This window comes from Bufo bufo, chromosome 6 (assembly GCF_905171765.1).
Source record: "Bufo bufo chromosome 6, aBufBuf1.1, whole genome shotgun sequence".
Taxonomy (NCBI): Eukaryota; Metazoa; Chordata; class Amphibia; order Anura; family Bufonidae; genus Bufo; species Bufo bufo.
In genome coordinates, this window is record NC_053394.1 from 352233405 (window position 1) to 352305493 (window position 72089).

The window sequence follows — 72089 nt, forward strand, 5'->3', positions numbered from 1 at the left end:
CTCCAAATAAATGCCACCCCACACCATTACTGACCCAATGCCAAACCGGTCATGCTGGAGGATGTTGCAGGCAGCAGAACGTTCTCCACGGCGTCTCCAGACTATGTCACGTCTGTCACATGTGCTCAGTGTGAACCTGCTTTCATCTGTGAAGAGCACAGGGCGCCAGTGGCGAATTTGCCAATCTTGGTGTTCTCTGGCAAATGCCAAACGTCCTGCACGGTGTTGGGCTGTAAGCACAACCCCCACCTGTGGATGTCGGGCCCTCATATCACCCTCATGGAGTCTGTTTCTGACCGTTTGAGCAGACACATGCACATTTGTGGCCTGCTGGAGGTCATTTTGCAGGGCTCTGGCAGGGCTCCTCCTGTTCCTCCTTGCACAAAGGCGGAGGTAGCGGTCCTGCTGCTTGGTTGTTGCCCTCCTACGGCCTCCTCCATGTCTCCTGATGTATTGGCCTGTCTCCTGGTAGCTCCTCCATGCTCTGGACACTACACTGACAGACACAGCAAACCTTCTTGCCACAGCTCGCATTGATGTGCCATCCTGGATAAGCTGCACTACCTGAGCCACTTGTGTGGGTTGTAGACTCCGTCTCATGCTACCACTAGAGTGAAAGCACCACCAGCATTCAAAAGTGACCAAAACATCAGCCAGGAAGCATAGGAACTGAGAAGTGGTCTGTGGTAACCACCTGCAGAACCACTCCTTTATTGGGGGTGTCTTGCTAATTGCCTATAATTTCCACCTGTTGTCTATCCCATTTGCACAACAGCATGTGAAATTGATTGCCACTCAGTGTTGCTTCCTAAGTGGACAGTTTGATTTCACAGAAGTGTGATTGACTTGGAGTTACATTGTGTTGTTTAAGTGTTCCCTTTATTTTTTTGAGCAGTGTATATACATATCTTTCATGTCTGCCTTGTTTATACATAGAACCTGTTTTTTTGCGTTATTGTGCAATGTTACTGTATACCCAATAGAGCACTGTCCCCCAATAGAGCGATGTACCCTGCGTATATATGTATGTATAATTGTCAGATATAGCCAGAACATGTACCCGGCATATACCATACAATACCTCTAGAAAGTGCAGAGAGCCATAACTTTACCTTACCTTGTTATATGCCGCCGTCCATGGAAGCAGTATATGCCATTCTGGTACTGTCATTTGTACATAAGTCATATTCAACACAAATTTCTTGAATGTACATAACATGTGATACCGTGTGATGCATATGCGTCTGTATATCCATCCATTGATATAATACGACAATGTTGTCCTGTGTATCCAGCAGATCCCACCCAGATGATATTACTTACCCATATATGACAAACTCTGTATAATGCAAAAATATTCTCTTATGCGCCCGGCAGATGCCGTCCAGACGCTATTACTTAACCATATATGAATAACTCTGTACAGGATACAAGGATAGATGTTGTCAATAACCCAGTATAAAAGTAATTGCGCTATGTGCATCCACTTATGATTTCCACATACCCCATTGAGATACACTACACGGGATTCCTTGACAACATCTATCTGACCATACTCTGTACACAAACACCTCCATGTACCTTCTTCTTCTTCTCTCTATATATCCTGAGTCTCGTCAACTCTGCATGATCTAACTCCCCCCCATGACGTCTGTGAGTGTTCCATTGTGTGTCAATTTAGCTACAACGAATTGGATTACTACATACATGTATATAACAAAAATTCCCTTTTTTTAAAAAAAAGAATTTTCAGTTTTGTTCATCCCAACTCATTTTTGTACTATATATTGTTACAGATAAAAAAATGTGACCACTGATGAAGGTCTGAAATGACCGAAATGTCTGGTCAAAATACACTGTTTGTACCAAGGATTAATATTGGGCTTTTGGATAAAACTACTGCAAAACTTAAAAATAAAAAAGTTTGATTGCAACAATTTAAATCTGTGTGCCTCAATTTTCGCTATATATGTACATTGACTGTTTCCAGCCCTTGATTGGCACCAGAGACTACTGAATTGAGTGCGGTTCTCCATTCTACTACTTACAATAAAAATTGCTGACAGCCTCTCCTATTAACAGGCTCAGGAGACCAGGAAGTTCGTTAGTCAGAACATGGATGTGTTCTCGGACCTCCCTCGATGCACTTCCGTAATCCAACATGACATTGTCACTGCGCCTCAGGCCAAAGTCCAGTCAAAGCCATACCGGGTGCCCGAGCCATCTCGGAGGAAGTGCAGCTCATGATGCGGCTAGACGTCATTGAGGAATCTAAAAGTGAGTGGGCCAGTCCTATAGTCTTGATGCCTAAGCCAGATGGGATGTTACGATTTTGTAACGATTTAAGAAAGTTGAATGAAATATCTAAATCCGATGCATATCCCATGCCTCGGGTAGATGAACTAATTGAAAAGTTAGGCCAAGCCAGGTATTTTTCTGTTTTGGACCTCACCAAAGGGTACTGGCAGGTACCATTGACGGAGGCTGCCAAAGAGAAAACTGCCTTCATCACACCAGAGGGGCTGTACCAATATACGGTATTACCCTTTGGCCTGTATGGCGCCCCCCGCCACTTTTCAGTGGCTAATGCATATTGTACTTCGTCCACATCGGCAGTACGCCTCGGCTTACATGGATGATATTATCATTCACAGTACCGACTGGGAAAGTCACTTGCCCAAAGTACAGGCCGTAGTGGACTCCCTTCGAAAGGCGGGACTAACAGCTAACACAAAGAAATGTGCGATAGGGTTAGAGGAGACTAAATACCTTGGGTATGTCATTGGGCGCGGAGTCATCAAACCCCAAGTAAACAAAATAGAGGCGATACGGAATTGGCCCCGACCTGCCACCTCTAGACAAGTAAAGTCGTTCCTGGGAATGGTGGGCTATTATATGAGGTTTGTCCCCCATTTTGCCACTTTAGAGGCTCGGTTGACAGGGCTCTTAAAGGGACGGAAGTCCGTGATAGTCCCCTGGAATGACCAGGTGGAAGAGGCTTTCTCCGCTTTGAAGTCGGCCCTGTGTGGGTCTCTGGTTTTGGTGACACCCGACTTCAAGAGGGAATTTGTGGTACAGACTGATGCCTCCGAAGTAGGTCTCGGTGCGGTACTGTCTCAGGAAGTCAATGGGGAGGAGCATCCTGTTGTCTTCCTCAGCCGTAAGCTCACCGGTACAGTATAGTGGAGGGAGAGTGCCTGACCATCAAGTGGGCACTCGAGTCTCTCCGCTATTATCTGTTAGGGAGGAAGTTCCGTCTGGTGACTGACCACTCCCCTTTCAAGTGGATGAGCCAGGCCAAGGAGAGGAATGCTAGGGTCACCAGGTGGTTGTTGTCTCTTCAAAATTTTAAGTTTACTTAGTGTGGCTGTAAAGCCAATCCGGGCCGGTTCTTATTGGGAGTAGCCAAAGAGCAGGGTGGGTGGCTGTTCCCCACATCCAGGCCAGGTTTTGGGCTGGGGTTTAAAAACCCAGCCAGCAGCTCAGCTGGGTGTGGTATGTTCCTCCAAGTGATAGTGGAGGTGTGGGAGCTCCGTGGTTTTGGGAGCTGAGGAGATCCACCATACTGCAAGGCTGAGAGCTGCATGAGAGCTGCCTGCTGGGAGTCAGACGCCACAAAGCCTGCTGTAGTCTGCCAGGTGATTTATGTTATTTTGGGAGCTCTTGCTCTGTGAACTAACACCAGGACTCTGTAAAGCATTGTTTTTTTCTTTTCTGCCTTTTCTGTGTGTGTAAACAATGGACTTTTGTTTTTTCAACCGTGGTCTTACCTCTGTATTGCGTCCGCTTACCCTGCCTACCAGAGCAAATCCCTACACACACTATACAGCTAAAATAACAGATTACGGACTCTAAGAGTACTACAGTGTACAGACACAAATCCAGATAGCGGAAATGAATTATCTTTAACATAAATTCCTACCTGATTGATGATCCTTTGTAATAGAAACCAGGTGTCTCAGTCACCCCACTAGGCTCCGCCCACCATCACATGGAATCTCTATTGGTTGATAGAATGACCACACTGCACAAAGGTTTTCGCTACTGGTTTCTACAGCATCTTCTTTCTGATTGTACTCTTGTGTTTGTTAACCCTCTCCCTAATTTCCATAGGGGTCACACCAATATAGCTAATACTACAAGGGCATTGGACCATATATACGACGTCCCTAGATCTTCATGTGTAAAAACCTCTGATATTATATTTTTTTACACTGTAAGGGTGAACAAAAGTATCTCCCTTTATCATGTTCCCACAATTTAAGCATCCCAAGCAGGGAAAATTACCAATTTTTCTAGGTGCCAAGTATGTCTGTCTGTCACTTTGTGTTCCACCTATATCCGTTTTGACTAACCTATCACGTAAATTGGCATTTTTCTATGCCATCAATGGTGGATTGTTAAATTCCCGTATTGCAGGTAAACCCTTATATAAAATATGCCATTCCTTCCTCAGAATGTCTGCAATGTCACCACTGTGACTACCAAAAGTAGAGACAAAAGGAATTCTATATGTCTCCCTATCTACAAGAGAATTGTGCAGTGTGGTCTCTATCCACCACAAAGACCCCTTGACTTGTCCTCTGTAGGAGTTTATGTGGATATCCTCTTGTAGAGAATTTATCACACATCTCGTCCACTCTATCATGAAAGTTTTCATCATCTGATACTACTCTCCAAACCCGTAATAATTGGCTCCAAGGTAGCGAATCCAACATACGTCGACGGTGATTACTGCCATATCTCAACAGGTTGTTCCTGTCTGTGGGCTTTTGATATAAATCTGTCTTGATCATCCCATCATCTACCTATACACTCACATCAAGGAACTGTAATTGGTATTGAGAGGCAGTTACAGTAAATTGTAAGCCTGGAATACCCATATTCAAATGTTGATGTAAACTATCCAGTTCTTCTCTGGTTCCACTCCATATCATAAAGATGTTGTCGATGTAGCGCCACCAGCATAGGACACTCTCCATGAATGCAGAATGAGATTCCGTGTGATGGATTCAGTGATTAAGTTGAGAAGAGGTGGTGACAAAGAAAGGATCCTTAGGAAAAAAGAACTGAAATGGATCTTTATGTTGAAATCGCTACAACCCCATGGACTCAATATTGAGTTCAATGTGGGCGCTATAGATTCGTCGATGTGCGAGGCGATTGCACTATGTTTTTATGTCCGATTCAGTACTGAGCATTTACTATTCCAATTTTTATATGTTTTTAACATGTCACTATATATAGTTTTCAGATGGTGAGCAGAGCCTAGTGGGGAGACCGAGATACCTGGTTTCTATTACTAAAGGATCATCAGGTAGGAATTTATGTTAAAGATAATTCATCTCCGCTATCTGGATTTGTGTCTGTAGTACTCTTAGAGTCCATGATCTGTTATTGAAGGATACATAATGCGTACATTTTAGCTGTATAGTGGGGATATCTCTTTGTTTTTGAGAAGTTCCCGGCACACAGCGGTTAATTATGTTAGGACTCCAGATACAAATTCAGAGGACTACTATATCCTATATACAGGGTGGTGTATGGTATTTTTCTTCCTGTCTGGGCGGAGATTGAACACGGTCATGTGGTACTCATGTGACCGTCATGTGACCCAGCCTGATGACGCGACGATTCGCGCTGCTCTAGATTCGGTCAGCGGTTGATGACATCGCAGACATACGCAATGAAGTTTGGAAGATGCGAATATGGATCCCAGGTGCTCGGTATACACGCTTCCCTGACTTCATCCCCCTACAAGGTAATTAAAAGTTTTTAATTAGACACAACTGTGATTAATATGACACACTTAATTACTATTCGTGTATTGGTGTTTTTTTATTGGGGGGTGTTGTGACACCTTAGTGATTGGTTCCTTAGTGATAAGGGAGGAGTTATGTATCCTATATTAGATTTGCAATATAATTTGTTATTATGCTTGACAAAGGCTACCATGTAGCCGAAACGTTGCACTTCGGCTCTCTGTGTACACATTTGTTGAAGTACGTCTAATAAAGGAATACCTGGAGATGCTGCCGTTACCGTTTAATTTATTGCTATCCTCAAGATGGGTCATCCATATCATGAAACTGTAACACCCCTTTAAAGGGGTTCCAGCTTTGGTCACTTTTTTTCAATTTGAAGCCTAGCCTGCTGTACCTGTTTAAAATCCCATCCTCACCTGATCCCCACTACTCTGTTCCGACTCCCCGGGTCCCTGGCTCTCTTCTGTGTTCTTCCATTCCCTGTCCTGTAAACTTACAAATGGATAGGATCAGATGCACCACTGCAGTCAATGAGTGGCCTCAGCGGTCACGTGTCCCCAAGCGGCATGTGACCCAGCATTGATTTACCATTTGAAGACATGTTACCACGGAGGCCAGTCATTGGCTGCAGAGGCGCACATGACCTTGTAAGTCTGGAAGTTTACAGGACAGGAACTGAAAGGCTGCATCAGAAAGCCAGGGACCCAGGCAACTGGAACAGAGCAGGGGGTGAGCAGGTGAGTATGATTTTTACAACAGGTACAGCGGGTGGAGATTCAAGTTTAAAAAAAAAAAATACAAAAATAAAGCTGGAAACACCCTTAATGTCAAAATAAACAAGTTGTTAAGGGGTTTAAATTCTGTTTTGTTTATTAAAAAGAGAAGGAAGCATACTTAAAAATATGTTAATATGTGTACAAACAGATGTGTGAAAGAAATTAAGTGGTAAAGGAAACCTGTCACCAACTTTATGCTGACCTCACTGAGGGCAGCATAAGATAGTGACAGAAATGCTGATTTCAGCAGCATGTCACTCATGAGTTAAAAGTAAGTGGTTGCAGAGAACCAGCATCATAATCATTACAGCACAGGCCTTGAAAAGAGTCAAATCTACCTGAGAAGAGTCATTCATAATCTCCTGCACTGTCAACCATCTGCTGATTGGCAGCACTTTCCTAGAGAGAAAGGGAGAAAACTAGGTAGAAGATCATCAGCAGATGGGCAGGAGAGCAGGAATTCATGAATAACCATGACTCTTCTCAGGTGGTCGTGACTCTTTTCCAGGCCCAGTCTGCAAAGATTGTGATGTTGAATCTCTGCAACAACTTACTTTTAACTTATAAATGACCGACCGCTGAAATCCACTCACCCGTCTCTACTTTATACTGCTGTTAGTGTGGGCAGCATAAAGTTGATGACAGGTTCCCTTAAATGAACATGAATTGTACTAATTGTACTTAATTGTCAAATATTCTCCATTTTTGAGTTGCATGCTTTTATGCTAATGATTGGTTGCTTTGAAAAATACTTGTGATTGGACATATTAAAATTGATGGTCAATGAAGGGAGGGGGGGTTACATCCACAATTTACAACTAAGGTTGAGTTCACATCAGAGTTCAGCCTTTCCGTTCTAATGCTCCGTTATAGGAACATTTATGTGCCGAATCCATCCTTTCCATTCTCCTATTCCTATAACGGAGCAGGAGAACGAAAAGGCTGAATGCTGATGTGAACTCAGCCTAATAATATTGACTCTATAGGCGTTGCCTAGCAGAGAATCCTTTAACTAGCAAATTGTATGGGTCTTTGATTCTTAGGTCAACCGCATCCCCCTGGTATATGGGGAGATCTTATTAACCAATTTGAATCCCAAATACAAACGAGTTGTAGTCTCCTAATTTGGGACTTGTCCTAAATTGCAGAGACAGACGAAACACGTCTACAATACAAAGCCGTAAAAATGTTACAAAAGGTGACAAAAAACTTTAGGGTAATGTAGTACATGCATCTAATTTTTACACTGTATCTTTTGATATTTAAATGCTATGCAATTTAATAATAATAATATTTACTTATATAGCGCCACCATATTCCGCAGCGCTTTACAAATTTAGAGGGTTCATGTACAAAACAAAAGACATCACAAAGTAACTGGCTAATATACAACTGAAACACTAGGAGTCAGCTCCCTGCTCACAAGAGCTTACAATCATACTCTAAGAGAGAATACGCCCTTAAATGTGGGTAGAATTAGAAAGTAAAGAGGGGAGGAGGAGCACGAGAGTACAGTGTGTGTTTACCTCAGCAACTTGACAGCCGTACACTCAAATGAGAGCTACAAGTTTAAAAGAAATGTTGCTGATAACCTTTCTTTCTCTGGTGTGCTGTAGCCTCGCTTTTGACACTTGCATTGGAGGTACAGTATATTACATTTACTTATATTCTCAAGGTTTTTTTTTAATTACTTTTATGTATCTGTAAGGGGGTGGAGTAAACTCTATGTAGATTACATTTAATTGACACCGTTTTGTTAAATTACTGTACACCTCTCGCAGTGGCGTGCCTAGGGTGTTTGGCACCCGAGGCGGGTCGTTTCTCTGACCCCCCCCAATACTTAAAAAAAATTGTACCCCCTCACAGTAGTATTGCCCTCATTGTACAACCTTCACAGTAGTTTTGTCCAGATATGTGTCCCCTCACGGTAGTTATGCTCATATTGTGCCCCCTCACGGTAGTTATGCTCATATTGTGCCCCCTCACTGTATTTTTGCCCTCACTGTACAACTTTCACAGTAGTTATGCCCACATTGTGCTTCCTTAAAGTTTTTATCCTTTCATTGTGCCCCCTTCACAGTAGTTATGCCCACATTGTGCCACCCTCACAGTAGTAATGCCTTAACTGTGCCCCCTTCACAGTTGTAATGCCCTCTCTGTGCCCCCTTCACAGTTGTAATGCCCTCTCTTTGCATCTTCAGAGTAGTTATGCCCTCACTGTGCCCCCATAACAGTAATAATGCCCTCTGTGCCCCTTCACAGTAATAATGCCCACTCAGTGCCTCATAACAGTTATGTCCACGCCTTCACATGAGTAATGCTCTCTGTGCCCCTTTACAGTAGTAATGCCCTCTGTTCCCCCTTTCTAGTAGTAATGCCCATTGTGCTTCTTCATAGTAGTAATGCCCATTGTGCCCCCTTCATAATAGTAATGCCCATTGTGCTTCCTTTGTAGTAGTAATGCCCATTGCACCCCTTTCACAGTAGTAATGCCCATTGTGCCCCTTCACAGTATTAATGCCCATTGTATCCCATTTATAGTAGTAATGCCCACTGTGCCCCCTCCATAGTAATAATTACCATTGTGCCCCTTCATAGTAGTAATGCCCATTGTGTCCCCTAATAGTATTAATGCCCTCTGTGCCCCTTTGTAATAGTATTGCCCTATGTGCTCCCTTCATAGTAGTATTGCCTTCTGTGCTCCCTTTCTAGTAGTATGCCTTCTGTGCCCTCTTTGTAGTAGTATTGCCCTCTGTGTCCCCTTCATGGTAGAAATGCCCTCTGTGCCCTCTCCATGGTAAAGATGACCTCTGTGCCCCCTCTGTTAAATTTTTTTAAAAAAAAACGCAGTACCTACTCACCTTGTCCCATTCCTGAAGCTCACAGTCCTCTCTCCCCTATAGACACAGATTGCTCTGGAGCACTGTGTGGGCTGAGCTTATGCAGATTCCCGAGCTGCAGGCTCCTCCCACACAGGCCATTGCTTCTGGGCTCTGGCACCCCCCTGACAGCGGGCACCCGGTGTGGACTGCCTCCTGCCCTGCCCCCCCTTAGCACGCCACTGACCTCTCGAGTACCCTTATGTATGCTGTCTATGTGTAGCTGTCTCTTTTTCTGTGCTGGCAATCTAACTTGGCTGATGGAAGCTGTGAATCGTATTAAAGGGGTTGTCTCACTTCAGCAAATGGCATTTATCATGTAGACAAAGTTAATATCAGGCACTTACTAATGTAAAGTTATTATCCATATTGCCTCCTTTGCTGGCTCGATTCATTTTTCCATCACACTATACACTGCTTGTATCCAGGGGTTACGACCACCCTGCAATCCATAATCGGTACCTCGATAATCGGGAGGGGCACTAAGGGACTGCGGAACAGGTGCTGGGGGCTAGTGGTTGGTAGGTCGGGCAAGACTTACAAAAGTCATCCACCTCTCTAAAGACACTGGGCCAGTAAAACTGTTGTAGGTTTCCGGTCCTGTGTCTTCGTGGGTCCAACTGCCGGCCGCCATGGTTAGAGATACCAGTGTGGTGGGGTAGTCTTTCAAGTCTCCAAGAATGCACATCACCCCAACTTTCTGGCCAGTATACTCAGTGGACCGCAGCGCCTCCGCTTGAGTGTCTCCCACTTCCACCTGGCACAAGTGGTCTAGAGCCTCCGGCGTACCTGTGGCACACAGTTTCCTAGCATATAACGATTGTCGGTAACCACAATTAGTGTCCATGGGCTCAACCCGATGAGGACACTCAGCCCAGGTGTGGCCAGGTTACTGACACCGCCAGCAGATTAACTGGGTCCGGCCCATAGGGGAAACCTCCCGGGGGGGTTTCATTGGCTCATACCTGTGGGCCTGGGGTGGTGAGTTCTGGAGTTTGCCTGCCCTCCTCCCAAAAGAACCCCCGTTGAGATTCTTGGTGGCCACATAGCATTCCACCAGGTCCATCATTTCCAGGGCATTTTCAGGAGATACCTGGCCGATCCAGTGCTGGATAGGGGGTGGCAGCGCCCTCCAGAATATGTCAGCCAATAGTCTATACAACATAGCCGTGGGACTCAGCACATCTGGCTGTAGCCACTTTTTCAAAAGGTGAAGTAAGTCATCCCACCTTCCCAGAGTTCCTTGCCCCATGTCCTCAGTCCTAACATGTGTAGCCACCATTTTAGGAAAAATTCGACGCGTGAGGAAATTCTCATTCATTGCGAATCAAATTTTTCCTGAAATTCTAAACTAATTCCACTTCGTCAGCTTCGATTCGCTCATCTCTAACAGTGATGCCTCAAGATACAATGGCCTCAGGATACAAAATTTTTACCATACAATGGTCTTTTCTGACCCATCGTAAGTTGAAACTAGACTCATCATACGATGTCTCAGACTCAGATCCAACTAATCAAGGTCACATCTCTGGTAAAATAGCTGGATTAGTTGCTATTTAGCAGCTACTCCTGGTAAGGACTTGTTTTATCTATCTTAGTTATCTTCTTCTTTTTCTTAAATCTTAATTTTCTCTTATTTTGGATGACATTTTGGGGCTTTGGAAACGATTACTTAACTTACAGTACAATGGTTTCAACATACAATTGTTGTCCTGTAGCCAATTAATATTGTAACTTGAGGGACCACTGGTACTTATGATTTTGTTTAAAAAAAATTATCTTATAGTGTAAAAGTAATAAATACGGTATAAACTTAATTGTATCAACCTACAGAATAAAGTTATCATGCTATTTATCCTTCATAGTGCCACCTATAAAAAACATAGATATAAAATGCAAACAGAATTGCTATTATTTGACCATGTCAGTCAGTGATCTAAAACTCATATATACCCCAAAATCGTACCATAAAAACTACAGCTTCAACATCAAAATACAAATCCTTACACACAGGGCCGGACTGGCCTGCCGGGATACCGGGAAATTTCCCGGTGGGCCGGCAAGCCTGAGTGCCGCAAGGCCGCGGCCCTGGTGACAAGTGGGGGCGGCCGCGGCCGGCGGCAGGGCAGAGCAGGAGATGAGCGCTTCCATTGCGGAAGCGCTCATCTCCATAGTCATCTGTATTGCCGTCCTCAGGACGGCAATACAGATGCCTGTGCTGCGGCAGAGGAGGGAGAGGTGTGTCCCCTCCTGTTCCTCTGATAGGCTGCCGGCCTAGTGCTGGCAGCCTATCAGAGGCCGGTGCAGGCGGCGCGATGACGTCATCGCGTCGCCTGACTGCCGTATAGCGAGGGACACAGACGGAAGAGGCGGCCTGCATCGCATCACATTGCTGGAGGTAAGTATAAGTTTTTATTTTTGTTTTTTTTATTTTTATTTATATAGGTACAATACTGGGCTGGGCTGGCACATGATAAGGGGGGCTACTGGGCTGGCACATAAGGGGGGACTACTGGGCTGGCACATGATAAGGGGGGACTACTGGGCTGGGCTGGCACATAAGGGGGGCTACTGGGCTGGCACATGATAAGGGGGGACTACTGGGCTGGGCTGGCACATAAGGGGGGCTACTGGGCTGGCACATGATAAGGGGGGACTACTGGGCTGGCACATGATAAGGGGGGCTACTGGCACATGATAAGGGGGGCTACTGACACATGATAAGGGGGGCTACTGGCCCATAAGGGGGCTACTGGCACATAAGGGGGACTACTGGCACATAAGGGGGGCTATTGGCACATAAGGGGGGCTACTGGCCCATAAGGGGGCTATTGGCAATAAGGGGGGCTACTGGCACATGATATGGGGGGCTACTGGCACATGATATGGGGGCACTCTGGCTACTGGCACATGATATGGGGGCACTCTGGCTACTGGCACATGATATGGGGGGGGGCTCTGGCTACTGGCACATGATATGGGGGCACTCTGGCTACTGGCACATGATATGGGGGCACTCTGGCTACTGGCACATGATATGGGGGGGGGCTCTGGCTACTGGCACATGATATGGGGGGGCTCTGGCTACTGGCACATGATATGGGGGGGGCTCTGGCTACTGGCACATGATATGGGGGGCTCTGGTTACTGGCACATGATATGGGGGGCTCTGGCTACTGGCACATGATGGTGGGGGGGCTCTTATTACTGGCACATGATTGGGGGCATCTATGGGGGCACATCTTACTGCAGATTATTGGGGGGCACTATAGGGGCATCTACTGAGGCTAAAAAGAAGATATTTTATATGGGGGGCTCTGTATAGGGGCATTTTATACTGGGACACATTATGGTGGGTACTATGGGGAAGGGGGGAGCACTATGGGGGTCATCTACGGGGGCACTGAGAAGGGGTATTTTATGTTGGCACATTATGGGAACATTAGCTCAACTGGGGGCATTACAAAGGGGTATGTTTTGCATATTATAAGGAGAATTATTACTACTGGGGGGGGGGGGCATTATAGTGGGCTTTATTACTCCCCCATGGTATGACCCCCTAGTAGCAGCACCATCCTCTCCCTGCTCTGCTATCCCTCTGTCCCGTCTCCAAATCCTTATTATGAAATCTTTCTCATTAGGATAAAGCATAACATCAGCTCCGCCGAGCCCCCAGCCAAGTGTTGAAGTGGTGTCCGAGATCCCCAAGGGCCAAGTCAAGTAACTGTAAGTTTTTATGGGGGTTCTACAAAAGAGCTATCGTGGGGCAAAGTTCATATTCGTGTTTACACACGTGTTTTAAAATGAATGTTTTCTCCTATTATAAACAAGTAAATAATGACGCAATGCTGTGGGGCTGGTGTGCAACTTTTTCCAGGGCTGGTTTTTATCCCCAGTCCGGCCCTGCTTACACAGCTACGACAACAAAAAAATAAAAGTCAGACTCATGACTCTTAGAAAATCATTTCAGCATGCTGCAAAAGCCAAATGGCAATTCTTCTTTTCTGAGCCCTTCTGTAACCCCAAACAGCTGCTTATTACCACATATGGGGTATTGCTATACTCAATTAAGTAACAGAGGCACAGCCTAATCAATTGCTTATCAGTTTCTACTGACAGTATAATTCACTGTGTTGCATAAGAATTAATAGGGTATTATGTAAGCAGAGGATTGCATGTCAGTCCCCTTGTGAAACTCAAAGTGGTAAAATTAATAATTTAATCAAGTTTTATTAAAGAAAAATCTCCAAGTTAAAAAAACACACACTTTTTTAGGCCGTGCGCTTCATGCCGCCGCTGCACTAGAGTAATACACTCGTAAAGATCATTTAGTGTTACATAAATGAGTATTAAAAATACAGGGGAGCAGCCAATAGCAGGCCGCGACAGGGATGAGCCTCCTTAGCGTCACCCACAATGCTAGGGAGACTTGTCCCCAATGTGGTCTGCTATTGGCTGCTCCCACCATCCCTGGATGTTTTGATCCGTGCGATGGGGAGATGCAGCGGTGGCCCCGCAGGAGTGACGTGGGTGCCGGGAGGCAGGTAAGTATAATGTATACGAGGGCCCCGGCATTTGGGGGGGGTCATTATAGGGGTTGGATAAGCCCTTTAACTTCAAAACTAAGAGGGACATTTATCAAATCAGTTACATCAGTTTTGTGGTCTAATAAAAGTCATCAGTCACTGCAATTGCATCATCTTCTGCAACATTTGGTTAAATTTGCCATATTTCGTGAGTCTCCCCACTTTTCACAGTAGTCTATATTAAGAGCTAAAAGTCAGAATAGATCTGGATTATGGCTCATTTACTATGTTCGACTTTTTCAAATAAATTTGAAACCTATGTCAGGCAAGCCCCTGGTCTACTTTTACACCTGATATATTAAGGTGCACCAGTTCAGAAATTTGGTACAGGCACACAAAGCCAGATTTAAAACTGACACAAAAACAACCTCAAATGATAAATGACCCCCTAATAACGGATTTACATGTGCCGAGCTGCTTAATTGTCAGGAAGGAAGCATTCTGCTCATTCACTGGAGGTGAACCACCGCATTTACACACAGCAATCACCTCTACAGTATGAGGACAAGCGACGCTATAGCCAGGGGTGGGCTGGGAACTTAAAGTGACCATGGAAAAAAACTAAAAGTATTCCAATTTTCTAGTGGGGCCCAAATTGACTGAAGGCAGGGTCAACATAAGTAGTTGAGGCCAGCAATACTATATTAAAGCACCTCATACCACCTCGGAAGGGCTAATACCGTAGTGCATGACAAAATACTGCCCCGGCAGCACAAAATCTTAATATCTCTCCAAAACATACCCCTCTCTGGTGGCCAGGGCCAGCTGCCATGTTCTGTCCTCCTACTCCATTTGCCTTAGGATGGCAATACAGTTAATTTAAGGGTCAGGAGGAGAGCATCAGATCATTACTTACCATGGCTTGTGGCCGTGACGAGTTCCAGGCGGGCTCATGGGCATCAGCCCACCGGGAAGTTTCCCTGTGGTGTCTATGGCCAGTCCACCTCTGGCTTTTGCGATCCAGCGTCATTATACAGCTGCATTGTTTCTGGGCAGCAGATCGCCATTTAGATGGCACGATCTGCTGCTCAGAAACAATAATTTATGTGCCTGCACAAACGATAGTTTTGCCGGATGAACAAGCGTTTTGCTCGTTCATCAGGTGATCGGAGGTACCTTTAGACGGGCAGATAGTCGGGAATGAGACCGATTATTGCCCCATGTAAATCCAGCTTAAGTTTCTAAATATGTAACCTCCAGAACCAGATAATTAGGTAATGATCCCTACACTCCTTGCTGTTTTCTGTTATGCAGTTTGGGTTATGCTACACTATATGGTTTTTATATCCACTATAAATAATTCCAATGTTTGTAGAGTCTGTATGAGGCTTTGTTTTGTGCAGGAGGAATGACATTTTTGGCACTGTTTGGGGTTACATACCCATTGCTATGTAATCTATAGATGATATTTGACACAACTATAGAAATTTTTGCCATTTTTTTTACTGTTCATGTTTAAAGTTGAGCGGACACCTGGATGTTCGAGTTCGGCGGCTTCGGTCAAACTTCGGAAAAAAGTTCGAGTTCGGGACCCGAACTTGACCTGAACTTGACCCCGAACCCCATTGAAGTCAATGGGGACCCGAACTTTTAAGCACTAAAATGGCTGTAAAAATGTCATGGAAAGGGCTTGGGACAGATGCACACTGGCGCAATATTAATAGTTTTTAGTTCGTGACGCCAATTGCAGCTTGCGCAGGTACTGTAGCAGGGCCCTTTAAGATGTTATAACTCACGTACCAGGTTGAGGAATGCCAGAGGGGGATAATGTCTCTGTATAGTAGGTGTAGTGTCAACGGTGTCTCCTACCTTGGTACGGCTGGACTCCTGTATCCTGGCTCACTTGCAATAAAATTGAGTGCGGTCAGTAGGAGTAATTGGGGAATAATTGAGATCCAAACAGGTAATATGATCCAACTTGTCTTTACTTAATGGGTGCAGCATAAATCCATATGAGTACAGCAATAGTCTTTAGGTCCCAGCAGGTATTGGCAATGTATGGCAGGGGTTAATGCCTCTTCTGCTCCTATACTATATGCCTGGAGAATCTGGCAGGTATTTATCTTCTGCTCTGTCTGTCTTCTGCTTGATATGGGCCTGACTAGCTGAGGAGGTATTTGGCTTCTCCTGGTTTCTGGATATGTACTCACAGCTTGGCTCACAGGGAATGCTTCTTCCTGGAGGCTGGAGATGGCTGCTTTTCTTGTCAACCAGCTGAGGCTGATGGCTCAGGCTGGGAAGACTGATCTTGGCCTCAACCGAGACTTGATCCTGTCTTGGGATCCCTGTTTCTGGGAGCTCCTACTAACACAGCCTTCCCCTAGCCGGGGTGGCTGGTACACACTCGATCTAACTGGTTTCTTCCCTCCCTTGCTGCAGGACATGGGACCAGCCCACTTCTGCTCCTAGAAGAGGGGGAGCTAAACACTGGAAAGAACTATTCCAGTCTAGCAATGCTAAACTGAACTAAACACATTGCTGCCACCTGCTGGTGTACATGGAAATTACAGCATAATATATATAACAGGCATAGAAAATACATATAATGGAAAATGCAATGTTAGACTACACAAGATGACAATACATATGCACCTGACATGTTGTAGCAGGGAGAAAGAGTTTAGTGACATACTCCAGGATGTTACACTAGAGGGCTGCAAATGGCGTCAAAATGTGGTTAAGAGCATGGCAAGTGCTCTGCAAACAAATGTGGATAGGGAAATGACTTTAAATAACATAAAATACGTAAAAATAAAAAATAATAATCTTGATCTAGGAGGACCAGGTCCATATGGAGTAGGAGGTTGAGGAGGCAATGGATGTGGCGGTGTAGGTGGAAGCGGCGGTGGAGGAGGAGGAGGAGGTAGCCTACAATGGTTTTTGGTTTTAAATTTTATTTTTAAAATTAGGGTACACCCCAAAACATTGGGAAATATAACCTGTGATAACCCCCTCCAGTCATGCTAAACACACGTTCAGACAATACACTGGCTGCAGGGCAGGCCAGCACCTCCAAGGCGTAAAGGGTAAGCTCAGGCCATCTGCCCAATTTGGAGACCCAGAAATTGCAGGGGCTGACCCCTGTCAGTCAGTTCGTGTTGGCGTGTGCACACTTACTGTCCAACCGTGTCTCACGTCCCCGTGATGTTCACGATCCAATTTGATATCTGCTCTATCAACTTTCGATGTTCTTTTATGCGCCTACCATGGTGATCACGGGTGGCGGGAAATCAGGGTTCCAGGCCAGAGAGGGAGCGTGAGAAAGAGAGACCACATCCAAGGGAGGATTCATTTTTTCAAATTTAAAATTAGAGTTGAAATATGGGAGAAATTATTAAAGCATAAAAGTGTGACAACTTTTCAAAGTTTAAGCATTGAATAAAAGGATGTGGCGCGCATTAATTACAGAATAATTTATAAAATATTATTCCCTGTCACCTATGCATAGCAGGTGTTTATTCACATCTAAAATTGTATAATGTCAACCCAAGAATGTAACAGAAAAATTTTTGAAATTTAATAAGCTGTCAACTAGGTAGAGGAGGGGTATATTACACCCAAAAATTGGTGAATTTCCCCAGAATATATAACTGACAATTATTATTTTTTTAACCTGTCTACTAGGTATAGAAGTGGTACTATACACCCCAAAATTTGTTTATTTCACCAGAAAATGTAACTGACAATTTTTTTTTTTTACCGTTCCACCTGGTATAGCAGTGGTACTATACACACCAAAATTGGTGAATTTCACCTTAAAATGTAAATGACAATTTATTTATTTTTTAACCGGCCTACTAGGTATAGCAGTGGTACTATACAACCAAAAATTGGTTAATTTCACCCGAAAAAGTAAATGACAATGTAGTGAAATGATATGAAATTAAACACGTACAAAAAAAAAAAATGGATTTATGAGGTGGTGTTCCATATGAAGTAGGAGTTTGAGGAGGCGGTGGACGTAGCGGAGTAGGTGGAAGCGGAGGTGGAGGAGGACGAGATAGCCAACACAGGTTTTTGGTTTTAATTTAATTTTGTAAAATTAAGGTACACTCAAAAAGAGTGTGAAATATCCAAAATACAAACATGAGCAATTGCGCTGCAGTATAACAATGGCTGCTTAGTGCCGGTATACATGTCTATTCTGGACAAGGTACGGACAAGTCCTGAGGGATCCATGCCTGATTCATTTTAATGAACGTGAGCTTGTCCACATTGGCTGTGGACAGGCGACTGCGCTTGTCTGTGATGACGCCCCCTGCCGTGCTAAACACACGTTCAGATAATACACTGGCTGCAGGGCAGGCCAGCACCTCCAACGCGTAAAGGGCAAGCTCAGGCCATGTGCCCAATTTGGAGACCCAGAAGTTGAAGGGGGCAGACCCGTCATTCAGTACGTGTAGGTGTGTGCACACATACTGCTTCACCATGTTGGTGAAATGCTGCCTCCTGCTAAGACGTTCCATATCAGCTGGTGGTGCTGGTTGTTGTGGCGTGCTGACAAAGCTTTTCCACATTTCCCTGCCTTCTGAGGTGCTGGCGGTGCCCCAGCTGCGTTGGCGTCCTCTTCCTCGTCCTCTGCCTTCGCCTTGTGCTTCCACTGTGCCCTTGCTGTCAGGTGGGAATGCCACCAGCAGCGCGTCTACCAGCGTGCGCTTGTACACGCGCATCGTACGATCATGCTCCAGTGACGGAATTAAGGACGGTACGTTGTCCTTGTAACGGGGATCCAGCAGCGTGGCCACCCAGTAATCAGCGCAAGTTAGAATGTGGGCAACTCGGTGGTCATTGCGGAGACACTGCAGCATGTAATCGCTCATGTGTCCCAGGCTGCGCAGAGGCAACGAAAAGCTGTCCTCTGTGGGAGGTGTAACGTCTGTGTCCTCTGTATCCCCCCATCTAAGCGCCAGTGATGGCCATGAGCTGGTCTGGGTGCCACCCTGCTGTGAACATGGTTCCTCCTCCTCCATCTCCTCCTCCTCATCCTCCACCTCCTCATCCTCCAGAACTGTGCCCTGGCTGGACAATTGTGTAAGTTGGGTTTGTGGGTGCAGGAACCCACCCTCGGAGCCACTTGGGAATGACTGGCCAGAAACCCTACGAAATGATCCCTCTTCCTCCTACTCCTGTGCCACATCCACTTCCATCATCGCCAGGAGCATTTTTTCAAGGAGGCATAGAAGTGGGATAGTAATGCTGAGAACGGCGTTATCGGCACTGGCCATGTTGGTGGAGTACTCGAAACAGCGCGACAAGAAACACAGGTCTCGTCATTGTTGGTGAAGTGATGCTGTTCCGCCGAGCGACTCACCCGTGCATGCTGCAGCTGAAACTCCACTATTGCCTGCTGCTGCTCGCACAGTCTGGCCAGCATGTGCAAGGTGGAGTTCCATCTTGTGGGCACGTCGCATATGAGGCGTTGAGCGGGAAGGCCGAAGTTACGCTGCAGCGCTGACAGGTGAGCAGCAGCAAGGTGAGAATGCCGAAAGCGCGCACAGACGGACCGCACTTTATGCAGCAGCTGACATGTAATTTTTAAGGAATCTCTGCACCACCAAATTCAGCACATGTGCCAGGCAAGGGATGTCGTGAAACCGGCTAGTCCCAGAGCTGCTACAAGATTTCGCCCATTATCGCACACCACCAGGCCGGGCTTGAGGCTGACTGGCACAAACCACTCATCGGTCTGTTGTTCAAGGCCCGTCCACAGCTCCTGCGCGGTGTGGGGTTTGTCCCCCAAACAGATAAGTTTTAAAACTGCCTGCTGTCGTTTACCCCTGGCTGTGCTGAAGTTGGTGGTGAAGTTGTTACGCTGACCGGATGAGGAGCTGGTAGAGGATGAGGAAGCAGAGTAGGAGGAGGAAGCAACAGGAGGCAAACTGAAGCACCCAGCAATCCTCGGTGGTGGAAGGACATGCGCCAAACTGCTATCCGCCTCAGGCCCAGCCGCCACTGCATTTACCCAGTGTGCCGTTATGGAGATATAATGGCCCTGACCGTGCTTACTGGTCCACGTATCCGTAGTCAGGTGCACCTTGCCACAGATGGCGTTGCGCAGTGCACACCTGATTTTGTCCCCTACTTGGTTGTGAAGGGAAGGGATGGCTCGCCTTAAAAAGTAGTGGCGGCTGGGCACGACGTACTGTGGGACAGCCACCACCATAAGGCCTTTAAAACTATCCGTCTCCACCAGACGGAATGACAGCATTTCAAAGGCAAGTAATTTAGAAAAGCTGGCATTCAGGGCTAGGGATCGCGGGTGGGTAGGGGGGTACTTCCTTTTCCTCGCCAGCGTTTGGGAGATGGAGAGCTGAACGCTTCTGTGGGACATTGTGGAGATGCTTGGTGACCCAGGTGTTGGTGTTGCTGGCAGATCCTCTGTTTGTGGGGTGCCAGGTGGCACTGTCACTCCAGAGGCGGATGAAAAGGCCGCGACTGCAGCAGAAGAGGAAGCAGGAGTAGCCAGAGACCTTTCTTGGTTTTTGAGGTGTCTACTCCACTGCAGCTCGTGCTTTGCACTTAAATGCCTGGTCATGCAGGTTGTGCTCTGGTTGAGAACGTTTATGCCTCGCTTCAGGCTCTGATTGCACAGTGTGCAAACCACTCGTGTTTTGTCGTCAGCACATTGTCTGAAGAACTGCCACGCCAGGGAACTCCTTGGAGCTGGCTATGGTGTGCTCGGTCCCTTGCTGCGGTGAGCAGTAGGATGCGTACTGTCTAGGGGACGGCCGCTCCGCTTTTGCACCCTGCTCCCTCTTCTGCTGTGCTGGTGGCTCTGTGTAACCACCGCCTCTTCCTCCGAACTACATAGGTCACTCGCATGACCTTGATTCCATGTGTGGTCACGGACCTCATCGTCCTCCACATCATCTTCCACCCAGTCTACATCCCTGCCTTCCTTGTCGGTCTGCACACTTTCGAAAGCCCCAGCAGTTGGCACCTGTGTTTATTCATCATCCGGGACGTGCTGCGATGGTCCTCCCATGTACTCATCTTAAAAAATAAGTGGTTGGGCATCGGTGCACTCAATCTCTTCCAGTTCTGGGGCAGGGCTAGGTGGATGGCCCTGGGAAACCCTGCTAACAGAGTCATCAAAAAGCAGAAGAGACTGCTGTATGACTTGGGGCTCAGACTGCTTGGCTGATTTGCAAGGGGGTAAGGTGAAAGACTGATGGACATCGGCTGCTCGTGCCAACTGTGGTCTTTCAGCAGGAGACTGAGTGGGAGACAATGTGAAGGAACAGGATCCACTGTCAGCAACCCAATCTACTATCGCCTGTACTTCTTCAGGCCTCACCATTCGTAGAGCAGCATTAGGCCCGACCAAATACCGCTGCAGGTTTTGTCGCCTACTCGCACCTGAGAAAGTGGTTTTACTTGTGCGTGTAGCTGACACAGATCGACCACGTCCTCCCCCTGCAACAGGAGCTCCACCAGCAGCACCACGACCTGGGCCACGTCCCTTATTTGACGCTCTCCTCATATTTTTCAAATTTAGGATCTTGCACTAAATGGGTGTTAAATTAATAGTAGAATAGAACGACAGTATGTAAAGAGTGTCTGAACCAGTGTAGGCCTAAATTAAATATTTCTTTGCCCAAAATGGCTGTATTTCAAATCCCTGATTCAAACCCCTGTATGTAGAGGGAGTATCTCACAGGGCCTGAACCAGTGTAGGCCTGAAGTAAATATATCTTTGCACAAAATGGCTGTATTTCAAATGGCTGTATTTCAAATCCCTGATTCAAACCCCTGTATGTAGAGGGGGTATCTCACACGGTCTGAACCAGTGTAGGCCTGAAGTAAATATATCTTTGCCCAAAATGGCTGTATTTCAAATGGCTGTATTTCTAATGCCTGATTCAAATTACTGTATGTAGAGGGGTATCTCACACGGTCTGAACCAGTGTAGGCCTGAAGTAAGTATATCTTTACACAAAATGGCAGTATTTCAAATGGCTGTATTTCAAATCCCTGATTCAAACCACTGTATGTAGAGGGGGTATCTCACAGGGCTTGAACCAGTGTAGGCCTGAAGTAAATATTTCTTTGCACAAATTGGCTGTATTTAGAATAGCTGTATTTCAAATCCCTGAATCAAACCCCTGTATGTAGAGAGAGTATCTCACACAGTCTGAACCAGTGTAGGCCTGAATTATATTTCTTTGCCCAAAATGGCTGTATTTCAAATGGCTGTATTTCAAATGCCTGATTCAAACCCCTGTATTGTAGAGGGAGTATCTCACAGGGCCTGAACCAATGTAGGCCTGAAGTAAATATATCTTTGCACAAAATGGCTGTTTTTCAAATGGCTGTATTTCAAATCCCTGAATCAAACTCCTGTATGTAGAGGGAGTATCTCACAGGGCCTGAACCAGTGTAGGCCTGAAGTAAATATATCTTTGCACAAAATGGCTGTATTTCAAATGGCTGTATTTCAAATGGCTGTATTTCAAATCCCTGATTCAAACCCCTGTATGTAGAGGGGGTATCTCACTCGGTCTGAACCAGTGTAGGCCTGAAGTAAATATATCTTTGCACAAAATTGCTGTATTTCAAATGGCTGTATTTAAAATCCCTGAATCCAACCCCTGTATGTAGAGGGAGTATCTCACAGGGCCTGAACCAGTGTAGGCCTGAAGTAAATATATCTTTGCACAAAATGGCTGTATTTCAAATGCTGTATTTCAAATCCCTGATTCAAACCCCTGTATGTAGAGGGAGTATCTAACAGGGTCTGAACCAGTATAGGCCTGAAGTAAATATATCTTCGCCCAAAATGGCTGTATTTCAAATGCCTGTATTTCAAATCACTGAATCACATGGTCTGAACCAGTGTAGGCCTGAAGTAAATCTATTTTTGCACAAAATGGCTGTATTTAAAATGGCTGTATTTCTAATGCCTGATTCAAACCCCTGTATGTAGAGGGGTATCTCACATGGTCTGAACTAGTGTAGGCCTGAAGTAATTATATCTTTGCGCAAAATGGCTATATTTCAAATGGCTGTATTTGAAATCCCTGATTCAAACCCCAGTATGTAGAGGGGGTATCTCACAGGGCCTGAACCAGTGTAGGCCTGAAGTAAATATATATTTGCACAAGATGGCTGTATTTCAACTGGCTGTATTTGAAATCCCTGAATCAAACCCCTGTATGTAGAGGGAGTATCTCACACGGTCTGAACCAGTGTAGGCCTGAATTCAATATTTCTTTGCCCAAAATGGCTGTATTTTAAATGGCTGTATTTCAAATCCCTTAATCAAACCCCTGTATGTAGAGGGAGTATCTCACAGGGCCTTAACCAGTGTAGGCCTGAATTCAATATTTCTTTGCCCAAAATGGCTGTATTTCAAATGGCTGCATTTCTAATGCCTGATTCAAACCCCTGTATGTAGAGGGAGTATCTCACAGGACCTGAACCAGTGTAGGCCTGAAGTAAATATATCTTTGCACAATATGGCTGTATTTCAAATGGCTGTATTTCAAATCCCTGATTCAAACCTCTGTATGTAGAGGGAGTATCTCACAGGGCCTGAACCAGTGTAGGCCTGAGGTAAATATATCTTTGCCCAAAATGGCTGTATTTCAAATGGCTGTATTTTAAATGCCTGATTCAAACCCCTTTATATAGAGGGGGTATCTTACACGGTCTGAACCAGTGTAGGCCTAAAGTAAATATATCTTTGCCCAAAATGGCTATATTTCAAATGGCTGTATTTCAAATCCCTGAATCAAACCCCTGTATGTAGAGGGAGTATCTCACAGGGCCTGAACCAGTGTAGGCCTGAAGTAAATATATCTTTGCACAAAATGGCTGTATTTCAAATGGCTGTATTTCAAATCCCTGATTCAAACCCCTGTATGTAGAGGGAGTATCTAACAGGGCCTGAACCAGTGTAGGCCTGAAGTAAATATATCTTTGCACAAAATGGCTGTATTTCAAATGGCTGTATTTCTAATGCCTGATTCAAACTACTGTTTGTAGAGGGGGTATCTCACATGGTCTGAACCAGTGTAGGCCTAAAGTAAATATATCTTTGCACAAAATGGCTGTATTTCAAATGGCTGTATTTCAAATCCCTGATTCAAACCCCAGTATGTAGAGGGGGTATCTCACAGGGCCTGAACCAATGTAGGCCTGAAGTAAATATTTCTTTGCACAAATTGGCTGCATTTAAAATGGCTGTATTTCAAATGGCTGCATTTCAAATACCTGAATCAAACCCCTGTATGTAGAGGGAGTATCTCATACGGTCTGAAGCAGTGTAGGCCTGAAGTAAATATTTCTTTGCCCTAAATGGCTGTATTTCAAATGGCTGTATTTCAAATCCCTGATTCAAACCCCTGTATGTAGAGGGGGTATCTCACAAGGTCTGAACCAGTGTAGGCCTGAATTCAATATTGGTGCACCAAATGGCGGTATTTAAAATCTCAGAATGCAACCAAAATGTATTAAGGGTGTATCTCACAATGACATCTGCATCAAAGGCTGCCAACTACATTTTTTGTGCCCAAACGAATGTTTGTTTAACAACTGAATTTGACAGCAGTATATAAGCCTTTAATTTCACACGTGCTTATGCGGCAAGGCCTGAAAATAGTGTTTTTTGTCAAAAAAAGTGTGTTTTCCAAACCTTAGAAAATGATGGGTGTATTTCTAGCTTAAATTGCACATTGACTAATCCAGATGTTGTAGATTGCAAAAAAGACTTTTTTTGTAACAGAATATGAAAGCTGTATATATTAAACTTGAATTTAACACTTGCAGATATGGAAAATACTTTTTTTGAAAAAAAATGTGTGTTTTTCAAACCACAGAAAATGATGGGTGTATTTCTAGCTTAAATTGCACACTGACTAATCCAGATGTTGTAGATTGCCAAAAATGTATTTTTTTGGTAACAGAATATGAAAGCTGTATCTATTAAACTTGAATTTAACACTTGCAGATCTGGAAAATACTTTTTTTTGAAGAAAAAAAAAGTGTGTTTTTCAAACCCCAGAAAATAATGGGTGTATTTCTAGCTTAAATTGCAGACTGACTAATACATATGTTGTAGATTGCCAAAAAAGTCTTTTTTTGGTAACAGAATATGATAGCTGTATATATTAAACTTGAATTTAACACTTGCAGATCTGGAAAATACAGTTTTTTGGAGAAAAAAAAGTGCGTTTTTCAAACCCCCGAAAATGATGGGTGTATTTCTAGCTTAAATTGCACACTGACTAATCCAGATGTTGTAGTTTGCCCAAAAAAAATGGTGATTTGCAATGTCCCAAAAGTTCAGATGCAGTGCTGGTGCACTGAGCTTGCATAAAATGGCTGCCGCCGCCGCCGCCCACCTAACTAACAGAATTATAAAAGTTTTTTTTTTTTTTTTTGTCAATGGCCTCAGGGCAGGATAAAACGTTTGTGTCCTGCACCCACACAACTATTTCTAGGTAGATCGCTGAGTTAGATTCTCTCCTATTCTCTCCCTGAAATCACAAGTCCAGCAGCATCCTCTCCCTACACTTGTAACAGCAGAGTGACGTGCAGCGCTACGTGACTCAAGCTTATATAGAGCCTGGGTCACATGCTACTCTGGCCAATCACAGACCTGCCATTAGTAGGCATGGCTGTGATGGCCTCTTGGGGCAAGTAGTATGACGCTTGTTGATGTCCCGGCGCTGTTTTTTTTATTCCAAACTCGCCCCGGTTCCTGAGCAAGTGACGCGTATAGTTTGCTACTCAAGCTATGCACTGCCAATAGAATGTTATTGTCAAAGAGAGATGAACCACAGATCTGATGATGTCCAAACCGTGCAGACAGTGCCAGAGCTCTGGACTTTTCCCTATTGAGATTCATGCCCCCTTGGCAATGCATGGTCCGAGTAGCATATTGGGGAGACAAAATTACTGACACCAATTTCACAGGAACAGAAGGGAGTAGGAAGTAAAAATTAAAGTGGCTGAATCTGAGGAGCTGCGGGTAAAGCCTAGTAATGGTGGCCATCAGTGTTGGAGGATGTGACAGCTCTTCTTTAAGGGATAACCATTTTTTACTTTATTTTATACTTTCACTTAAAGGGGTTCTGCACTTTCATTTAACTGATGATCTATCCTCTGGATAGATCATCAGCTTCTGATCGGCGGGGGTCCGACACCCAGGACCCCCGCGATCAGCTGTTTGAGAAGGCAGCGGTGCTCCAGCAGCGCCGCGGCCTTCTCACTGTTTACCTCTGGGCCGCCGGCCCACTGACATCACGACTAGTATCAACTAGCGTGGGCGGGGCTAAGCTCTGTTCACTTGAATGGAGCTTAGCCGCGCCCATGCTAGTTGATACTAGTCGTGACAGTGGGCCGGCGGCCCGGCGGTAAACAGTGAGAAGGCCGCAGCGCTGCTGGAGCGCCTCTGCCTTCTCAAACAGCTGATCGGCAGGGGTCCTGGGTGTCGGACCCCAGCCGACCAGAAGCTGATAATCTATCCAGAGGATAGATCATCAGTTAAATGAAAGTGCAGAACCCCTTTAATGTACAGTATTTGCATATTTTTGATATGCTAACACAACATCCTGTGTATTTCTATGACACATGCTGCTGTTACAGCAACACTAGTGTGCCATAACAGCATGATTACAGAATAGATAGCCATGGGGGTCCTTTCTAAGTACCCAGGAATGACTACAAAATGCTTTCACAGTCTCCAATAAGGCTACTGGAAAATCTTCTGATCAGATTGAAGACTGTGGCATTAACAGTCTGGATCGGAGCTTCCTCTGATCCTGTCTGTAGAGTAGATGGCTGCCCTAAGAACAGAAGCTGTTAGCTAGGCTCCATTAAAAGATAAGGGGAAATCATTAATGAGTTAAGGACTACTTTATAGACTAAAAGACTCCCTTTATTACCAATGCAGAATATGACATATATCAAGTTAGGTTATTGTAGCTGTGTTTAGTGCAATTACAAAACAGGCTTTTTGGAGATATACTTCCTTCAAAAAGTCATAGCAAAACTGATTCACAATAATGTGAGAAAAAAAATCTCACAAATGAAGGTAACACCCTAAAGGTGTGAGAAAATACACACATAGGGGCATAAGAAGTGTATAACCCTACCCCCAGTGACTTCCTCATACAAAAGAGATAACTCAAAAACACATTATTCCCTTACGTCCTACCAGCAGCACAGATGGGGTTAACTACCCCCCATGGACTGGTAGGAACGGCGGAATTTTAATGAGCCCAAGAACCAATAACAAAGCTTTACACCCCTACAAAAGGAGGGAACACCCCCCAGCCCACTGTGTTCTTTTCTGTCCTCCGGACAGGTGGACTGGCAGTTCCCCTCAGTTTTTTTGGGGGAAGTGTTTGTTTGTGTTTGGCGTTTTTTTTTCCGCCTACTTTGGTATTTTTTTCTCTTAGCCCCCCTTTACTATGGTTTCGGGGCTTCTCCTTTCTTACCTCCCCTCTTCATTTTCAGTTTTCAGCTTTGGCCGAGTATATTCCGTTTTTTCGGCCAGATTTTTTGAGCACTGGCTGTATTCTGGCTGCGCTAGGGGAGGGGGAGTAGTTTAGCCTATTTTTTAAATTATAATAGGCTTATTTTCTGTCTCAGAGTAGGCAGAGTAGGATCTAGTTACATCCTCCTAGGGGCGGGAGCTCTGCCCTTGGGGGCGGAGCTCCACCTATTTAAAGCTCCTTTTCTCTCTCAATCGTCCTCTGGCAGCACACGCTTTCTAAGCTAGCTCCCAGAGCCCAGAAGTACCTGGTGCTTCTTCTGATATTTGCATTGCAGTTTTTTTCTGTTGCGCTACTTCGGTGGGCCTCTGCTATGCCCTTTTCTCCTGATGGTTGTCAAATTGTCAGAATTATTAATTCTTTTTTCTTTGCAGTGATGGCTTCACCTAAGGACCCGGAGACCCGTAAATCGGTCTCAAAGAGGAAGCATCTGGCCTGCTTTGACTGCAGTACGCTGCTGGTTGACAATTGCCCCTTTTCGAGGTGCGAGGCCTGCCGTAGATCCCAGTCGGCCACAGAACCCACCATGCAGGAAATGTACCAGTGGGTCAAGGGATATGTGGATGATTCCATCAAGGGCGTGGTTAACCTGCTGGACGAGAGGCTTCCTGCCGCTACTCAAGCTCCCATGGATACCTCCGCGCCTGTGGAAAGACCCGCCGCAATTTCTTTGGTCTCCTCCTCTTCTGACGAAGAGGAGTTAACATCATGCTTTTTTCCAGCAGAGAAAACTCAGAAATTGCTAAAGTCCATCAGGTCGGGGGACCATGATGTTGACACCGGGGAGTCCTCCGATCCCGCCTGTCGGATGGAATGGAAAAAACCTGAGAAAGGTCCGGTCCTCACTAAGAAATTCAGGACCATGTTTCCCATGGCAAACTCCTTGGTGGAATCATGGGGTTCCATTCCCAAGATGGACATGGCCATCGCCAAACTGTCCAGACGCACTCTGGTGCCAGCAGACGATGGGTCTAGTCTGCAAGACCCCCTTGATAGGAGGGCAGAGTGCACGTTAAGAAGAGGCTACTCGGCCGCTGCAGCCTCTGCTTCGACCGCTATCGCGGCTACGGAAGTTTGTTCCTTCCTCCGGTCCCGCCTAAGGCTACTTTCACACTAGCGTCGGGGCTCCGCTTGTGAGCTCCGTTTGAAGGGTCTCACAAGCGTCCCCGAACGCATCCGTCCAGCTACCAATGCATTCTGAGTGGATGCGGATCCGCTTAGAATGCATCAGTCTGGCAGCGTTCAGCCTCCGCTCAGCAGGCGGACACCCGAATGCTGCTTGCAGCGTTCGGGTGTCCGCCTGGCCGTGCGGAGGCAAACGGATCCGTCCAGACTTACAATGTAAGTCAATGGGGACGGATCCGTTTGAAGTTGACACAATATGGCTCAATTTTCAAACTGATCCGTCCCCCATTGACTTTCAATGTAAAGTCTGGACGGATCTGTCTGAACAACTTTCAGACTTAGAATTTTTTCTAAACTATAATGCAGACGGATCCGTTCTGAACGGATCCAAACGTCTGCATTATAGGAGAGGATCCGTCTGTGCAGACACCAGACGGATCCTCTCTGAACGCTAGTCTGAAAGTAGCCTAAATCAAATCCAGACGGATGTGGACCAGAGGGTGTCCCATTTAAGACCATCAATCTGGCAACAGACTTTCTGTGCGACATGGCACAGTTACAGCTAAAATTGGCAGCTAAGTCCATGGCCCTGGTCTCTGCAGCCCGCAGGCCCTTATGGCTCAAACCATGAGTCGCGGATAATGCATCGAAATATAATTTGTGCGGTCTCCCCTTTGAACCTGATCGCTTCTTCGGCTTACAATTGGACAAGATTATGGAGGATCTTTCCGATAAGAAGGAGAAAAGTCTTCCCCAGCAGTCCTTTCGGGGACGGGGCAGACAAGAGTGCGGCGGTAGATCCGGCCAACAAGCGCAAAATAGATTGCGTAGAGACTGGGGGGTGCATCGAAAATTTTCAAAGCGCCCTCGCAGAGGAGCTAAGGAGGCTAAGCCCTCCTGACTATGGGCCTCTCGCAGGCTCTTGGTTAACCCCCGCTACTCCTGCCATCCTTCCGGAAGCTTTTCCTATTCCTTATCCCCTTGTGCCCATCGGGGGGCGTCTCGCCCAGTTCAAGGATGTCTGGGCTCAGGAGATTCCGGACCCTTGAGTCCTAGAGGTAATTTCCGAGGGCTACTTAATAAACCTCAAGTCGCCTCCTTTGGACAGATTTCTCATCAACCAGCGCCTACCGCTCGCCAGGCAGGCAATTCTGGAGGCCTATATCCAGGACTATATCCTCAAGGGCGCTCCGAAGGAGGTTCCGGCAGGAGAGCGGGGCTTAGGGATCTATTCTCCGGTTTTTCTAGTTCCCAAGAAATCCGGAGACCTCCGGATGATTATCGATTTTGAGATTTTTCAATCGATTTATAAGGAAGGCAAAGTTTTGCATGGAAACTATCAGGTCAGTGATCCACGTTCTCAATCCTGGAGACGTGATGGCTACCCTGGACCTCAAGGATGCCAATCTTCACATCCCCATCCATCCTGCTTCCCAGAGGTATCTCAGGATCGCGGTCCAGGTCTCGGGGGTCCTCAGGCACCTTCAATTTGTTGCCTTACCCTTCGGGATTTCCTCTGCTCCTATCACCTTCACCAAGGTGGTGGTTTCGGTGGTGGCAGCTCTGAGGCTTCAAAGGGCTGACCATAATTCCTTACCTGGACGATTGGCTCCTAAAAGCCTCCTCGGTTCCAGTTCTTACGCCCCATCTTCATGTGGCTATCTCTTTTCTGCTCCACCTAGGGTGGATCATCAACTGGCAGAAGTCGAACGTGAGCCCGTCGACTTCAGTAACCTATCTTGGCTTCATAGTAGACTCCGTTGGGATGTCCCTCCAGTTGACTCCAGAAAGAAGAACTCGGATTCTGGACCTGGCAAGGTTCCTATCTGTTCCTCGTTGAGTTTCCCTCAGGACTCTCATGAAGATGTTGGGGCTCATGTCAGCGGCTGCGGAGGCAGTCCCATGGGCTTTGTGGCACCTCCGCCCTTTACAATCGGAGGTCCTTGCCAAATGGGATGGCAGCCCCGCCGGGCTAAATTCCCTGTGTTCCCTGGCTTGTCAGACTCGAACCTCCCTGAGATGGTGGCTCCATCTCCCGGGGGAGAAGTCTATAACCCAGCCATCCTGGGTCATATTGACTACGGATGCGTCCCAAGTAGGCTGGGGCGCTCACCTAGACGGTTCTCCTGTCCAAGGGACTATGTAATGCGGCTATGTAATGACCGGCGTCACGCAAAGGGAGGGAAATGGGAAGGCCCTGTCCAAGGGAGAGGGAAAGGTGGTGACCCCTGACTCACCTTACGGCTGGCACCTGACTGCCCTGACGTCCCTAGACGGGTTCCTCACCCGTACGCCGATCGCGTGCCTAAACCCTGGCTTTCCCTAAGATGAGCCCTATGTAGTGAACGGGGCGGTGGGATCCCTAGTCCGCACCACTGACACTAAGAGGAAAACACCAAGGAGAGGACAGACAATACAGACAAACATATAATCCCAGGTGGGCGACAACAGCAGACCACCAAGGCCCAACAGGGATCCGGAGGGTAACGTTCTGGAACAACAACCAGGGAACACAGCTACACAGCTCCAGTGGGTCAGTATAGAAGTCCAGGCAGGAAGCTCTATATCTGGCAACCAGAGAAGTGGGAGAGGGGAATATAAGGAGGTTGGGAGTGCTGGACAAGAAACAGCTGAGGAGAAGGAGCTACGGATCCCTGAGTGAGCCAAAAAGGGTTGCAAGGCAAACCCAGAAAGCTACCATAAAGAAACAGCCCTATCTTTCTACATAGAGCGCACAGCCACCCGCCGCGACTTCCTGACCCCGGGTATAACGGAGTCAGGCGTGGCTCTTGACACCCTCGTGACAGGCTACTTTCCTCCAATCTCCGCGAGATTCGAGCCATCCCCGAATCCGGGGCTTAGCAGTGAGAGTACAGTCAGACAACATGACTGCAGTCCTGTACATCAACAAGCAGGGAGGCACAAGATCTCTACCCCTCCTTTCAGAGATCGGGGTAATTCTTCGGTGGGCAGAGTTGAACCTTTCCCACCTGTCTGCCATCCACATGCGTGGTTCCTACAATATAATCGCGGATCGTAGGGTATTGATGAAAATTTGTCAGGATCAGGCCTCGGTAATAGCCATCATACCGTTTTGGCCCAAGAGATCCTGGTTTACCCAGTTCATTCAGATGAGTCGAGGACATTATTGGAGGCTCCCCCCACTGCAGACCCTGGTGTCATGGGACACTCACCTCTGCCCAGATCTGCACAGGTTCAAACTGACAGCCTGGATGTTGATCAGTCCCTTCCCAGAATAGAAGGGCTTTCAGAGTCGGTCCTGAGAACGTTGTCACATTCAAGAGCAGAATCTACTAAGAAGGCTTACTCCAGAATCATGAGAATCTTCTCGTCATGGTGTGCTTCAAACCAGGTGGCGTCTGCAGATCCGCCCCTCTCTACGATACTTCAATTCCTACAGGACGGCCTAGACAGAGGCCTTGCTCTATCTACTCTGAGGGTCCAGATTTCTGCCATCTTGGCCTGTCTCTACAGACCCTATTCTCGGGACCCTCTCATCAAACGCTTCCTTAAAGGAGCCGAAAGATTGAAGCCTACAGTACTGAGGTCCATCCCTCAGTGGGACTTATCAGTCGTGCTCAGGGGTTTAGCATCTCCACCCTTTGAGCCTCTGGAGGAGGTGGATTTAAAGTTTGTGACTCTGAAGTCGGTCTTCTTACTGACGGTAACCTCAGCCAAGAGAATCTCAGAGCTTCAGGCCTTTTCGGCCTCAGAACCCTATACCATCTTTCTTCAAGACCGAGTTCTCCTGAGATTCCTTCCATATTTCAGGCCTAAGGTCCCTTCATTTCAGAACATAAATCAGGTGATTTCTTTGCCAGTTTTATTTTCTCCTTCTACCTCCTCCAGGGATCCTGTCAAGCATCCATTGGATATCTCGAGATGCCTCCAGATCTATGTGGATAGATCCAAGGAGTTCAGGATAGATGAGAATCTCTTCATCCTGTATGCCGGTAAGTCCAAAGGCAGCAAGGCTTCAAAGGCGTTGATTAGTCGCTGGATTAAGGAGGCCATTAGAGAATATTTTGTTTCTCAGGCTTTGGATCCTCCAGAGTTTGTGAAGGCCCATTCCACAAGGGCCATCTCTACTTCCTTTGCTGAAAGAAGTCTCCTTCCTCTGGAGATGATTTGTAAAGCTGCCTCCTGGAGCTCTGAATCCACGTTCATCTCCCTCTTCAGACTACACGCCAGGGTAGCAGAGTTTTCGGCCTTTGGGCAGGCTATTCTTAGCTCTGCCAGGCATGAGGGCCCTTCCTAGGGGTTCTTCTTGCTATCTCCCCATCTGTGCTGCTGGTAGGATGTAAGGGAATCGTTAATTTCTAACGATAATTTGTTTTCCCTTAGTCCTAACAGCAGCACACAAATTTTGCACCCTAGTAAGTTATTCTTGCTATAGACACAGTGGGCTGGGGGGTGTTCCCTCCTTTTGTAGGGGTGTAAAGCTTTGTTATTGGTTATTGGGCTCATTAAAATTCCGCCGGTCCTACCAGTCCACGGGGGGTAGTTAACCCCATCTGTGCTGCTGTTAGGACTAAAGGAAAACAAATTATCATTAGAAATTAATGATTATTTAACCCCTTCACGACTGCCATATGGCTATATACGTGCTATTTTCACATATCTGTGCAGATAGCACGTATATAAACATTATGGCTGCTCTTTAATCCAAGCTCTGTAATTGCACTGCCGTTGTCACGGACAGCGTACACTTCGGTAATGCCGGCAAGGGACCAATTAGAGTGGTCTCTTGCTGGCGATCGCTCCGATTGGTTAGTCTGTGCAGACTAACCAATCAGATCGTAACAATGTAAAAATGCAGTTTCCAGGCTCTGATCTGCACTCTGCAGATCAGAACCTGAAATCGGGCACTATCTGCTCTGTGCCCCCGATCTGTGCCCCCCATCTGTGCCGGCCCTGCCCCTATATGTGCCAGCACAGCCCCCATCTGTTTCAGGCCGGCCCCCATTTGTGCTCCCTGCCTCCATCCATGCCTGCCTGCCCCCTGTTGCAGTCCTCCTGTATGTGATGACGGTAGCTCCATTTCTGAGCTGCTGCGATCATCAGCGAGAGTCAGCTGTATGCTGACACTCTGCTGTAATGGGCGAGATCAGTTCTGGCAAGGAACTCGCCCAAAGGCATCCAGTGTTCCTATGTATCAGTGTTAGAATTATTCTTTGCAATACAAGAGCATTGCAAGGTATAGTACAGCCATCAGTCCCACTGGATCTTCAAGATCCAAGTGGGACTTAATAAAAAAAAACATTTTTAAAAAGTAAAAAATAAATGTAAAAAAATTAAGAAAAATGTAAATTAAATAAAATAAATTGTCTTTTCCCATATACACTCATTTATAAGATATAAAAAATAAAATAAAATAAACTACAGATAATTGGTATCGATGTGTCCATAATGACCTGATCTATAAAATGATCATGGTACTAATCCTGCGTGGTGAACACTGTAAAAAAAAACTAAATAAAAAACAACAGCAGAATTGCTGTTTTTTTTGCCTCATCTCCCAAAAAAAATAATAAAAAGTGATCAAAAAGTCATCTGAATCTGAAAAATTATACCAATAAAAACTACAGCCCATCCCACAAAAAAAAGCCCTCATACAACTATGCTGACAGAAAAATAAAAAAGTTATGGGTCTTAGATTTTGGTGATACAAAAAAAAGTTTAATAAAAAGTAATTATATGATATATAAGTGGTAGAACATGAAAAAAAAAACAATACAAATATGGTGTCTCCATACAGTATCAAACCACAGAATAAAATTATCATATCAAATACACCACATGGAGAAACCCATAAAAAAAATTTTTTTAAGTAGACAGAAATGCAAATTGTGCACACTTCACCTCCTAAAAAAAAATTAATAAAAAGGGCTCAAAAAGTCATATAGACCCCAAAATTGTACCAGTAAAAATTACTGTCAGAGGGGTTCCAGAGCCCAGAAGCGATGAGTGCTTCAATCATACAGATAGAAGCGCTCATTGCTGGAGCGCTGGGAGCTGCAGTCCTGTCTGTCAGCTCCCCGCACTCCATCTCTCCCGCACTAAATGGTGAAGCAGGGAGACTGTGAAGGGGTAACAATAGGCATAACTACTGTGAAGGGGCACAGAGGGCATTATTACTGTTATGGGGGCAAAGTGAGGGCATAGCTACTTTGAAGGGGTACAGAGGAGGGCATAACTACTGTGAGGGAGGCACAAAGAGGGCATTACAACTGTGAAGGGACACAGATAAGGCATTACTACTGTGAAAAATGCACAGAGAGGGCATAACTACTGTGAGAGGGCACAATGTGGGCCCAACTACTGTGAAGGGGGGCGGGGGCACAATGAAGGGATAAGTATTTAAGTGGGCACAATGTGGGCATAACTACTGTGAAAGTTGTACAGTGAGGACATAAATACTGTGAGGGGGCACATATCTGGACAAAACTACTGTGAAGGTTGTACAATGAACAATGTTTTTTTTTGGGGGGGGGGGTAGGGAAAGGACCTGCCCTGGGAGCCAAACACCCATGCACACCACTGATTTTATGATATAAAACAATATAAACCCACAGAATAAAATGATCTTATCAAATATTGTACATGGAGAACCCCATAAAAAAATAAGAATAAAAAACACTGCCAGAATTGCAAAAAATAAAAATGATATGGCCCTTAAAATCTATTTTAGCAAATTTCATGTTAGAAAATGCAGATGCCGCTCCTTTCCTTTTGAATTCTGCCATCTGTTCATACAGCAGGTTAGGACCACATATGGGGTGTTGCTGTAATGGGTAACAAGTTATGGGGTGCATTTGCTCCTGTTATCCCTTGTTAAAGTGAAAAATTTGGGCTTAAAGAGGATGCTTTACCACTCCTGACATGTCTGTTTTAATAGCTTTATACAGTTGTTTACGAACATAAATGGGGTGTTTTTGTAAACTGCAGAATCAGGATAATTAATATATTGAGGTTCATTTTGCCGTTAACCCTTGCTATATTATAGGAAAAATTGGATTAAAATTAAAAATCTGCACAAAAATGTACGAGGTATTATCCTAAAATCTCATTGTGAGAGGTACATACCGTATGGTAATAAAAGGTTAAGGAACAAAAAGAAACCAATGTGGATAAATAGAACTGTAAAGAAAGCAATAAATGACAAAAAGAAAGCATATAATTCACTGAAACAGGAGGGGAGCACGGAAGCACTGAAAAACTATAAGGAAAAAAATAGAACATGTAAAAAACAAATAAAAGCGGCCAAACTAGAGACCGAGAGATTAATTGCCAAAGAGAGTAAAACTAACCCTAAAATGTTCTTCAATTATATAAATGTTAAAAAGTATAAATCTGAAGGTGTCGGCCCTTTAAAGAGTAATGAGGGGGAAGTCACAGTGAGCGATGAGGAGAAAGCAAAGCTGTTAAATATTTTTTTCTCCAATGTATTCACTGAGGAAAATAAACTGTCAGATGAAATGCAGAATGCAAAAATAAATTCCCCATTAAAAGTGTCCTTCTACCGGTCGTCAAGGTAGCTTCTAATCAGATGGGTCCTACTCTAACATGCCTCTCCTGGGCTTACAGCCTACAATCTGGGCAAAGTAGTACCAAGCTGTATCCTACGCATGCCTCTCCCAGGCTGTGGGCCTGCAGTATGGGCTGGGTAGAATACAGCTGTACAAGCTATCTGATTAAAAGCACATGGTAAGAGTGCTGTTACCTGTAGTTCTTCTAATCCAAGTGTGTTTTAGCCAGGGTAGCGTGCACCTGCGTTCTCATATTCACTTATTGTGGAGGTGCTGGTTCATTTATTTTTCCCCATTGTCACTGCCACTAGGGGAGTGGCTCCCCCTGGTGGTGAGATTGAACCGTGCACCACCAGCCCATTTACCATGTGCTTTTAATCAGATAGCTTGTACAGCTGTATTCTACCCAGCCCATACTGCAGGCCCACAGCCTGGGAGAGGCATGCGTAGGATACAGCTTGGTACTACTTTGCCCAGATTGTAGGCTGTAAGCCCAGGAGAGGCATGTTAGAGTAGGACCCATCTGATTAGAAGCTACCTTGACGACCGGTAGATGGGCCCGAAATATTTTTGATCAATTATATTCGCAAAGAGCTTCTAGCTGCATTTGCAGTAAGTATGACCGCCAAGCATTTATTCTTTCAGTGTTTGCTTATATCTTTGTGTAATTGACTAGCAGAGTGCTGTTACCTGTAGTTCTTCTAATCCAAGTGTGTTTTAGCCAGGGTAGCGTGCACCTGCGTTCTCATATTCACTTATTGTGGAGGTGCTGGTTCGTTTATTTTTCCCCTTAAAAGTGTCCTGTCTGACCCAGGAAGAAGTACATCGGCGACTTAAAAAGATTAAAATAGACAAATCGCCAGGACCGGATGACATACACCCCCGTATCCTAAAGGAATTAAGTAATGTCATAGCCAGACCCTTATTTATGATATTTGCGGACTCTATACTGACAGGGAATGTCCCACAGGATTGGCGCATGGCATATGTGGTGCCAATATTCAAAAAGGGGCCAAAAACAGAGCCTGGAAACTATAGGCCGGTAAGTTTAACATCTGTTGTGGGTAAACTGTTTGAAGGTTTTCTGAGAGATGCTATATTAGAGCATCTCAACGGAAATAAGCAAATAACGCCATATCAGCATGGCTTCGTGAGGGATCGGTCATGTCAGACTAATTTAATCAGTTTCTATGAGGAGGTAAGTTCTAGACTTGACAGCGGCGAATCAATGGATGTCGTGTATCTGGACTTCTCCAAAGCATTTGACACTGTACCACATAAAAGGTTAGTATATAAAATGAGAATGTTGGACTGGGAGAAAACATCTGTATGTGGGTAAGTAACTGGTTCAATGATAGAAAACAGAGGGTGGTTATTAACGGTACACACTCAGATTGGGTCACTGTCACTAGTGGGGTACCTCAGGGGTCAGTATTGGGCCCTATTCTCTTCAATATATTTATTAACGATCTTGTAGAAGGCTTGCATAGTAAAGTATCAATTTTCGCAGATGACACTAAACTGTGTAAAGTAATTTACACTGATGAGGACAGTATACTACTACAGAGGGATCTGGATAGATTGGAGGCTTGGGCAGATAAGGTTTAACACTGACAAATGTAAAGTTATGCACATGGGAAGGAAAAATGCAAGTCACCAGTACATACTAAATGGTAAAACACTCGGTAATACTGACATGGGAAAGGATCGGGGAATTTTAATAAACAGCAAACTAAGCTGCAAAAACCAGTGTCAGGCAGCTGCTGCCAAGGCCAACAAGATAATGGGTTGCATCAGAAGGGGCATAGATGCCCGTGATGAGAACATATTCCTACCACTTTACAAATCGCTAGTCAGACCACACATGGAGTACTGTGTACAGTTCTGGGCTCCTGTAAACAAGGCAGACATAGCAGAGCTGGAGAGGGTTCAGAGGAGGGCAACTAAAGTAATAACTGGAATGGGGCAACTACAGTACCCTGAAAGATTATCAAAATTAGGGTTATTCACTTTAGAAAAAAGACGACTGAGGGGAGATCTAATTACTATGTATAAATATATCAGGGGTCAGTACAGAGATCTATCCCATCAGCTATTTATCCCCAGAACTGTGACTGTGACGAGGGGACATCCTCTGCGTCTGGAGGAAAGAAGGTTTGTACACAAACATAGAAGAGGATTCTTTACGGTAAGAGCAGTGAGACTATGGAACTCTCTGCCTGAGGAGGTGGTGATGGTGAGTACAATAAAGGAATTCAAGAGGGGCCTGGATGTGTTTCTGGAGTGTAATAATATTACAGGCTATAGCTACTAGAGAGGGGTCGTTGATCCAGGGAGTTATCCTGATTGCCTGATTGGAGTCGGGAAGGTATTTTTTATTCTCCTAAAGTGGAGAAAATTGGATTCTACCTCACAGTTTTTTGTTTTTTTTTGCCTTCCTCTGGATCAACTTGCAGGATGACAGGCCGAACTGGATGGACAAATGTCTTTTTTCGGCCTTATGTACTATGTTACTATGTTACTATGTTACTATGTATCACTATCTGCCTTTAATGCGTAGAAATTCAAATTTAGAAAACTGAAATGTTTTCCAAATTTTCTGTAAATTGTGGATTTTTTATAACATAAAGGTAAAACATATCAACTCAAATTTACCTCTAACATCAAGTGTGAGATGTCACAGATAAATAAAAGCATTCCAAAGATATTATCACATAAAGGGACACACGTCAGATTTGCAGAATTAGGCCTGGTCATGAAGGTGAAAAATAGCTTGGTCTTGAAAGGGTTAAAACACTTTTTTTAACACATTTTGGTAATTCAATAGCTCAACAAGTGAATGTGGTACTAATGTAATTGCCAGAACCATCTGCTGAGCGCACTGCTACCTCTTAGCCTATCACTAATGACCACCTATCTCCACAAGTGAGTTGAGCACTGCATGCACCCATTTGGCCCCTGAGACATCATAATATTGTTTTACAGTTTTTTTTTGTTTTTTTGAAGGTTGGGGGAGATAATAACATTTGCGCCACTGTAATGTATGCATTGTTTATATGGTTCACTGTGCAGTATAAAGGACACAATACTGTAACTTTATTCTGCAGCTCATCCTGTAGCAATACCACATCTATACAGATTTGTTATGTTTTTTTACTTCTGCTCAATAAAAACTTGTTATTTTGTGTCTCTGCAATCAAACACGCTTAACATTTTTGCTTTTTGTTGATGGAGCTGTATGGAGCTGTAAGTTTCATAAGACCTTTTAAAGGGGTTGTGTCCCTTCAGCAAATGGCATTTATCATGTAGAGAAAGTTAATACAAGGCACTTACTAATGTATTGTTATTACCCATATTGCCTCCTTTGCTAGCTTCATAAATTTTTCCATCACATTATACACTGCTCATATGCAGGGGTTACAACCGCCCTATAGGAAATAGGAAAGAACACCAACCTAGGCGAGCTCCCACAGTGCCTTGTATTAACTTTCTCTACATGATAAATGCCATTTGTTGAAGTGAGACAACCCTTTTGATCATTTTTCTATTCATTTTTGGGTAAATGGGATGAATAATTTTAGCATTGTTTTTTTTCAGCAGGTTAACTAATGTTTTCTTTTATCATACTGGTCAACATGAATGTGACAATACTAATTATATATGTTTTTTATTTTTATTTATTTTACCGTAAATGATAAAGGACTTTGTAAGGGAGACTGGTGATTTGGGGGAAGTTTTTAGTGGTATTTTTTTTCTGAAATCTTTTTTGAACTTTTTTTTTATTCACAGAGAGGATTTCTATATGATATTGTATTACTGCCAGTCAGTAGTTATTGCCTGCCAAAGACTTTGGTAGACACCTGGCTGCCATGGCAAAAGATTGACAACTCAAAATCATATCTCAGGGAGCCCCCTACCTCTGTAAAACCACGTAGGCCTCTTTGAAATGGTCAGCAATGATCAAAAGGATTGTTTCTACCAACACTTGTTCCCAATAATTGCCTGGTGTAAACGTGCCACCGATTAAAAGCAGTGTAGCTGCTGACACCTAAATCATACCTTCTGTGCAGCAGGTCATTCTGTCTAAAAGGCGATCTGCTGTCCAGAAACAATGATTATGTATGGGGATGAGTACTAGCGATCGCTCCTCCTCATACATTGTTGGTGATTGCTGCATATAAATGAAAAGCACGCAATTATCAGGAATGAACGGATCATTCCCGATAATTGCTTGCTGTGTCGGCCTGTGTAAAGGAGCCTTTTAATGCCTTTTTCAGCATTGATCACATTATCTAAGGGTCAAACCTAGGTTTTAGAGAAAGGTGTTAACTGATTGACAGAGGTGCCGGGTGTTGGACCCACATTGGTCAGATATTGATGACTAATCCTGAAGATAGGTCATCTATATGAACTGTCAATCTTTTCTCTGCAAGTTGCCTGCAAATTGTAATAATTCTCCCCCAGATTTTCTTGGAAAAAAAAAAACCTGGCAATAATACTGATTATACTTTTATTTCCCAGCAAACAAACACAAGATTCTACAAGTTCCTTATCAAATAGAAGCTAATGTTGGGGAAAATGCTGTCATCAATTGCACTGTCCGTCAGCCTGGAACAAATGGAACCAATGTGAGGAAACGTTTCGAGAAAATAATTTTCATTGGGCCGAACGGCAGTTATAAACTTCCAAAATACAATGATCGTTTATCATGTTCTGGAAATAATTCACACTTCAGTATAACATTAAAGAATCTCACAGTAAATGACTCTGACATTTATCTATGTGATACATTCGTGATAAATTCTGAAATCTGCGCCCATGGAACTTTACTGATTGTGCGCCCACCAGTCGGTAAGTGGCTTTTATTTAGTTTTGCAATGTTGATTATTGTTGAGTGCGAATATTCGAATTACGAATATTTATCTCGAATATCGCAACTTCGAGAATTTGCGAATATTTTGAATATAGTGCTATATATTCGCTATATCGAATATTCGTCATTTTTCAACATTTGAAAACATGATTCCTCCCTGCTTCTTGCTTGTGGGCCAATGAGTCATTGTCCCACAAGCAACTTATGCAGGGAGGAAACATGTTTTCAGATGTTAGAAAATGACGAATATTCGATATAGCTAATATATAGCACTATATTCAATATTCAATATTCAATATTCGTCATTTTTTTTCCTTCTTAAGTCATGACTCCCTCCTGATTAAGTTGCTTGTGGGCCAATGACTCATTGGCCCACAAGCAAGAAGCAGGGAGGAATCATGTTTTCAGATGGAAAAAATGATGAATATTCTAAAAACAAATATATAGGACTATATTCTATAGTGCTATATATAGTTTTTTAGAATATTTGTCATTTTTTTCCATCTGAAGTCATGATTCCTCCCTGCATAAATTGCTTGTGGGACAATGACTGCTCACTTCAGATGGAAAAAAATGACGTGTTATATATTTGTTATATATTTGTAAAAATAGTGTTATATATTTGTTTTTGACCCACTTCGCATTACGCGATTTTTACATTGCAGATTTTTCGCAATCGCAAAAAAATCTCGAACACGAATATTAGCGAATATGTGACGAATATTCTATCACATAATCGCGAAATATCGCGAATTCGAATATGGGACCTGCCGCTAATCACTAATGTTGATATCAACTTAATAGCAATGAATCTGCTTTTAAAGACAGAAGAGGGTACTGTCATGAGAAGGCAAAGATACTTTAAAGGAGTTTTACGATACTTTTTAATCAGTCATCAGTATCTGATCGGTGGGATTCTGACACTCAGGACCACCACCGATCAGCTGTTTGAGAAGGCACTAGCTCTCGCAATAATGTTGCTTCCCTCGTCGCTCTTTTCCTAGGCCAGTGACGACATGTTCATTGGTCACATGGTCTGGGAGCAGCTCAGCCCCATTGAAGTGAATGGGGCTGAGCTGTCATACCAAGCACAGCCACTATCCAGTGTATGGAGCTTTGCCCGATGAGCTGAGAGAAGGCTGCGTCGCTACTGTATTCTCAAACAGCCGATCGGTAGAGACCCCTACCGATCAGATACTGTAAAAAAAAATCTCAGAAAACCGGACATTCTTTGAGAAAGATTTGCTTGATTTTTACAACAGGATACTATCCTGCCTTTGACATCAACTATACAGCCATAAGATATAATATATCCATTGCATGTTATCAATTTTATTTTGAAGATCATGAAGCCTGTACTATTTACTAATTTCATAATGACGCTACTTCATGGGCCTGATGCCTAGATCAAAATTTCCCTTTTTGGAATACTGTGTTCTTTTTTTAGCGCTTTTAACTCAACTCAAATATGTTTTGTTTAAAATCACCACAAATATTACCCATTCAAATCTCCCATATAGTGATGAGCGAATCGAATCCAGAAGGGAGATTAATAAATGTGCCCCATAGTTTGCAACTTTTTAACACCACTTTTGAGGGGCAAGGGAGATGATAAATCTCCCCCTATGACTCTCCCAGAGTGGCAATATTCTGTCACAGGCTGCCAGCAACATCTCCCACCAGTATTGCTGATGGGCACTTCAGTAATCTGGAATATCACAGTCATATAAAAGCTCAATTTAGGAAGAGCAAGGCTACTTCCAACCCTCTTATAATGTAAACTGTTATCTTTATACTAGTTTAATAAAATCTTTCTAACAAACCTACAAGGTAATATCAAGTGACCGAAGAGAAAAAGAAGAGAACCGTTTACTTCATAACTGAGGTATGCTGAGCAAGATCATTTCTAGAATTCTAGAATAGTAAGAATGTGAAAGAATTATGGACACATTTATCATATAGTATAATAGACCAATATACAGCATCCTGCCAGATACCTCTTGCTAACTACTAATATGTCATCCTTTCTCTTTTTAGGAAATGTAATACATGAAGATAAAAGTACAACCAAAGAGGCAGAAACCTGCACAAAAAACACATTTGCTCCTACTCCATATATCGTCACAATATCAGCTATGCTCGTTCTCTTTGTGGCTGTTTTTGTATATATGAAACTCAAAAAATCTGTAAGTTATTAAAGATTTTCACCATGTTAAACTGCTTTAAATGCTTTAAAATGTTTTATATTTTTTTGGGGAACAACACTAATGACATTAAAATATTTAGGCACTACAATGTCCTCTTTACAAGTGCCACCTAAACATTGTAAATTTTTATGTTAAAAAGTAAAAATATACATAATCTCATAAACACACTATAATATTTAAACTGCAGAAATATGTTTTACTATGTCAAGTTCCTCAAAAGAACATGTAGTTTTTTGATGTATAAACGTGTTTTTTTTACAGTGAATGTTCAACTTTACAGTGAATGTTCAAGCTTTTTTTCAGTAGGTCCTACATTCTGTGTTGCCCAACTTCATAACACATCATTATAGGGAGCTCTATTTTTTGATACAGTATCCCGAATCCCCTACAATGCTGTGAGTTTGGGTAAGGAAAGCTTGGGCCAGTCCAGGACATATCGTCGTCAAAAAGATTTTTTCCTGGACTACAATCACCTATTTAGAATTAAAGGGTTTTTTCTTCATTACTATGGTTTTTAACAGATTTGTTCATGTAGTTGCTTATCTCCAGGGGCAGACTGGGAATTTAAAGGGGCCTTGGAAATAACTAAAAGTTGCCCCAAGTTGTGGGTGAGTCCAAATTGATAGAAGGCGAGCCAACAAAAGCCACAAGACGGCAGGGACAGCATAAGTAGGCGGGGCCAGTAATACCTTGGTGCAGCACAAAATACCGCCCCAGTAAAACCAAATACCACAGTGCAGCATAAAATACTGGTGCGTAACAAACTGTCTGACTGGTTCACCCGAACCAGAATAAATAGGGTTCGAAAGACAGAAAGAACATGATAGACAGGCACTCAAACAGCTGGATTTTAAACTAATAAAATGTGGACAATCACGGATATAGTTAAATATACAATATACCCCTTTAATAATATAGCTAATAAAATATGGATAAAAAATATATAGATAAAAATATGGATAAGAAATATATTTGAGTTGATGTAGGGAAGGTGATAAGAAAAAAGTTTATGAAAAGTTGTATAGATAAAAATTCAGTCGGTATTGAGATAGTTAGAAGAGTCTTTGTATTAGAAGGGCCAGTAGGGAATCCGGATGTCAAATTAAGTAGTAGGTAAAATCTTCATAGACTGTCCATTCATAGTTATATATAACTCTGGTTGCCCAGGAGGGGTAGTACACGTTGATAGGGGATGCAACTGTGTAGTTAAAACGAGAGGGGGGAGAGTAGGCCCCTTTAAGAATAAACTTCCCCTTGAAATTTTAGAAGAATACACCCCTTTAGGGGAAGACGGTCCTCTTATTTGTATTACAATGAACTTAAAAGCAGAGGTTTAGGTGGTGGTCATATGCTACCTCAGTGTGGCATTCCACACTGAAACTGTATTGTGCCCTAGTAGTTTGATTCCCCCCGCAGTCTGCCGTTAGTGGTCCGGTGTTCGCGCGTAGCGGCGGCTCCTAGGCGGCCCGTGGGTAGCGCGCGCGTCTCCTCTGCCCAGCGTCCCACTTGGCGGTGACGTCACCAGATGTTTGGTGTCCGCGTCAGTGGGGGGATGTGTTTAATTAAGACAATACTTTATTAGTTGTTTTTTTATTGACAGAAAGAAAAACAAAACTTCAATCAGAACACGTATGTGGACATGAGACAAACCCTGCGTCGGAACACAATGGGAAATTCTTTCATCAATAACCGAACTGAAAACGAAGCTGTCCACATGTAATTTCAGGTGTCTTATTACAAAAGCTGATCTAAAACAGCCATGGGCTCGTGAGGAACATGGTTGCATCTAGCCCATGCAGTAACATCTCAAATTGTTATGCCACAAGGTGCTACCATCAATGGTGATGCAGCTAGCATTATCTTCATCAGTTATTAGCCAATTACATGACCATAAGCAACTCTACTTATTATCGGATTTGCTTAACCACTTAAAGACTGAGCTAATTTTTGTTTTTTGCACTTTTTGTTTTTTCCTTCCCAATTTCCAAAAGCCGTAACTTTTTATGTTTTCCGTTCAGGGTTGTTGTTTTTTTTTTTTTTGTTTTTTTGTGGGACGTTATATTTTTTTATGCCACTATTTAACTTCCTATCGCATGGATTGTGGGGTGAAATGAAATTTTTTTTGGGGAGTTTTGTTTTATACAGTGTTGACTGTGCGCTAAAAAAGACACAATGACCTTATTTTGCATGTATGTATGACAATACTAAATTACATTTTTTGTTATGTTTTACAATAAAAATAAAAACAGAACTGTGTGAAGACTCACTTTTTGGGGTACATACAACTTTTGATCATTTTTTATTCAATTGCATATTTTTTTTTATTTAGTTTTTTTTTCCATTACGGCATCCAACTATTATATTTTAGTAATTCCGACATTTTCAGACGTGGCAATGCCAATTACATTTCTTTTTTTTATTGTTTGTTTATTTTTATATGTAAAATTGGGAGGGGATGATTTGAGGATTTTTTTATATATTTTTTGTGTTTTTAAAACATGTTTTGTTTTTCACAGTAAATTTTAGTCCTGTTAGGGGACTTGAATATGCAATTTTCTGATCGCTTATACGATAGACTGCAATGAAATACTATTGCAGTCTATAGGATTTTTCTGGCTGCCTGTCAGCATGGCTTATTATGACAAGTCTGGGAGCCTTTACAATGCCCCATGATGTTGCCATGGGGTTCCATTAGGAGGATAGAGGAAGCCCCCTCCCCCTAGCCACTCCGGTACTACGGTTGCTATTGACAGCAGCATCTGAAGTGTTAAATGCCCGGGATTGGAGTTTCCAATCTCAATCACTGGCGGTTGATGTTTGCTGTGTTATACAGCCGGCACCTGCTACATATGGAGCTGGATCAGCTTGTGAGCCAACTCTGTGCATTCCCTTAACAGCAATCACATACCTGTTTGTTGTTAAAGGGGTTGTGTCACTTCAACAGATATAATTTATCATGTAGAGAAAGTTAAAACAAGCAACTTACTAATGTATTCTTATCCATAGTGCTTCCTTTACTGGCGGAATTCATTTTTTAATCACATTGTACACGGCTCATTTCCATGGTTATGACCACCCTGTAATCCAGCAGCAGTGGCCGTACTTGCACACTACAGGAAAAAGTTCCGGCCTCTCTACTGGCCGGGACTGTGGGAGCTCACATAGCCTGGTGCTTTTAGCTATAGTGTGCAAGCACGGCCACCTCTGATGGATTGCAGGGTGGTCGTAACCATTGACACGAGCAGTGTATAATGTGATGGAAAAATAAATGCAGCCAGCAAAGGAAGCAATATGGACAATCACAATACATTAGTAAGTGCCTTATATTAACTTTCTCTATGCAAAAAATGCTATTTGCTGAAGTGACACAACCCTTTTTAGGGGTTAATAGTGGTGCGTGATAAGTAAAGAAGGGTTCCTCTTTGCCTGGGATTCCTGAGAGCCTACTTTACATTGTCACAAGGATGTTTTAGGGGGTTGCTCTCCAGGGATAGTGGGAAGCTCTTCTGGTGGCCCTTTAAAAGCAAAAGGTAAAAGAAACAACTTGTTATATTAGATTCTGTAGCTACAGTGATGCCATCGCTTTCACCATACATAACAAGCTGTTTGCTGCTTTCTCTTGTACTATATTTGCTATCATGATGCACCATGAAGGAGAGATACAGAGTCCTATCATATCACAATTTCACCGCACCTCTTTTGTTTGTAGATGTGACACATTGCTTTGCTCGAAGCTCCATCATATAGCATTAAAAGGAGCTGTAAACTTTTCTATAACTGTACAGAGCTTTTGCTTTGCTTACATTATTATTACAATGTTAAAATTAATTTCCTGTCTTGTATAACCTCAATGGTTGTCTATGTCAAATGTAGGAAGTAAATGTGGCAGAAAGGGGAAAGGCGCTCATAGGGTAATATGTAGAAAATCTGATGTTTATGAATAAAAACGCATCAGTCGTTATGCTCACCTTTTGGTGTTGTGCATACGCAGGCACAACACTCGTGAGGGCGATGGGTCGGTGCTGCCGGTATCTCTCAGTCCTCGTAAATGGAGTTGCCAGTCCTCCAGAGGAGTGATGTGGAATGCAGTGGGGGGACGTGTACTAGTATAGTGCACAAATATGATTCCTCTTGGCGCAAATACATGACCTCAATGAATGTATCTAAAATCTTTATTTATTTTCGATTGGTACAGAGCGACAACGCGTTTCGGAGTGAATATACTCTTTGGGGTCCGAGCTGGTGTAGTTAGCGTGGCTGATCACAGAGCTGTGGAATCCATGCTGCTGCGGGTGCCGGTCATGTATTTGCGCCAAGAGGTATCATATTTGTGCACTATCCTAGTACACATCGCCCCCACTGCAAATTTAGGAAGTGGAAGAGTATGCAAGAGCGTGTAATCAAATTTATTTTATAGCACTTTTATTGGCTTGTTACACCAGTAGGAGTGTAGGAATACTCCATGTATTTGTATATATACAAAGCTGTGAACCCTTGTATAGAATACCACTGGAAGGCTATGTTCACATGTGGCAGATTGGCTACAGAAACTGATCGTGTCCATCTGATTTAAAGGGAATCTGTCAACAGCGACCACCCTATCAAACTGTTTGCATAGACGCATAGCTGTGGTTCACCTGATTAAAATGCTGTTTTTCTATTTTTTTAATTGAAAGCTCAATCTTATTCTTAATATGCAAAGTAGGCCTTTGGTGCAATGAGGGCATCACTGTTGCTCTTGTTGCGTCCAAGATCTGCTCTTTTCTGTGGCTAACACCACTGTGGCTGCTCTGACTGACAGGGCCAGGCAGTGGCAAAGCAGTGAGGGAAGGGCTGGCCACAGATGGGAATGGAGCTTTGGTGAAACAAGAGCAATGGTGACACCGTCATTGCACCATAGGCTTAATTTGCATATTGCATCTCAGGAATGGAGCAACAAAAGAAAAAACGTGTTTTAATCAGGTGAACCACATCTATGTGTCTATGCAAAAAGTTGGATAGGAGGTCGCTGGTGACAAGCACCATGTTATAGAGCTGAGTGTAGATTTGTAGCGCCCCAGAGTGGCATTACCACCTCTGCACCCTGCTACTGTCTTTATTGGTTAACCTCATGTCATCTGGTGTATTTATTTCACATCCAAATATTGTGCATTTCCTATGTTTTGCAACTGTTATGTTATCATGTAATTTACCTGGTTCACAAGTAGGGGGCAGCAAGCATGGCAGAGCTACAGTTTCAGAGAATGGAACCCTTCTTCCAATTCTAACTCTCCCTCTAAGGAGGGGAGTGTACTAGTTAGTCAGATGTCAGTTTAGGTTGGACGTGCCCCAGCTAAGCAAAGCAAGCCAGCTAGAGCACCTTTAGCTCTGCTGGACATGGAGGCCACAGCTTAAAGCCTCAGAAGCCAGGAGGAGTTTTCCCTGGACAAATCTAGAGACAGAGCAGACTACAAAGTGAAGTACAGCATAAAGAAGAAGCTGGGTTCTATAGCCAGCCTTTCAGTACAGAAGAGCCAGAGAGAAACAGAGGTAGCAGAGTGGAATTTGCCTGACAGTTTTAATGCTAAAGCCTGCTGGAACCAAGATAAAGTCTGTAAACCATTTGGAGAAACATTTATGCCAAGTAAAGCTGTTGTTGAACTAAATCACAAGGTCTGGACTCAATTTATTCTTTATCCCCAAGTTAACAATTCCCCTTTTGCTGCTTCGGAGCCCATGCCTGGGGTCCAGCTGTATCCAGGTAGGAGCACCATGACAAGTACACTTAAAGGGACATTGTAGGCCACCCTACACCACTCTGGCATTCCTATACCTTGGTACCACCAACATCATTTCTTAAAGGAGACTCCGTCCCATTGTTGCATCGTTGCAACTGGCGTCGCAAAACACAATACCTCCCCCCCCCCCAAACTTTATAATAGGGCCCCAGAGGGAGGCGCCTGTCGCAGATTCATACATAGTTTTCTAGGTAAATATTCAGTATAACCTGTTTCATTCATTTATGTTCCAGTTCATTCTGGCCTTTTGAAGTCCAGGAGACAGTCCTATCAGTGATTGACAGCTATCCCTGTATACACCATCATAGAGGGAAGTGTACTTGATACATTAAAGAATTATACAATAGATTAAAGTTGGTGATGCAATAAAAATAAATTGTTCACAGGATTCCGAATTTTCATTCATTTTGCAGATGATGATTTACCTTGATGTGATGATAAATGTTATCTAATGGAAGGCATTGATAAACTATACAAAATTGCATAACCAGGTTTTCACAATGAGTCTTCTTAAAAGTCATCTGTCAGCAGATTTGTACCGATGACACTAGCTGACCTGTTACATGTGCGCTTGGCAGCTGAAGACATCTGTGTTGGTCCCGAGTTCATATGTGCCCACATTGCTGAGAAAAATTATGTTTTATTATATGCTAATGAGCCTTTAGGCGCAACAAGGGCATTGTCATTACACCGAGAGGCTCCACTCTCTCTGCATTTTGATTGATAGGGCCTGACAGTGTAAACATTATAACACCTCGACCTGTCAATCAAAGTTCAGAGGGCACGGCAGTTACAGAGAGAGCAGAGTCTTTAGGTCTAATGGCAACAAGGGCAGACTGGGAACTTAAAGAGGACCTTCCATGGGTCCAAACATTATAAACTAAGTATCGGGATACGTAGGGCATAGTGCAGGGATCTCACTGCTCTTACTATTTTTTCTGGGCGCCGCTACGTTCGCCAGCTGTGGCCCCCGTTGTATTCTCCCGCCTGGTATGCTAATTTGAGCATCAGAACAAAGAGGAGGAGACTGAGTCTTTCTCTGTGGGCGTCTCCTTCTCCCCTGGCTGTATCGCTGTCCAATCGCAGTAGAGAGCGTCATAGCCAGGGAGAAGGTGAGGTTTCACTTCAGCAAATAGCATTTATTATGTACAGAAAGTTAGTACAGGGCACTTACTAATGTATTGTGATTGTCCATATTGCTTCCTTTGCTGGCTGGATACATTTTTCCATCACATTATACACTGCTCATTTCCAGGGGTTAAGACCACCCTGCAATCCAACATCAGTAGTGGCCGTGCTTGCACACAATAGGAATAAGCGCCTCTCTGGTGGCTGGGACCATAGGAGCGCACCTAGGCCTGTTCTTTTTCCTATAGTGTGCAAGCACGACCACCACTAATGGATTGCAGGGTGGTCATAAATCATGGAAATGAGCAGTGTATAATGCGATGGCAAAATGAATCCAGCCAGCAAAGGAAGCAATATGGACAATCACAATACATTAGTAAATGCCTTGTATTAAAGAGGACCTTTCATGTTTTTTTTATTTTTTATTTTAGATAAATACCTTTTCTTGCGGGGTACCCCCGGCTGATGCTGCCACCCTGCCTTTTTTTTTTTATATCGCTCCTACGCCCCGCTGTGCCCCCCTGTAGTATTCCCGTTCAGTATGTTAATACTGAGCATAGGTACAGGGAGGAGGAGACGCCAGGGTTTCTCAATGGGCGTCTCCTTCTCCCTGGCTGTGACGCTCAGGGGGGGCACAGCGGGGCGTAGGAGCGATATTAAAAAAAAAACAGGCAGGGTTGCATCACCAGCGGGGGTACACCACAAGTAAAGGTATTTATCGAAATAAATAACTAAAAACATGAAAGGTGCTCTTTTTAACTTTCTCTACATGATAAATGCAACTTGCTGAAGTGAGACAACCCCTTTAAGCATTTCAAACATTAAAATTTCTTTAATAGCCTTTCCACAAAGAATGTGTACAAGTTCCTTTTCTGTGTGTGTTAATTGGAAGCCCTGCAGAAACACCACACAGAATTTTATGCAGAAATTTGTGGCAGTCATTTTTGAGCTGTCCTTCCAGCAACCGGATTCTTTAAAAATAAGGACAAGTCATTCTTTGCTTCTCTTATAACTGCACAAAGACGTGTGAGAACCATCTCTGCCTTGACTCTTATGAGAACAATTATTTGCAACATTGTAACCGAAAAATGTTCAGTAATATATGTACTGAATAGTGCGGTTATTATGTATAATAAATGTTATATAAGTTTACAGTTTCTCTGTATGCCGCCTTATTATTCTGGATTACTATGTATTTTATATGAACATGTGTTCATGAAAAGTTCAAATCTATTGTCTGCAATAAAACATTGACATGTGATGGTAAATTAAGGGGTTGTACAGGGTTTTTAAGTAATGGCCTATCCTCAAGATATCCCATCACTAGCTGATCAATGGGAGTCTAGCAGCCCACACCCCCACCAATCAGCTGGTTTGTCTAGCTTCGTCGACAGAAGTCAGCTCCTAAGCTACCAGCAACATTTTAGCAGTGGGAGCTCGCTAGTCCACTACAATGCTGCTGGTGCTGTGTAACTTCCGACCTGACTTCCATTAATGGAGCTAGACAGACCAGCTTATCAGCAGGGTGAGGGGTGTCAGCCCCTACTGATCAGCTGGTGATGACCTATCATGATGATAAACCATCACTTAACAAACCATGGACAATTCCTTTAACATATAGAAATAAAATGAGAAAAAAAGGAGTTGAGCGAAAGGGTACAAAAAGGTTAGGGGAAAAGGGAAGGAGGGAACTGGGTGCGAGGCGCCAAACGTATAGAAGAAGGCAGCTCCCCAAACCAAGAAATCAGTACACACCAGAGATGATATAGGACGAGGAAAAAAAGTATACAGTACCACTCCAGTGGCATACTAGGAGCACCGTGGGGGCGCTAAAAGAGCAAGACACAAGAAGTGGTCTGAATTACCACTGTTGGTGATCAGTGTTTAGATACACGAAAAATGAGTACATGGTTGGAGTGCATAAAATGATGCATAAAATAGTAAGTTTTATAAAAAGTATCATAGAAAAAATACTGTATCATAGAAAAAAAAGTATACTGTGTATATATATATATATATATATATATATATATATATATATATATATATACACTGCTCAAAAAAATAAAGGGAACAGAAAAATAACACATCCTAGATCTGAGTTAATTAAATATTCTTCTGAAATACTTTGTTCTTTACATAGTTGAATGTGCTGACAACAAAATCACACAAAAATAAAAAAATGGAAATCAAATTTTTCAACCCATGAAGGTCTGGATTTGGAGTCACACTCAAAATTAAAGTGGAAAAACACACTACAGGCTGATCCAACTTTGATGTAATGTCCTTAAAACAAGTCAAAATGAGGCTCAGTAGTGTTTGTGGCCTCCCTGTGCCTGTATAACCTCCCTACAACGCCTGTGCATGCTCCTGATGAGGTGGCAGACGGTCTCCTGAGGGATCTCCTCCCAGACCTGGACTAAAGCATCTGCCAACTCCTGGACAGTCTGTGGTGCAACGTGACGTTGGTGGATAGAGCGAGACATGATGTCCCAGATGTGCTCAATTGGATTCAGGTCTGGGGAACGGGCGGGCCAGTCCATAGCATCAATGCCTTCCTCTTGCAGGAACTGCTGACACACTCCAGCCACATGAGGTCTAGCATTGTCTTGCATTAGGAGGAACCCAGGGCCAACCGCACCAGCATATGGTCTCACAAGGGGTCTGAGGATCTCATCTCGGTACCTAATGGCAGTCAGGCTACCTCTGGCGAGCACATGGAGGGCTGTGCGGCCCAACAAAGAAATGCCACCCCACACTATTACTGACCCAATGCCAAACTGGTCATGCTGGAGGATGTTGCAGGCAGCAGAACGTTCTCCATGGCGTCTCAATTCACGTCTGTCACATGTGCTCAGTGTGAACCTGCTTTCATCTGTGAAGAGCACAGGACGCCAGTGGCGAATTTGCCAATCTTGGTGTTCTCTGGCAAATGCCAAACGTCCTGCACGGTGTTGGGCTGTAAACACAACCCCCACCTGTGGACGTTGGGCCCTCATATCACCCTCATGGAGTCTGTTTCTGACCGTTTGAGCAGACACATGCACATTTGTGGCCTGCTGGAGGTCATTTTGCAGGGCTCTGGCAGTGCTCCTCCTGTTCCTCCTTGCACAAAGGCGGAGGTAGCGGTCCTGCTGCTGGGTTGTTGCCCTCCTACGGCCTCCTCCACGTCTCCTGATGTACTGGCCTGTCTCCTGGTAGCGCCTCCATGCTCTGGACACTACGCTGACAGACACAGCAAACCTTCTTGCCACAGCTCGCATTGATGTGCCATCCTGGATAAGCTGCACTACCTGAGCCACTTGTGTGGGTTGTAGACTCCGCCAGTGAAAGCACCGCCAGCATTCAAAAGTGACCAAAACATCAGCCAGGAAGCATAGGAACTGAGAAGTGGTCTGTGTTCACCACCTGCAGAACCACTCCTTTATTGGGGGTGTCTTGCTAATTGCCTATAATTTCCACCTGTTCTCTATCCCATTTGCACAACAGCATGTGAAATAGATTGTCACTCAGTGTTGCTTCCTAAGTGGACAGTTTGATTTCACAGAAGTGTGATTGACTTGGAGTTACATTGTGTTGTTTAAGTGTTCCCTTTATTTTTTTGAGCAGTGTATATACAGGGTGGGCCATTTATATGGATACACCTTAATAAAATGGGAATGGTTGGTGATATTAACTTCCTGTTTGTGGCACATTAGTATATGTGAGGGGGGAAACTTTTCAAGATGGGTGGTGACCATAGCGGCCATTTTGAAGTCGGCCATTTTGAATCCAACTTTTGTTTTTTCAATAGGAAGAGGGTCAATTGACACATCAAACTTATTGGGAATTTCACAAGAAAAACAATGGTGTGCTTGGTTTTAACGTAACTTTATTCTTTCATGAGTTATTTACAAGTTTCTGACCACTTATAAAATGTGTTCAATGTGCTGCCCATTGTGTTGGATTGTCAATGCAACCCTCTTCTCCCACTCTTCACACACTGATAACAACACCGCAGGAGAAATAATAGCACAGGCTTCCAGTAGCCGTAGTTTCAGGTGCTGCACATCTCGTATCTTCACAGCATAGACGATTGCCTTCAGATGATACGAGATGTGCAGCACCTGAAACTACGGATACTGGAAGCCTGTGCGAGCATTTCTCCTGCGGTGTTGCTATCAGTGTGTGAAGAGTGGGAGAGGGCAACAGCTTCAACAGCGTCACTGGGCATGCGCCGATCCCAGCTGGCTGAGGAAAAAGCGAACACGTCACTGGGATCGGCACATGCCCAGTGACGCTGTTGAAGCTGTTGCCCTCAGTCGTCTTATCATCGCGCAGGCGCAGGCAATCGCCGGCACTGCGCCTGCGCGGGATTTCGGATGCAGGTGAGAGGAGGATCGGGGGTGTTTGGAATATAACAAGTATAAAATACATATAAAAATGCGGGGGGACAAGAAGAAGAGGGAGCAGGGAGGAGAAAAAGAGCGCCACCCTGGGAGGAACGCTCCGGTCTGGATAGTAAAATATATGAGAGGTCAGCGGGATAAGAATCTATAATAAATAAGTAACCTGCCCGCAGACAACTCTGATTGTATAGTAGGCAGGTGGGTCAAAATAAATGACAAAACCCAGAACCAGGCTGGATGTTGGCGCCCGGCCATGAAAGGATCAAACATAAAAGTAAATGAGTAAATGAAAAAAGACCGGGAGAAACAATGAAACAAGACCTCACCTCAAACAGACCAGGAGTGGACCGACCAGGATGGCGCTACCCCAACGCGCGTTTCGGCGTGCCTTCGTCAGGGGGTAACGCCATCACTGCAGATCGGATGTTTTAAAATCTGTACCAACCAATCCAATGTCAGCAGTTGCTGGTCCCCAGGTGCATCTGATTATCGGCGCGCGATCATTCCGGTGTAACCACGTCCGGCCACCCCACAGCCGGCGTCAGGTCAAAGACACGCCCACATCACGTGACTACATGACCAGGCGGAAATGACGTATGACGCACGGGCATGGGGCGCCGGAGGCGACTCCAGATGATGCGCGCACACATCACACCGGGGGAGGAGCAATGGATATCATCCACCAGAATCAAAATATCGGAACACCACAATTCATAGAATTTACAATATAATAATGGTAAGGAGGAGCATATACATAATAGGCAATTGGACAAACACAACAGCGGAAAGACTAGAAACAAAAGGATATTAACATAACCACATGTGTCTTATGTACATGTTGTCTAGTCCGTTATGAATACAATAATAATGATAATAAAAAAATTGAATAATGGGGATACAATAAGCAGAAAAAATCAACAATGCCATAGACCAAAAGTAAATGTGAATATAAATGAATATGTAAATATATAAATATGAATATATGTACACTGCGTGCAGAATTATTAGGTAAATGACTATTTTGACCACATCATCCTCTTTATGCATGTTGTCTTACTCCAAGCTGTATAGGCTCGAAAGCCTACTACCAATTAAGCATATTAGGTGATGTGCATCTCTGTAATGAGAAGGGGTGTGGTCTAATGACATCAACACCCTATATCAGGTGTGCATAATTATTAGGCAACTTCCTTTCCTTTGGCAAAATGGGTCAAAAGAAGGACTTGACAGGCTCAGAAAAGTCAAAAATAGTGAGATATCTTGCAGAGGGATGCAGCACTCTTAAAATTGCAAAGCTTCTGAAGCGTGATCATCGAACAATCAAGCGTTTCATTCAAAATAGTCAACAGGGTCGCAAGAAGCGTGTGGAAAAACCAAGGCGCAAAAAACCTGCCCATGGACTGAGAAAAGTCAAGCGTGCAGCTGCCAAGATGCCACTTGCCACCAGTTTGGCCATATTTCAGAGCTGCAACATCACTGGAGTGCCCAAAAGCACAAGGTGTGCAATACTCAGAGACATGGCCAAGGTAAGAAAGGCTGAAAGACGACCACCACTGAACAAGACACACAAGCTGAAACGTCAAGACTGGGCCAAGAAATATCTCAAGACTGATTTTTCTAAAGTTTTATGGACTGATGAAATGAGAGTGAGTCTTGATGGGCCAGATGGATGGGCCCGTGGCTGGATTGGTAAAGGTCAGAGAGCTCCAGTCTGACTCAGACGCCAGCAAGGTGGAGGTGGAGTACTGGTTTGGGCTGGTATCATCAAAGATGAGCTTGTGGGGCCTTTTCGGGTTGAGGATGGAGTCAAGCTCAACTCCCAGTCCTACTGCCAGTTTCTGGAAGACACCTTCTTCAAGCAGTGGTACAGGAAGAAGTCTGCATCCTTCAAGAAAAACATGATTTTCATGCAGGACAATGCTCCATCACACGCGTCCAAGTACTCCACAGCGTGGCTGGCAAGAAAGGGTATAAAAGAAGAAAATCTAATGACATGGCCTCCTTGTTCACCTGATCAAGAACCTGTGGTCCATCATCAAATGTGAGATTTACAAGGAGGGAAAACAGTACACCTCTCTGAACAGTGTCTGGGAGGCTGTGGTTGCTGCTGCACGCAATGTTGATGGTGAACAGATCAAAACACTGACAGAATCCATGGATGGCAGGCTTTTGAGTGTCCTTGCAAAGAAAGGTGGCTATATTGGTCACTGATTTGTTTTTGTTTTGTTTTTGAATGTCAGAAATGTATATTTGTGAATGTTGAGATGTTATATTGGTTTCACTGGTAAAAATAAATAATTGAAATGGGTATATATTTGTTTTTTGTTAAGTTGCCTAATAATTATGTACAGTAATAGCCACCTGCACACACAGATATCCCCCTAAAATAGCTAAAACTAAAAACAAACTAAAAACTACTTCCAAAAATATTCAGCTTTGATATTAATGAGTTTTTTGGGTTCATTGAGAACATGGTTGTTGTTCAATAATAAAATTAATCCTCAAAAATACAACTTGCCTAATAATTCTGCACTCCCTGTATATATAATAATAAGAGATAATAATACATATAAAGCATATAAAAATGTATACATAGATAAATCCAAATTATGTGCATACATATACGATAATATGAAGAAATACAAAAATAATAAGGAATGGTGAACAGAAGATAATAGAAGTGAATGTGAAATGAAAAGTGCATATTAAATAAACCAATGCATGAGAATATGCATATGGGAATATAAACATGATTGCTAGATCACACAAGTGAATCAATGACTACATGATAAATACAATGTATGAGCAAAGAAACAGAGATAATAATCACAAAAGTGAGAAAACAAACAAAAGTATATATATGCGCATATATACACGAAAATATGTGACACATGTCACCTGACGTGTGAAAAAAACAAACAAAATGTGTGGTGAATATACATTTTGCATAAGGTGCTATGTGCAGAATAAAGTGTCCAAAATAAAAATGAAAATATATATGTCGATGGTGAAAAACCATCGAAAAGGGAGTGTGTGAAAAGTCTTCCTCCAAAAAATATAATGATAATAATGATCACAATGATAATAGAAGGGAGAAAAACTGGTGCTGGGGAAGACAGGGGCAGAAAAAGGTGGATTTGCGTGCTGGTAATACATCTAAGAGGCTGGCCCAACGGGAGAGCCGTTGGATATGGACTCTGGGGACACTTCGTCCCAGGGGCCTTAATAAAAACCTGGGTTTCTCTGCATTTTTGTAGTCGCTGGGTCCACAACTGTGGATTCCACTCTTCCATTTTTCTTTTAACAGCTTGTATGTAATTACTATAATTTGTACTGACCTTTGTCATTTTGTTCATCTTTCCTTTTTTCAGCACTCCACCAGTATTCTACAGGACGTCGATTTTACTGTTCTCTGTTCTCGATTCATTCATCTGATTTCTCCATGCTGCTCCTCTCCTAATGTCTTGGCAAAAAATTTGGACTTTTTACAACATGCATTTGTTCTTTTTATGTTGTTTTTTGCTCATTCCAATTAATTTAACTCTGTTACTCATTTTGCTGTATATGTGTTTTTTCCTCCTCTTTTCTTCCCTTCTCCCTCTACCCCTTTTTTCCTCTCCCCCTCCCATCCTCCCCTTCTTTCCCCCCCCCCCCCCCCTTTTTTTCTGCCCCTGTCTTCCCCAGCACCAGTTTTTCTCCCTTCTATTATCATTGTGATCATTATTATCATTATATTTTTTGGAGGAAGACTTTTCACACACTCCCTTTTCGATGGTTTTTCACCATCGACATATATATTTTCATTTTTATTTTGGACACTTTATTCTGCACATAGCACCTTATGCAAAATGTATATTCACCACACATTTTGTTTGTTTTTTTCACACGTCAGGTGACATGTGTCACATATTTTCGTGTATATATGCGCATATATATACTTTTGTTTGTTTTCTCACTTTTGTGATTATTATCTCTGTTTCTTTGCTCATACATTGTATTTATCATGTAGTCATTGATTCACTTGTGTGATCTAGCAATCATGTTTATATTCCCATATGCATATTCTCATGCATTGGTTTATTTAATATGCACTTTTCATTTCACATTCACTTCTATTATCTTCTGTTCACCATTCCTTATTATTTTTGTATTTCTTCATATTATCATATATGTATGCACATAATTTGGATTTATCTATGTATACATTTTTATATGCTTCATATGTATTATTATCTCTTATTATTTGTGGCGAAACCAACCTCGCCACTGGGTTTTGGAGGGGCCTGGCTACCAGCCTCTTGCCCCAGGATTATGGGCCCTCTCATCAGCCCATGCAAAACTTAAACCCCATGGCGATTTGACTGTGTTTGCGGCATCTGAGCGCTCAGATCCAAGCCATATGGGGACATGTGGGGTTTTGAGATGGGTGACAGAACCATCTGTCTGTGTAATTGTATTGTATGTTATGTGAGGGTACCCAGTTAGCTCATTTTATTGTATTCATGTTGTCTGAGTGCCATTCACCTAATAATATGCACTCAGACTTGAGCTGTCTGGGAATGTGTTAAATGTCTATGTGTATTGTAAAGGGTGGGACATTGTATGTTTGAGTAAGTGATGTCTGTTCCATTGTCCCCACGTGTGTATTGGCCATTCCCCTTTGTCCTGAGAGATAATTGAATTGCTCCTCGGGTGTCTCCAGGGCAGAGAGGAGGAAACCATGATGCATTGTGGGGATGTGTTGTAATATATTGATTGGTTGTATTTCAAAACCCTGTGGGCAGTACTATGTTTTTGGTTTGTGAATAAAAGAGGCTGTACGTGAAGTACAGTCAGTTCCTGTTTTACCCTTTATCATGTTGAGGCTGATGTTTGGGTAACTGATCGACGCTGGGGATTGCTATACGCTGGGAGATTTGCTATACTCCCCTGGCTATAACTACTAGCTCTTTTAAGGGCTGTTCCTGCTCTCTGGTTTTAGGAGAGGTCCACCCACTGGAGCCTGGAGCCTTGTCGTAGGTCCAGGGTGGGTAGGAGACGGTGAGACCTCAACCAAGCTTAGGCGGTTCGTGGGGTCTGCAGTGCGTACGGTGTCAAGTGGAGTGCTTGGAGTCCTCGGAAAGCACTAGGAGCATCTATCGACGGAGGTACCCGGTCGGGGTGCTAGGCGTTCCGTTACATTATTATATATACATATATTCATATTTATATATTTACATATTCATTTATATTCACATTTACTTTTGGTCTATAGCATTGTTGATTTTTTCTGCTTATTGTATCCCCATTATTCCATTTTTTTTATTATCATTATTATTGTATTCATAACGGACTAGACAACATGTACATAAGACACATGTGGTTATATTAATATCCTTTTGTTTCTAGTCTTTCCGCTGTTGTGTTTGTCCAATTGCCTATTATGTATATGCTCCTCCTTACCATTATTATTTTGTAAATTCTATGAATTGTGGTGTTCCGATATTTTGATTCTGGTGGATGGATATCCATTGCTCCTCCCCCGGTGTGATGTGTGCGCGCATCATCTGGAGCCGCCTCCGGTGCCCCATGCCCGTGCATCATACGTTATTTCCGCCCGGTCATGTAGTCACGTGATGTGGGCGTGTCTTTGACCTGACGCCGGCTGTGGGGTGGCCGGACGTGGTTACACCAGAATGATCGGGCGCCGATAATCAGATGCAATTGGGGACCAGCAACTGCTGACATTGGATTGGTTGGTACAGATTTTAAAACATCCGATCTGCAGTGATGGCGTTACCCCCTGACGAAGGCACGCCGAAACACGCGTTGGGGTAGCGCCATCCTGGTCGGTCCACTCCTGGTCTGTTTGAGGTGAGGTCTTGTTTCATTGTTTCTCCCAGTCTTTTTTCATTTACTCATTTACTTTTATGTTTGATCCTTTCATGGCCGGGCGCCAACATCCAGCCTGGTTCTGGGTTTTGTCATTTATTTTGACCCCCCAGAGTTGTCTGCGGGCAGGTTACTTATTTATTATAGATTCTTATCCCGCTGACCTCTCATATATTTTACTATCCAGACCGGAGCGTTCCTCCCAGGGTGGGGCTCTTTTTCTCCTCCATGCTCCCTCTTCTTCTTGTCCCCCCGCATTTTTATATGTAAAGGATAAAGGATTTATTACATTCATTATCTGGCGATTTGGCTCCTTTTTTCTGATATGTGCACTTGGGAGCTTTTGCCGAGTTATTCTACAGGGGTGTGTTTGTGGGTATATTAGGGTGGGCACGGTCCCCCCCCCCTCCCCTCTCTTCCTTGTGGCACCCCTTGGGTCGCCATTTTTTTTCTGATCTCCCATAACAATAGTAGCCATGATTTTCCAAAACAACCGCAGCCACGATACCCCTTAGAATGGTCATTTTACAATGTGCTCCTAGGGGCAGTGACTAAAGTTAGCCACAGAGTCCCCACTAGACCACATAGGGTCGTTCTAGGTTGTTGGAGGCATCTTGTCCACCTCAGGGACTTGGACCCCTACTGGACTCTTTATAGAAGCCACATATAATCTAGCTTGTGGTGATAAATGCATGTCCATAAGAGTGCTTTTTAGTCTCCAACATAAGAATCATCTGCCTTCCAAATGTTTTATTCATTTTCTCACTATTATAAAGAAGTGATTTACACTGTAGAGTGTGTATAGAGCTCTTCATTCATTACTCATTCCTAGAAAGTCTGCCCTACACTAATCATATAGAAATATAGAGAGAAGATGACTCAGAGGGAGCAAAGCTATGAAAGAAATTAGATGCAGCAACTGTGTATAGAACAATTCACTGTGACAGGTTGTACGCTCTCTTTAAATATAACAGGAAAACATCTGCACTAGAGATGAGTAAATCTATTGGAAATGAATTGAATTATCTATGAATTTCACAATTGGGTTAAAAAAGTGCCCAGCATTATTTTACTGTTGATATTGGCAGGAAAAGAAGATTGAGAACACATAATACTGATAGGAAATGGGTGGAGGGCTTGCCCTGATTGGCTCAGAGGCTGAAAGACATCCAAACAGCTGACTGAAAAGAAGTGTCACACTGTTTTCAGCTTCTGACCTGGAAGGAGTGTGTCTTGCAAAAAAGCAACAACAGACACAAGCCATTAATGTAGAGTGATAGGAACATTATAGGGAAAGTTATAATTGTGTAGATTTTAGGGAATTTGGTCAGGGAAACCTTTGTGGTAGTGAGGGGTTCGTCACACTGTGCTTAATACAGCTTCTTGCTGACAGTTCTTCATTACAAAACTCGTTTTCTTCTGTATATGAAAAGAGAGACAGCTTTTTTTTTTTTCAAAACCTCTAGCACAGCACCACACTAGCACTCTGCTACAAGTGCTGAACAATTGCAATTTTTTTCATTGCAATTATATCCGTATTATTAAATGCATTGCAGTATAGCAAGAACATTTTACGATAATAATGTACTTTTATTCACGTGTACCACAAACACTGCATTGTTATATCCATGTTAACCGAAGCATTACTGTATCAGACCGTGTTTCATAGACATTTTAGTACAAAAATGTCATTGTTGAACCAGTAATATTAAACGCATAGTTCAAAGACATTTCACTGCAAATCCTGCATTGTCAGCCAGGCCCAGACTGGAAATGTGCTCTAGCAGGCAGATTTATGATGGGCCATTCTGTCAGGAGGCCGTCTGACATGAATAAACATTAACTGCACTCATCCACAAACTAGCTAAAGAAATTCTGGGTTGGCACTGTCACATGCATTTAGGGTAAAATGGAGTTGGTGCTCAGCATATAGAATTGTGCACACTTATGAAATAAGACAATAAACTTGTGGTACTCACCGAATCACTTTGCAGTTCTTTTATTCCATCTTAAAACATCTTAGTCGCCGATGTGGGCACTCACACAGTATAAGCATTATACTGTGAGTGCCCGCATCAGTGACTAAAATGTTTTAAGATGGAATAAAATAGTGCAAAGTGATTAGGTGAGTGCCACAAGTTTATTGTCTTATTTATTAACTGCACTGATGAAGCATACCCTGCAGCATGAGTGCAGTTCCTAGTATATGATAGCTCGAGGACCTGTGATGACATCTGTAGTACCCCAGTACAGGGGTATCTGCAAATAGTTTGTAATGTTATATATTGAAGTGTAATCTTATGTACTGTTATGCAATGTAATGTACAACCAGTATGACCTGGTATGGTTGGCATGGAAAGGGTTTATCACCCTCTTCCTCCCCTCTTGGCAGGAGTAGGATAGTCTAGTGAGTGACTCCACATGCTCCGACTCCTTTGGTCTCAGAATGCTACAGCAAAAGAGATAAAGAAAGAAAGAGGAAAAAAGACAAGAGCTCAGAATCTGCATTGCTAAAGTGTAAAAGTTAGTAGGGAGACTACAGTTATTCAGACTTTTCTGCTTTTGAGGGACCACAGTTAAGTGTTGAGCTAATCGAAGCATCCGAAGTGGAATTCGATTTCAAGTTTAGGAAAAATTTGATTTGCAACTAATCCAAATTTCCTCGTGCTTCATGAAAAAAAATCGTTTTTTTTCCTTAAAATGGCGGCTAAACGTGTTACAAAGTGAAAGTAAGAAGCCCAGGAACGTGATATAATTCATAATGCCATGCAGCCAGCCAATCAGCAGATGGCCATCCTCTATGATGTCACAGCCCTTTAAAAGCCTCATCCCACGAGGTCTCCGACATTTCACTGTGATCTGAACATAGGGAGAGACGTGACAAGCGCTAGGGACAGTAGTCAAAAGCCTTTAATTGTGGAATATTGGATAGCAAGACTGCAGGGACAGTGTAGGGAGATCGTAGGGAGAGTTTGTACACATTGTAGGGTGAGTATAGGGAGAGCATAGGGAGACTACAGGGACAGTGTAGAATCTGTAATCTGAAGCTGAAGGGATCCATATGAGACACAGAGCTATCTAACTGAACAGTGTCCACCTTGTTAAATAGATAAGCAATTTAATTAGGCCTTGATTCTCAAATTGGGTTGAATAAGCTGTGTAATTTAACTGTTGTTGGAATGCCCACCTTGTTTAATAGATGAGCAATTCAATTACGCCTTGATTCTTAAATTGGGTTGAATAAGCTGTGTAATTTAACTGTTGTTGGAGCGCCCACCTTGTTAAATAGATAAGCAATTCTATTAGGCCTTGATTCTCAAATTATAGTAAATAAGCTGTCTTATACTACTGTTATTGGTGTGTCCATCGTGTTTAACACATAAGCAATACTATTATGCCTTGTGTAAGACACTCTCCTATTCCACGATCCACTGGGGCCCCCAGGGGTCCTCGTAAGGCTCGGCCTGCGGGGCACCCCATTGGAGTAGCGGGACATGGTCACGCATGTGCCTGGGGAATCTTCGGTTCCGGCTCCTTTGCGGGCAGACGTGGTAGTGCGTCCACATGGTCGCCGGAGGGGAAGACCGCCGGATTCTTGGAGGCAGATTGACCGGACTGGTGGTGGCACACAGCGGACAGTTCTGTCTCCGGTATCACCTGCAGGTTCCTTTCCGGCGTCCGTGCCGATGCGATCGTGTATTCATGCTGGGCCGCTTGAGCGTCCGCGTGCACGCTCGAGAGGAGGTTCGCAACAGGATACGCGGCCGAACGTACGTGCATCTTATTTGCTACGCCGGCCGCTGACGGGGAAAATACCTGTACGTAAATTCTAGTAGATTAGAGGGCAGGCATGGGTTAAGTGACTAAGGACCAGCCTAGGTCGCACAAGTGTAAGGAATTAAGATCATTATATGACCTATGAGGAATAGACACATGACCCTTTGTGATTGGCTAGCAGGTACTTAAAAGGTAATGTCCCTGGCTGGTCAGTGCCCACTGTTGTTTTGACAACCCGGGTGTATGTTGCGGTTCGCATTCTCTCAGACTTACCTGTGCATAACCCCGCCTTCCTCGATTTATCTCTAAAAACTGCCTCTGGATACCTTATCTTTGCTGAACAGTTTGTCTCGTGTATGACCTTGGATTGGACCTTAGAAATCCTGACGTCTCATCCCTAGGTACCACGTTACACGGACTAATACTGCGCATATGAACTTTGGTCTGGTCACTGGCTGTCCTCTTGGTGTTTCCCTGCACAGGTTATTATTCGGGTTGGTTACCTGTATATACTTACTGGTTTGGACTGTACTGCCGTTTATTTAATAAATCTACTATTGTTTAACCTCTGTCTGGTTGCTTGAGGTTCTGCACCATTACACCTTGATTCTCAAATTGGGGTAAATAAGCTATTTTTTGTGTTATTGGGGTGCCCACCTTGTTTCATAGATAAGCAATTCCATTTGGCCTTGATTCTCAAATTCAGGTGAATAAGCTTTCTCGTTTAACTGTTTTTGGGGTGTCCACCTTGTTAAATAGATAAGCAATTCCACTATGCCTTGATTCTCAAATTGGTGTGAATAAGCTGTCTATTTTTACTGTTATTGGGGTGTCCACCTTTTTTAATAGATAAGCAATTCTATTACGCCTTGATTGTCAAATTTGGGTGAATAAGCTTTTTCGTTTAACTGTTTTTGGGGTGTCCACTTTGTTGAATAGATAAGCAATTCCACTATGCCTTGATTCTCAAATTGGTGTGAATAAGCTGTCTATTTTTACTGTTATTGGGGTGTCCACCTTTTTTAATAGATAAGCAATAATATTATGCCTTGATTCTCAAATTGGGTGGAATAGGCTTTCTCGTTTAACTGTTTTTGGGGTGTCGACCTTGTTCAATAGATAAGCAATTCCATTAGGCTTTGATTCTCAAATTGGGGTCAATAAGCTGTGTAATTTAACTATTATTGGGGTGCCCACCTTGATTCATAGTTAAGCAATTCTATTACGCCTTGATTCTTAAATTGGGGTGAATTAGCTGTCTAATGTTACTGTTATTGGGGTGTACACCTTGTTTTATACATAACCAATTCTATTACGCCTTGATTCTCAAATCGGGGTGAACAAGCTGTTGATTTTAACTGTTATTGCAGTGTCCACCTTGTTAAATAGATAAGCAATTCTATTAGGCCTTGATTCTCAAATTGCGGGGAATAAGCTATCCGTCCTTCCTTCTTATGGATTCCGTTATTTTCTGTTATAACCATGTTATAGCGGAAAGCCATAACGGAATCCGCTAGTGTGAACCCACCCTAACTTTTTGACTACAAGAAAGGACCAGCTATGCATGTTGCTGCAATGCACAGTTATGTACACTGAGATACACTCTCCCTGCAGGCCTGGATATGGCTGATTTAATGCACTTTGTGACTAACTAATTTGGAACAAAGGAAATTTTTGGGAAAAATGTGTTCAAATCAAATTTTTTAAAACTTTGCTCATCTCTAGTTAATACACCCATCTCACTTAACCACATCCTGTACAGACATGCCTCTAAAGATCTATATCCCGCATTGGACCTACAGCTATAATTGACCAGACAGAGAGATTTTATATAGAGAGAGACTTTAGCTAGATAGCATACCAAGAGTGCCATTATTTGCCACTCTGCCAGCCTTTTCGCAATTTGGGAAAAGGATTTGCACTGTGTACAGAATATTGTTGGATGCACTACAAATCCTGTTTTGCACAAAAAGTAAAAAGAGACGTTTATTCTTGTACTTCTTGCCTTGTTTCCTGATGCTTACCACGCCATAAGCTGGCCACTGCATTACACTACACATCCTGCCAGGCGCCCATACAATCACCAAGATCAAGGGCAACCCAAACTACCATCAGGCAGGAGCCCCAAGTACAGGAAGTGCCCCGAGGAAAGAAAGGGGGAACCTTTCTCTCATGACATTGGCCCTAGAGTGTAATGGCATGAGAGAAACTATTGTGACACATACTATAGTTAGAGCCACCACCACTTCCGCTTCTCTGGATGCTAAAGGGCTAACTGCAAATTAACAGCACAGGTACTTAACTGCCCTTAACACTGAGAGTATAGGAATTGCACTGTATTAGTGCAGTTCCAAGGTTAGAAATGCTCGAGGACCTGTGATGATGTCATAAAAAGTGCTTATCCACCTAAGGGTACAGGACATAGCCACTGTGGTAAAGTCCCTAATGTATGGCCACCCTGAGAGGCTTAAGTCATATGACAAGGTCATGCGAGTCTGCGATAGGTAATGTTCACTGATAAGGTTGCAGTTCCAAGGTCAGGAGCGCACAAGGACCTGTGATGATGTCATCTGGGTTATGGTTCTGGGAAGTCAAAAAATAAAAATAACAAGAATTAAATAATTGGTAAATTGCTCCTCCAGGAAAGGCTTGCCTGGGGACAATGCTGCTGCCAGTAAGAGAGGGGTGGTCAAGAGGCAATGGTGCTGGGAGGTATTTTATGCTGCACTGTGGCATTTATTTGGTGCTGTTGGGGAAATACTTATTTAATGCACAGTAGTACTGGATGGTGGTGGAGGAATTGTAATAGGCTGATAAAGATGATTACACCGGCCATGTTAATCAGTTGGGGAAGAGCCTTGAAGAACTGGGTCCTTAGGCACAACTGTCAGAATAGCTAGCTTTATTCTTGCTTACTTACTTAGGGCCAGCCATATACCTAACTTCAAGCAATCTCATTAAGTACCCCTAGGTTGCCAGTGAAAGGCCCAATGTTGTGTGTTTGTATTTATTAGTTAATATGTGTTTTCAGCTTGCTGCATGTTTCGGTGAGTAGATGTCTGGAGATGTAGGGTCTGAGCACCCAGGTTCACTTCTTCCTGGACTCTAGCCTAGTGAATTTCTTATAATAGATTTCAAGAAATTCATTCCTCTCTAATCTGCACTTCTGCAAGATACCAAATACATTAAAGAGACACTGGTGTTATAACTGTTATTAGCCACACAAACCACGGTGCTATAAGAAAAGATCTTGCACATAGCAAGTGGAAAATACATCTGTAACATTTAAAAGTTCTTACAATCTGCCCTTTTTCAGATGTTTCCACAGGCTAAGTTGGTACTGTCAAAAAGCTTATGCCAGTGGTCCCTGCATGTATGCTATTCGTCACCCGGTATGTTGATACCTCCGGAAGGGGGCTGGTTTTCCGGAGGGGTGAACCATTAGTCTGGATGCAGTGCTGCCTGGGGCTGCCGTGCACCTTGCTGTATGGGGCCCAGGCAGTATCAGGTGTGCTGGATTCTGGTGTGTGGTGTAGTAATGGCCCGACTGGGGGGCGGGAGCCTTTAGGGGAGGCATCATGACTGGGGGTTGGTGGGAGGGAGACCCCCGGTGGCGATTGGGTAGTTTAAGGAAAGGGGGAGATACAAAGGGTTTAAATAGCTGTGGCTGCAGGAGAGTAGGGGCCATTTTGTGTAGCAGTGTGAGCACCCACGCTGTTTGGAAGGCTTTGGGTCAATGGCGGAGGCCAGGTTGAGGTCTTGATTGGGTAGTGGGGGGGTTTGTGAGGCAGGGGTGGCAGTAGGTATGCATCTTGTCACGGCGGCTGGGGCGCGGGGAGGTCCTTGAAGTTGGAGAGTTTATTAGGTGGTGAGGATTGGAGGGCTCCATGGTTGGGGCTGGACTCCCATGGTTGGCGGTCGATTGTGACTGAATTTTGGGGGGCCGTCACTGGTGCCTCCAAGCTGGCGGTCAACGGCTGATGGCAAGACGGCTCAACACGGTGGGGTAACTCATTTATTTTGGGGCTTCAAGGACCTCCCCCTTTTTGGTTTCATGGTTGGTTATAATATTAAAAGGGTTATTTATATATATGTATGTTATGTTAATAAAAAACGGCTGCTGTGGCCGATTTAATCCAACATCGGTGTCCGTGTTTTTTTGGGGCTAGTTAATCTGCATTGGGGATCAGGTGGGGGAGGCATGGGCCAAATAAATAGTTGGGATGGTGGGTAGAGGAGTCGAGTGACAAATAACCAATACCCTCGTCATGTTTGTACGGTGTCCTATTTGGTGTGTGGGCACCTGCACGGGTTCCAGTCGTGGTGGCTGCGGTAGGTAAGTGTGTTTCTGGTGTTCTTACCTGCCACTTCTGTTGCTGTATTCAGTCGTCCACTTTTCCCTGCAGCTAGGCCTGTGGAGACTCTGGTTCATCCGTATCTTGAATGAACCTGGTTGTCTCTTGTCCCTGTCTCCTAACCTCAGGGATTTCAGGGTTCTGAGGTTTCCAGTGTATGGGCCCTCCTACCTTATGGGTTGGCTCATACAGTTAGGAGAGCAGGGCCAGATTTAGGGATGCTATAGGAGGTGACCAGCTCCCTTTTCTTGGCAGCCTGGTCTAGCTGCTACCCCTATCCATTTTACATTGTACGGTGAGGGCTTTCCCCCACTCCCCACCGTGACAGTATGTTACATAAAGGCATCTCTGTTTTGGCCTTTGGAAGAGGGCGCAGCATGTGTCGCCTGCCGTTTTCTGGAGCACATGCTTATCCTCCGGAGGGAGGGTGAAAGGGGAATCCTGTTAACAGTGTGGTTCTCTGTAAAAGTGGTTGCAGTGGGTGTGAACCAGCACTTGTGTTTGGGTCTCCCCTCATCCATGTCTCAGGTGTTCTGTTGCTTGTGTTGTGTTGCTTGCTGCATTCATTGTTGAACTGGCTTTGGTGTATGCTGGTGGGGGATGCATGCTGGCAGCGACTTGGTGTGAACCGTTTCTGAGTGTGGACGCAGTGATCATTGCGGTATCTCCTGTCTGATCGTTTGCTGGATGCCTGGCTTCTAGGTGGTTGCGGGGGCTGGCAGCAGTCCTGGGTAGACTTGCTTGCACTGACACTGATTCTGCTACTTTTTTTTTTTCCCTTCCCCCATCCCTGTTTGTGGGTTCCTCACTAGCTTCCCTTTTTCTGTTGGGGGAGCTTTGAGGGGTGGGTGTGTCACAGTCATATTGTTGTTTGACCGTGACACAGTTGCCATGCAGACTGGTTGCCAGTGGCAACGAGTTATTGGCAGTTTGCATGTGCACTTCCCCTTCAAGGCTTGGTGAGCAAGGGGTTAATCTTCTTGCTGGTGGGGATCAAGGTGTTTCCTGGGTGTGGCCATGGCCTTGATATATACCTGTGGCTTGCTGGCTGGGTGCAGTTGTACTACAGCCTTGCTTGGTGTTGGAGCTTTGCTCCTTGCCTGGGTGTTTTTGCCCAGTCCTTGAGGGCAACCTTATGGAACATAAATTGTCCTCCCTTATGTACCCTCTATGTACCTTTACCCTCACTTGTTGTATGTGTGGTGTGGGTTTATGTTCTGGGTGTGTGAAGCGGTTTGTTGGTTGTTACATGTCTGGGCTGTTGTTGGTGTTGGTCCCTGCATTTGCTATTCGTCACCCGGTATGTTGATACCTCCAGAAGGGGGATGGTTTCCCGGAGAGGTGAACCATTAGTCTGGATGCAGTGCTGCCTGGGACTACCTTGCACCTTGCTGTATGGGGCCCAGGCAGTATCGGGTGTGTTGGATTCCGGTGTGTGGTGTTGTTTGTACAGTGTCCTATTTGGTGTGTGGGCACCTGTACTTATGCACGGGTTCCAGTCGTGGTGGCTGCAGCAGGTAAGTGAGTTTCTGGTATTCTGACCTGCCGCTTCTGTTGCTGTATTCAGTCGTCCTTTTCCCTGCAGCTAGGCCTGTGGAGACTCTGGTTTATCCATATCTTGGATGAACCTGGTTGTCTCTTGTCCCTGTCTCCTAACCTCAGGGATATTCAGGGATTTCAGGGTTCTTAGGTTTCCAGTGTATGGGCCCTCGTACCTTATAGGTCGGCTCATACAGTTAGAAGAACAAGGCCAGATTTAGGGATGCTATAGGAGGTGACCAGCTCCCTTTTCTCGGCAGCCTGGTCTAGCTGCTACCCCTATCCCTTTTACATTGTACGGTGGGGGGTTTCCCGCACTTCCCACCGTGACACTGCTATTCTACTACTTTGTTCTGCTGGTGAGCCCCTGGTACTGTTGTGCTTCTTATGTCATTGCCGCTGTTGCCTCCATCCTTTAACATAAGTTAGGACATTCTTGGTGTGACATCCTGGATTCCATTTTACTGGGCTATGCACCAGTACTGCACATGGTCCATCTCTCCTTATTGAAGAAAGAGGTGCTCAATTTCCATACTCCTTTTGATCATGGACTGAGCAAGGCTTTTGCTCATAGCAGTTAATGGCTAAGAAGTAACATTTCATCATACAGTAGAGTTCATTCCATGATAAAAAAAAAAGTATTTGCCAATCTAACAGAGGACATTTCTGTGTCTCCTCTTATGGAAATCTCATTTCATAACACTAAGCATATTCCCTGACTGGCTATTAGTGGTGCCGACCAGGTACAGCTCTCTTTTACTGACTAGACGAAATATGTGAGACCCAATCAGCCGGGTCTCAAAATGACTTCTTCATCCTATGCTAAAGTATGTTCAGAGTCCAGCTCAGGAAGGAAAATGGTTCTGTCCCACAGGTGCTATGTTTACTGACTAACCCTTTTAGGGTATCTACATTGTCCTATAATCAGCAAATATGGGGTGTTAGTTTGCGCAATCTTCCTAAAAGTTTGTCATTTAGGCAGAAAAGTTGTGCTGCTGTAGGCAACTGCATCTGGAAAATGACATGGGGACAATATAAATACAAAAGGTGCTGGTCTAGGTTTCCTCTTTTTATTTAAATTGATTAAACAGAAGATTTTATTTTTTGCTTCTTACACCCCAGTGGCATACAAACTCTTGGTGGCTACAATTCTCAGACAAGGCACAGAAGCTAAGAGACTTCAATACATTATAGGTTAAGCTATTTGGCTTGTTGGTTGCTGTTCACTACTATTGATGTAGAATGCTCAAACCGGTAGAAAATAACTCAAGCAGAGCTATAAACATTGGAATATAACTCCAAACAATAATGTTGACAGCATTATTTTCACACTGTTTAACGGAACTTGCCAATGTTAAATATTCAAGTTTTTCTGCAGCTTTTTCTTACTGATGATCTATCCTCTGGATAGATCATTAATATCTGATCGGCAGGGGTCCGACACCCGGGACCCCTGCTGATTAGCTGTTTGAGAAGGCAGTTGCACCATGGCCTTTTAGTTGTTTCTCGCAGACCAGTGACATCACGACTAGTATCACTGGCCTGGGCGCAGCTAAGGTCCATTGAGGTGAACGGGGTTTAGCCGCGCCCAGGCCAGTGATTCTAGTCGTGATGTCACTGGGCCTGCAGGAAATGACGAGAAGGCCACAGTGCAACTGCCAACACTGCTGTTTTCTCAAACAGCTGATCAGCAGGGGTCCAGGGTGTTGGACCCCCGCCGATCAGATGTTGATTATCTATCCAGACGATAGATCATCAGTAAGAAATATATGCAGAACCACTTTAAATTACAATTCAACTTTCAAACATAACTTTTTGTACCTGAATAGGAGGTGGATCACTACTACTCCTTGTGTGCATTTAGAGTGTGTGCGGGCGTGTCTTTCCTCCTTTTGTGAGGCATCATGCACACGCCTTCTATCTTCCAAAGCCTGTGGCTGGTCTGCAGGAGGTATTTAAAGGCACCTCCTTCTACAGGAAGACGCCTGAGC

General features: G+C 43.9%; 1 protein-coding gene across 1 annotated transcript; it reads left to right on the plus strand.

The window, feature by feature from the left end:
- The first annotated feature begins 8075 nt into the window (after positions 1-8075).
- On the plus strand, positions 8076-45493 carry LOC121004173. The gene is made up of 4 exons (XM_040436312.1): positions 8076-8183; positions 40705-41034; positions 43094-43242; positions 44864-45493. The coding sequence occupies exons 1-4, from the start codon at positions 8096-8098 to the stop codon at positions 44981-44983; spliced, it is 687 nt and encodes a 228-aa protein (XP_040292246.1). The 5' UTR covers positions 8076-8095; the 3' UTR covers positions 44984-45493.
- Positions 45494-72089: the final 26596 nt, after the last annotated feature.

Excerpts from the sequence above, each read along its gene's own strand:
- LOC121004173 (XM_040436312.1), top strand. The coding sequence starts at position 8,096 with ATGAGAGCTACAAGTTTAAAAGAAATGTTGCTGATAACCTTTCTTTCT. Across the intron at positions 41,035-43,093 it reads GATTGTGCGCCCACCAGTCG|GAAATGTAATACATGAAGAT; the intron begins GTAAGTGGCTTT and ends TTCTCTTTTTAG. Across the intron at positions 43,243-44,863 it reads ATATGAAACTCAAAAAATCT|AAAGAAAAACAAAACTTCAA; the intron begins GTAAGTTATTAA and ends TTTTATTGACAG.